The sequence below is a fragment of the Pholis gunnellus genome (assembly GCF_910591455.1).
Source record: "Pholis gunnellus genome assembly, chromosome: 20".
NCBI classification, from domain to species: Eukaryota; Metazoa; Chordata; class Actinopteri; order Perciformes; family Pholidae; genus Pholis; species Pholis gunnellus.
In genome coordinates, this window is record NC_136547.1 from 10,603,924 (window position 1) to 10,676,012 (window position 72,089).

The 72,089-nt window shown below is 42.1% G+C and overlaps 2 protein-coding genes across 2 annotated transcripts; one reads left to right on the forward strand and one right to left on the reverse strand.

The window, feature by feature from the left end:
• Positions 1 to 13,361: 13,361 nt before the first annotated feature.
• Positions 13,362 to 20,570, forward strand: shha (sonic hedgehog signaling molecule a; the record flags this gene model as incomplete). The annotated part of the gene is made up of 3 exons (XM_079181647.1): positions 13,362 to 13,661; positions 17,563 to 17,824; positions 19,891 to 20,570. The coding sequence occupies 3 exons, from the start codon at positions 13,362 to 13,364 to the stop codon at positions 20,568 to 20,570; spliced, it is 1,242 nt and encodes a 413-aa protein (XP_079037773.1).
• A 3,419-nt stretch (positions 20,571 to 23,989) lies between these two features.
• Positions 23,990 to 49,192, reverse strand: rbm33a (RNA binding motif protein 33a). The gene is given in 20 exon segments (XM_079181523.1): positions 23,990 to 29,030; positions 29,209 to 29,297; positions 29,805 to 29,984; positions 30,847 to 31,038; positions 33,091 to 33,897; positions 34,244 to 34,528; positions 34,705 to 34,980; positions 35,565 to 35,941; positions 36,339 to 36,468; positions 38,910 to 38,971; positions 40,521 to 40,839; positions 42,143 to 42,360; positions 42,492 to 42,660; positions 42,815 to 42,997; positions 44,798 to 44,957; positions 44,959 to 45,114; positions 45,261 to 45,334; positions 45,723 to 45,771; positions 46,386 to 46,464; positions 49,038 to 49,192. Coding segments are annotated over 20 exon segments (3,870 nt in total). The 5' UTR covers positions 49,057 to 49,192; the 3' UTR covers positions 23,990 to 28,984.
• Positions 49,193 to 72,089: the final 22,897 nt, after the last annotated feature.

Genomic DNA, 72,089 nt, shown 5'->3' on the forward strand with positions numbered 1-72,089 from the left:
TTCATATCCATATTCATATGCAGAGAGCGAGCAGCGCCAAACACATCCAGAGTGGATGATTTTCTCTTTAAGCGGAAATGTTCATCTGTGGCCAGGTTAGGACAAACCACAAAGAGCAAAAAGACAAATTAAAAACCAAAGAAACAGCTAAATAATTTCCTTCACCTCTACTGCCATTTTTAAGACAAGGAGAGATTAGGGAGTATAACGGCCTCGCCAGATGTCAGCAGCAAAGTCAAATAACTATCAGCACTACCATTTAAAACGCTATTATCCCCCTACAGTCACACACACATTCACCTCACACATAACGTGTTCCTCCAGAGAAATATTGCTCACTATACTGGCATGAGTTAGCAAATAATTGCTAGTCAGGGGAGGAGGTAGCTTATAATATGCATTGGGAATTTTAATCTTGACTTTTAATAAGCTTTTGACCTTCTTGCGTCTGCAGACTATAATTAGAATTTCTGGCTGGGCCAGATTGACAGAATGCTGTGTCTTAGGGGAGGTAAAACCTTGTGCGACTGCGGTCAGCAGACCTTCTAAATCATGCGGCTGCATGAGAAATGTTTAATCTAACAAATTGGTTTCTGTTTCCTCTCCTTCTGTTCATTCTTTCATGCTGTAGGTATTCTGAATACGGAGGTGATGTCATGGTCTCATCCTTTTAAGAGTTACCGTGGACCATATATTCTGAAGGGGAGGCAGAGAATCACCACCTAATGATCTTTCCTCCTACAGCCAATTCTAATTGTGCCCTTATCTTCCCCAAGTTTAACTGCCCCATTGGAGAGGATTGAGCTGTCTTAACTGTTGACTTGCCTGTGTGTGTTTTTGCATACGTGCGGCTGTATATCAAATTGAGCTGCAGCATATTTCTGCTATTGACAGAACGCATGGTAGTCGGGTTTGAACCTCCTCCCACAGCAGCAGTTGCAGTCTTCTTGTACCCGAGTTTAAAAACCAACTCTCTCTTCTCCTTTTGCTGTTTGTATGTGTCAGGCAGCACTAAATTTAGCGTCTGGTGTTTATTTACTTCATGTCCTTGCTGGTGTGTCCTTGCTAAATGAAGGCGAACAAGACTGTCACCATCCAGAGGACACCACTGCCCAGCCCCTCGGGAGTTGATGGATAACGTGGGGATGCATACGCCTGCGCGTGTGTGTGGGTGTGCATGAGCCGAACAAGAATAAACATGTGTGCAAATAATCTATGCATGCACACACACACACACACACACACACCAAAAAAGACCTCCCTTTGCACAATTACTGTTTGCAGTAATCCACTCAGATCATACAGTACAGGAAGCTGGGTGCATGACCAGCCATCACAACAGGGCCTGTGTGCCTCCAGTTATACAGGTATTTGAGTTTGCAGCCTGTGAAGGTATTCAGGCTTCCATGTGGCATAGTGGTATTTGCACCTTTGCTGTTTCAGTGTGTCATTGTTGAGCGCTACACAGTCCTATGGATCAGTGCCTCTGTATGGCTCCCCTGGAGCAGCCTCTTGTTCCTTTAACATTCCAGGTACATCCACGCCAGCTCCTTCCTGTCGCTCTCCTTGTGTGGCGCTGATTGACAAGCGTCCGCTTCTCTCAGGCGCGTAATCAATCTGCTAATTGGTGTCGGAGGGTCGGTTGCTGTTGAAGCGTCCCCCTCTCTTTCTTTGGCTAATTTATCTTTGTCACCGCCAGATTCACAAGGTACATTAGTTGGGAAAGTTCAGTCTCTGCAGAGCCTTGTCTCCGTCTCTCTCTCACTCACACACACACACACACACACAGTATGCTACTGTGCTTTGTTCATCTTTTTTTCTTACTGCAATACATCACACAAAGGAGTGAGGGTAAATGTTAGCCTTGCACTGTTTCCATTGGTAACCACAGCCCATGAGGTGGAGAAGAAGAGCAGGTCAGTCTCTCTGTGCACGATAATTGGTGACAACAACGTGCTTTATAATAATTCAGTACAGCTAATACACCACAGCGGGAGAGTAGGGTTATAATTAGTGGGAAGGCTTCCTTAAAAATGGTTGAATACAGTCGGATAATGAGCAGCTTTTCTTTCAAAAAATGTTTCAAAAACTGCATATATAGTGTATATATGCAGACAAGTGAACGGTATTGAATGCATGTGATTCCTGAGGCAAAACAACAGCATCTATATTTACAGAGAGCTGACTGAAACCCTTGAAACAGCACTTCACATCTGACTGATTTACAGGCCGTTTCTACCCAGGGTGCCAATCAAGCCCTGATTAGACATCACTGACTCGCTGATGAAGGTTCAGACGGCAGCAGCCGTGTCCGCGGTCGCACAGAGCGCAGAAGATTGATTGCACGAGGCCGCCTTGCCCCAGATTAATCTCAGCAAATGACACGAGAGTCGTGAAGTTTTCATCTTTCTCAGTCTAAGTAGAGTAGGTTCGGTTTAATAGTGGGGAATTCAAAAGGAAAGGCATGTGTGGTGCTGCTTGATCTACTGCTTGCTCCCAAACTTGTGGATTAGGCCCCCAGTGCCCCCTATTGGCCCCCAAACCATCTGTTGATCCTCTCACACAAGCTGATCCTCCACATTCATGAGGAAATAACAAGATTTCACTCCGAGAAAATACAATGCTTTTATGTATTCTCATTGTCCTCCCCCTTTTTTCCACCTACATCTTCTCTTTTTTAATGTCTTTTCTGCTTGCTTCCACTGCCACTCAGGTGCAGTGATATAGAGGTGCAGAAGTGAGGTAAGGTGCTCTTATGGGAGGAAATGATGGCGAGCAGCAGGGGAGAAGTCTATATATTCCAGCCCTGCCAGACTCCCCGCTCGCTATGTACGACAAGAAAAAGCGGCTGCACACCGATCATACCCTCATTAAAGTTGTTCACTTTCTCCTTTTTCATTCCTATTTCTTTTTTTTTTTCTTTGATGCACTCGCTGCTCTTTAAGTGCTCTTTAAGCACTGCGGCAGTCGCCTCACTTAAAAGTCTGTCTCTAAGCTGTTACCAGCCACCTTTTCAATAATGACAGGACAATCAGAAGATGATTTTATGCAAACTTCTTCTGGAGATCGATCCACCTCCATTACCTCCACTTTTATTCACTTGCTACTTTTATATTAGAGCCTTAAATGTATTTTCAATGCAAAATAAGGCTCTTAACATAGCTGAGGGATCAGAACAGCACTGGACTTCCCATTATTATTATTCACTGCTACGTATGAAAGCCGTACAACGTTGACCTTCATTAATTTAAGGACCCTGTGTACTTTTCAACTTCAAACTTTTAGATGAAGATAAACGTCAATCCTTCAGACACAAATTCATTTAAGATTATTTTCATCCGATGTAACGCCGTCGCTGTAAATTCTATCTGCAAAGCATGTCCATTTGTCGTGTGACTGCTAAATTATTGACATACAAAATAATCTGATGGAAGACGATGGCAAAGCCTAAGGTACAAAGTACAGTCAGATAAGACTGAAAATAACAGTGTTGATAAGAATCTGCCATCCGAAAACATTCAACATGTTATTCTAATGAAATCAGATTCCAGGAGGATGTCTAGGTGCTTCTTGGTCCACATCAAAGGACTTAAACTAGCAGACCTCCAACAGGTCATGACCAATGCTATGAGACCAGAATCTGATCAGCCTACCTGCAGTGTTGCTTCCAATATCGGCCTGCCATGCGTCACACTGCACGTTGTTTCAACCCTGACCCAGACATCCACCCAGACAAACACACTGACAGCGACAAGACCAGTGTACAAGCTGAATACAAATTAGTTTGTCCTCATTTTATCCCCGTCTTGTAATTGTTCTCATGATTTCTGGATATTCTTTGGCTTCTGCAAACTAGATTATTACCCAAAAAGATAAATAACAAGCAATCGCTGAGCTAATTTAAACCTAGTAAAAATAGCTCCCTTAGGTCTAATTCCTATTGCCTTATTTGGACAATAACCCTTCTCTCTGTGTCTCTGACTTCCTGTATTTGAAGAAAAAGTATTCAGGGCAGCAAATTCAACACATTTTTGAGCGCCAAGCTCCAGTCTTTTCGGCACTTTACTCGACAATGTAGCGGGTGGGTGAGTTTTTACACACTGCCCTGTCAGTTTTCAGGGAGCTACGCAAGCAGAGGATGTGGCGAAGTCTCACACCGGCCCCGACCTTTCCAAAAACTCTGCGGTGGAAGCCGGCCTCTGATAGTTTGGTGAGATTATAGAGGAACAGAAGAGCTTCTAAATTGAACAAAAACACTTGATATGAGGCAAAAACAGCAACGAATCGACGTAGCTACTGGAAAATATTCTGTAATATGACCATAATGTAGAATTTTCTTATGAGAAATGATGTGAGGTGAGGTGAGGTTAAACAAAAGAAGATCTAAGGTGGGAAAACACCTTTTCTGCAAGAACAAAGCATAAACGTCAATTTGAGCAGCACTAAACAATAATCAATCTATGCTACTATTAAATAATAAGAGCCTTGAGCGAGATAATCTCTGTGAGATTGGCTTTACTGCAAGGTGTAACCACCATCCCCACTCTTTCCTGTGCTTTTGATCTGCAGATATAGGCACACGTCTTCACAAAGCTGAAAGATAATGTACGATATGATATTATGTTCATATGTACACGGTACTAAAACAGCCTTCAGTTCACTCCTCAAACACCTGCACAGTCTCCTCTGTGATCCCCTCACCTGTGATCTAAGCCTTTTATAAACCTCTCCACCCTGCAGTAGCACAGTCAAAAAATTTCCAACCCGTAAGCTCCTCCCCTCTGCTCGTTGACAGGGCAGCCGTGCTCTGAGGCAGTAAAGATAAAGGATGAGGAGTTTCCCACCTGAAGACAGGGAGTGGGGAGAAGTTCACCTACTATCAAGGCTGCCAGGCACAGGCTTGATAGTACTTTCACCTCTTAGACTTTATCCTAATTTAGAATGCAAACCAACATCCAGGACAACTGTTGGGGCGAACCAAGTCTGACCTTCTCTGATAACCCAAAGTAGTATGATGTCTGGACTTGTTCCGACATGCCCACGCAGCCCCTTCTTCTCCATAGATCCCACCTAAAGCAATGTTCCAGTTTCTTGTTTGCAGTGTTGTAATGTACTTAGTTCTTGGGGTTTTATTTGCAGTGGCAGGACGGGATTATTCCCCCGGCTTACCGAGCTGAACACAGACACATCGAGAAAGAGAAGCAGTCGGCTGCTTGGACTGTGTGAACCCTGGCGGAACGTGAAAGAATGTAGCCGGATTCAACTTGAACACACAAAGGGGCAAACAGGGAGAAAGACGACAAATATGTAGCACCGTGTCCATCATGAGATTACGCACTGCTACCAAAAGCTGCACTAATCAATACGTGTTGTTTTATGTTAACAATGGATCATATGATCACATGTGAGGTGAAAGGGGTCGCTGGTATTGACAAACAAAGAGTTATCATAGGTTTCTCTCAGCTATTTGGAGCTTTTTAAACAGCTGACCCTCCAGCTGTCTCCACACATGACCTTAACTACCCTCAGAAGTATCAAAACATTATATTGACATATTGCCGAACCTAAGGATAGACAGATTTCCCCTTTTATGAGGTTATTATAAGCCGTGTGGTATGAGATGTGAGTCTGTTTTGCGAATAGACACACCCAGGAGTGATGCCACAAGTCTGTTATGGTGTCTGCATCCATCTGTCTGTCCGTCTATCTGTCTATCTGTCTAGCTGTCTATCTGTAGCTGCCTATCTATCCTCGTTTTATTGTCCGTCTGTCAGTTTAATCTGTTCCTGATGAGACATCAAAGGTTTTAATGCAGGTCAATACCCCACAAACACACAAACAGAAGCATCTGCCACCCATACAATCACGCTGGCTAAACAAACCATAAAAATCGGTACGAGAGTCCAGCGGCTGATTGTTTGGCAGCCTTTTATGAAGCTGCCATAAAAAGATTTGAAGTATTTGAAGTTTCTCAGGGAGTTTCTGCTTGTTAAAAAAAAAAAATGAATGAAGATGTCTCGAGGTGGATTTTGTTATTCAGGGTGTCAGTGAGAGGAGGGGGTCATCACCGAGGTGCAAGCGAGAGGTGCAGTGCAGTCTGGGTGCTAATCAGACTCGTCCTCCGAAGCAGCGTTTGACATTTCCCATCAACACCGGCTCCTGGCTCTCTCTCTCTCCTCACCTGGGCTCTCTGAGACGCTTAGCCCCCCAACCAGACTGTCTTCCATACTCTGTTGACACAGGCGGGCTGCTCCGTCAGTCACTCGCCTCATTAACTCCCGTTGGGCTGTTATTCCCACTGCTATAGTCGTACATGCGCGTGCCCACTCAAACGCACACTCACATACATCCACTGAGTCAAAGTTTCCCAGTCGGAGGCAGTCGAGTGTTTGTCGGTTTGCACATTTTGACATGTTTTGACGTTTTTGCTGCTTACGTGAATTACTACAGCTGCAGGATTCACTTTCTGTCTGTTAGCCTCTGATCAGATGAATTGATTTTGGAGTGTGCTGACAGGATAAGTGTTTTCTATTTTTCTTGTCTGTTTGTATTAAAGCTCAGTAGATACATCACTTGCACATAGATAAATAGCAGTAGCCATATTTTTTAGCGGGGAGGGCAGTTGAGAAAAGGGGGAATGGTTAGATATTTGTAGTTTTTGGGGGGGGTGGTCATCTCTATATTTTGGAAGTGAGGGGAGCTTTACAGATTGAACTTCAGTCTCTCCAGAGAACAATCATTTGTTCTACTGCAGCTCCCAACTTCACTTTACTCTGCATCTTAACAGAAAACAATACTCCATACAATACATACAACTAACTGAACCATCATTATGCAGATCATGATAGCCGACACAACTCACTCATTCACTGTGATACCCCATCAAATATCCAGCTGACAAAGATCTGTGTCCATCCAAAGCCACGGCTCATACATAGATAAGGGACAGTGTCACTTTTTTTTTGGCTTCCTTGTTCCTTCCAGGCAATAACCAGGCGATTTCCTGGATTTATAAAGTTTGAATGAATCGCTATCAACTTGATTTAACACAAACTGTGACATCACGGAGCGTGCCAGCACTTCCTCTTTTTTTCTTTTTTTTTTTTTATAAATGGTGATATCTTGCAACAAATCAACTTGAAATGAGTTTAAATCAAAGGGGACAATGTAACGCCAGAGCTCAGTAAACGGTGTTTAGTGATGCAAAATGGAGCTATCCTTTCTGGGGGAAATGTGAAATATACAAGTAATCTGCATTTAACAAGCCAACCCAACAAACACACAACTGTGTCAGTTTGATGACAGACACAATGTTTTGAAGATCTCATGAAGGCAGATGAGAAAGAGCTGATTGAGAAGAGGAATGCCTGAGCAGCATGTTAGCATATCATAATTGACTGTCAGGTGGTTATTGTGGTTTGCATGGGTAGTGTGGTAGCCTGCAAACAGGGCGTGATTAAGCTTTCCTGCTGTTTGTTGTGTTCCGACACCTCCTACACCATTTTAGTCTGAAGGGAATTATAACCTCCATTTTTTCGTATAGCTGGGGGTGAAATGGCACAAACTCAAAGCACTCAGTGCCCATTAGAGAGATACAATCAGTGTCCTTACTTTAATGAAAGCAAATGCTGAACAGATCGTGTTGAAGCAGATTGCTCGTCAATAAGGAGTATATTTGTGTAGCTGCTACTGATAAAGTTGGTACATCAGTCCCTTGTAAGACTGTTTCACAACTTTATGTCTTTGAGTCACTGGTGGTATCGTGATCGAAACTGTTTCCTGTAACTTTGCTGATCAACACATTTTTCCGATAGGCACTTTAATTCTGCCACTGGGGTGAGATAATTTAGTTCCTGTCACAGATTTTCTAGAAATGGGTAGCAACTTCTCGAACCAATACGATGTGAGGAATGCTGCTCTGTAGTGCCAATAAATTAAAGAAAATAATGAAATAATCTCTCGCTATTGGCACTTTTTTTCACTTGTTTTAAAGGGGCACTCGACCGATTTATCATATGAAGTTCAGTTTGGGCGTCATGCGGAGCTCATACTTCATACTCAACCTGTGAAAATAATAATGCTTTCTGTGGCTCTAGAGGAAGCTTTCTAAAGTCTGAGAAAATCAACCCTGGTGATGTCATCAACCCTTGGTACAAACTTGAAGATCGAAAGAAGTGACTAAAAGTTGGGATATCTCGTCCTTTGCTGCATCAATTTTGACCGTTCTTTCTATCATCTGTCTCTTAGGAGTCTTTCAACTTAATATCCCTTCAAGAATATAACATTTCAGGGCTAAAGGAAGTGACAAATCAGCTTGCTAAGAGTCTATGATTCTAATATTTCTAATCAGAAACGCAAAATCAACCACACAAGGTGTCAAAAAACTTTAACTAATAAGAAACAAAAGAAAACTATCCCAACTGACTTTGTGTGTCAGTGTTTGTTTCTTCTCCCTTGTTTGAAGTGAATAAATAAAGTTCTAGGACCCAATATTAGACTAATTATTTCTTTAAAGAAAAGGTCAGATTCACTTCCTTGCCAAGAGTTAAGATGTGAATATCGACACCACCCTTATATCTGTACATTAAATATTAAACTGGAGCCAGGAGATGATTAGCTTAGCTTAGCACAACGACTGGAAACAGGGGGAAACTGCTAGCCTGGCTCTGTTTAACGTTAACAAAATCCGGCACCTCTTAAGATCTTTTTATGACACTTGATATCTTATTTGTCTAATCCGCACCAAAACTAAGGCGTAAAAACGGCAGGTTGTGGTTTTTAAGGGGGGATATGTGCCGGACTATTTCTTGGCCTGAAGCAGTGACATCTTGGTGTCTTCTCTAGTTGCCACTTTAGCCAGACTAGCTGTTTCCCCCTATTTCCAGACTTTATGCTAAGCTAAGCTAAGCTATGCTAACAACCTTTAGGCTGTAAATGTAAATTAAAGAAATATCTGGTACTCAATAACAAAACAAGTTGTTTACAGTGTATGCTAAGAAACTTCCAGGACAGTAATGTCTGGAAGTAAACAGCCACATGGACACGTCAATGAGCCTGAGCCCTTCCCTTCTTGCCTAAGAATGCGATGGTGGCCAGCGCTGACTCACCTGGTGGAGTATCGCGCGCGCACACACCAGCCCCCCGCTCTCCACTCACTCACCTCCTTCCCCTCCCACCGAGTTCACCCTGCACTGCAGTTCAAAGTGGTTTTGCCTGTCTAGCCTTGGCGTTTAATGTTTAAGTATTGGGAGCGGCTGGAGAGTGCAAATAAAATGCCTTTACAGACTCCGGGGCACGCTGAGGGCTGTGATTCCAGATACTGTATTGTGAAATTCCCATTGTGCTTGACGGAGTAGCCTCAGGGTACCTGAATCTGTTCAGCTGAATTTGGCCTCTTTACTTCTTCATAATATACTGGAGGCGTGCGGCTTAGATAAACCATTTAGAGGGAAGACTATTGAAACTTCATTATGCCGACAAAAGAGGACACATGTTCAAGGGATAAAAGGCAACGTGTCCGTGCTATAAACTGTTTGTCAAAAGTTCAAAACGGGATAAAAGGTTTGAATGCGGACCCCACCTGTAAGAGAAAACCACAATGAGTTGTGGTATGGCCGGCTTTCTGTTGGGCTGGAAGGAAGGAAACCCTACTTGCAGCAAAGGAAAACAACACAGAGAGCCTGACACTACTTATATGTTTGTGCGTGATTATTCTGTAGTTCTAATCCGTCTAACAATGTTACAAAACATTCAGACAGGAGGAGGCTTTAAAGCAGTAATTGGGGGGGACTTACACGGGTAAAACGCAGCTCAACCACTTCTAGTTGCATCTCGCTCGTGCTTGATCGAGACTGTGGCACAAGAAATCAAACATGGGTGTGGATTTAGTCTGATTCGAAGCATATCTCTTAATTCCCTTGAACGTCAGGCTTTTTAGAGCACGAGCGTAACTGAGCAGATGTAGGTGTCTCAGACCGGATAGAGGGCTGTGTCAGGGGATGTGAGGTCTGCGTGTTTTGGGTGGGGGCACAGGTTCTGATGTGACACAGAAGGAGCCGAAAACTGATGACTCACTGGCCGCTTTCACGCCTCACGCTGGATTAGCCATCACATGCAATAGGCTGCTTAATATGAATTGTGTAATGCCCTCAATCCCCGCAGAATTATTTCATAAAATCAGCCTTTGTTTTGCTGCGTCACCCTCACACGCAAAACCAAGGTAAATGTAAATAAAAGAGTAGCAGAATGTCGTACAGCAGCACTCCTATGGTATTATGAAAGCTGTTAATTCATTTCATTTGTGCAAGTTTCCAAAAAACTGATTATGGTGTCAGGTGAACAATTTCAGTTTGCTTGTTCTAACTCTAATTTGCAGGATTATGTACTCCTTTGTGGTTTAGCTGCTGGGCTTTTAAAATCCTTTCAAACCCTATTTGACAAATGTCTATTTTGAGGTTGAAATGCAACCTCTAAATTGTCCATAAGTGTGTAGATATATTATTCTTGCTTGTGTGTTAACCCTTTGCTAGTCTCCTGGCCTGTCCAGGGTGTTTACATCCCAGCATGCATTCACCCTGAACAGGAGTGACCCAGTTTCAGTCCAGACCAGGAATAAGCAGGTATTGCAAGTATGTTTAGTGTTTGTTTTAGGATGTTTGAGACCGTTTCAAGATAAGTTCTCAATCAGAACTTCATATACTAAATTGGCCTTAGATATTTTTGATTAATTGTCTAAACTGTCTGCCATGATTTCTACTGCCTCTAGTTGCAAACTCCACCCATCTGGCACTGGAGGAGGCCAAAACCAAACAATGAAGTGTAATGTTTGCAAATACTATTTGCCCCAGGTCGGGCAGATAGACGGTTGGTTTCCTCTGTGGGAGAAACTCAAGTTCAAATCCAGTCTGTCACATCAGCACACCTTGCTCTTTAGGCTGCATTATTCATCGCAATCTCTGCATTATTCATTTCACTTAGCATCACATTTTGTCACATGGTTCATTTACAAAGAAACCCTTAAAGTCTCTACAGTCATAACAATAATAATTATGATCATATCATCCTTTTTTGCATGTGGCCTCCATGGACCCTCGCTGCCTCACCCCCCTCCCGTCTGTGGTTTTGAGGTGTTTGTGTGGCATGCCAGGTTTTTATCTCAGAGCTGTGACACCTGAACCAAGACTCTGACCTGGGGCCAAACAGAGCCTCCGGTGTCCCTCAGGGCACCACAACTGCTGTCAGCTCTGTGTTTGAACAGTACCTCTGCAAAAACAACTGCTGAAATATGTCTAGAAAAGACATCTACATGTCAATTCAGCGACGTGTGCACTGGAAGCCATCACTGGTAGTGGTGGACTAACTTGGTTGGGGGTTATACGGCAGTGTGCCAAGTGCACAAGCCGTCTTTTGGCCAAGATTTGATGTTCATGATCTCAGTGAGCGGCAGGCAGTCTCACCTGCCATGGTGCTGCGGTGCTGCGAGCCTGGCACAGACTGAACAACACCAGACTGGAGGTCAGCCAGAGTGAGGTTTAATGAGACTGAAGCCACACCAAAGGCTGGCATATCTATCCTCACTTCAGAGCACCTGTGCCACACTGTCAGCGTGATGAGAGCTAAAGTTGCCCCCCAAAACAGCCTCTCTCTCTCTCCTGTAATTATACTCGAACAGTTGGTTTGTTATCACACACATAATTTGCCTTTCCTGAAACAGTTGAGATATCTGCTTTCGTCTGAACCGATATGCCTTGAATGTGGGATAGAGTGGTGTTGTTTGTGTGATGGTATCATGCTGCTTTTAATCAACAACACTAAACTAGTTCCTAATTGGCTACAATCACAGGAATATAACTATATGTGTGTTTTGGGTTAAAAGCAACTCGGGAAAGTTGGTGATTGAAATCCAATCTAATAGGGGTGGAGAATTAATTACAGAAGTGCTGGGTGTTACTGCTTACCATGAGTGTGAGAAGCCCCCTCTCCTCCCCTTCTCCTTTAAAGGAGTCAAGAGGAAGTTACAGTTGGGTGCAAACATAAATGTCTGCCACAACTATGGCCAGTAAATACAGAGGGGTACCAATGCTTAATCTGTCAATGAAGTGGAGTTTGGAGGGAAGAGATTGTGTAGGATAACCTATGGAGTGATCTTTGCGGAACATGTTAGGCCTAAATAGATTAGTTCCAATGAGAATTGGCCATAGATGAGTCGGACAGCCTGGAATACATTCTCTAAAGCCTCATCCAGAGAAGCCTGTAAGTCTGTCCCGTTCCTCATTCTACTTTATGTTGTGGGTCAGAGAAGTGTGAATATGCACTGTCATTATATCAATATAGGTCTAGAGGACATCAAAACGAATCGGAGGAAATAATAATTTAAAGAATAAAATGCTTTGACGAGTACGGGGGCGCAACAAGGACGCACAGTGCGCGAGCTGCGCAGAAATTAGTGCAGGTCTATTTTCAAGTTTTACTGAAATTCCAAAGAATTGAGAGGTGTCAAATCAAAATGTTAGTTCTGTTGTTTTCTCAGATTTCTTTCGACTTCGATTAACCTAAATGTCATGAAACGTCTCTAAAGCCATTTCCGTGCGTTCACGCCGTTTTAAAGAGGAAACTGTTCCACCAATCTCATGATTTGTACAGTAAGTACACTCTTCATTGTGTTTGTTCATATATTTGGAGGTTACGAGGTCACAGCCAAATCATCCAGCGCAGTCGCGCGCCCAAGAGCAGTTTTATTCTCCTGGGAAATGCATTCTGCGCGGAAAGTTATCCCAGAGGCAGTTCAATTACCGCACACGTACTGAAATCACTTCACCTAACTACACTGCTTCAGATTTGAGCCCAGCACTGAGCAAGTGCTCCTGTCTGTCCTGCCTTTCCTGTGAAATCTGAAAAAAATGGAAGGGTGAAAAAAGACGGTTTATAATTGATGTTTTCCCATGGAACAGCCCCTCCTCCCCGCAACACAGGCTAACCCTCAGGTGGAAGAAATCTTTTTTGTGGGATAACATCAGGAGGGTTTGTCTAGGCGAGCCAATCAAATCCCTCCTCTGCAATAGATCGGTGCTATAATACAAAGCAGTAAAAGCGGTCGCCTCACACAAGCGGCTGCAGCTCGACTAGAGATCCCGTGGCTTTTAATTCCTTCACTACTTTTTTTTTTTTAAACCCTCCTTCGATGTGCCCCGTTATTACCATTTGTCTGAGGCGTTCATTTCCGCACCTGCCACAGTAGAGACCAGGCGAAGGCGAAGTAGAGGAGGAGACAAGGGCATTGCGAGAGCCGGGAGAGGCAGACGGTATAGAGATAGCAGCGGCGACTCGTTTGAGATCTTATAAAGGACACAAAAAAAAAAAAAATGCTGCTCTGGACCAGAATCGTATTGGTCGGTCTCATCTGCTTGTCCTTGGTGTCCTCTGGGATGGGATGCGGACCGGGCAGGGGCTACGGCAGGAGAAGACACCCGAAGAAGCTGACACCTCTTGCGTACAAGCAGTTCATCCCCAACGTGGCGGAGAAGACCCTCGGGGCAAGCGGTAGATACGAAGGCAAGATCACAAGAAACTCCGAGCGATTTAAAGAGCTGACTCCCAATTATAACACAGACATCATATTCAAGGATGAGGAGAACACCGGTGCCGACAGGCTAATGACTCAGGTAAGAAGACAGAACCTTTTTTTTCTTCTCCTCTTACTGCCCGTCTCCTAACGCACCATCACTGCGCACTGCAACAACCTCCTTATCAGACTGATTGCGCACCTTACGGGAAGTCTGTTTTACCCGCTGCTGAACTCTTCACACTGAGCCCTTTTTTTAACTTCCCTGTAAAAGCAGATGCGCTTTATGCACCGGGCACGGGAGTTTTTCAAAGGCTGCAGGCTCTGAAAGCGAATGCAGAAATCCAGCTGGAGAAGTGATGTGCAGGCGGACAGTCAGGACACTCGGCCTTCATGATTGTGACAGTGTATTTAAAATATTAATGTGCCCCTCTCCTCATATCTATATTTGTATCTTTTGTGAGGCTCTATTTGTTGTCTTACGGACGCACGTTCACGTTACATTACATGTCGGGAGGACATTCAGCATGTTGTTGCCTAATTAAGCTTTACATTGCGGCTCGTTTTAAGCGCCTTTTTCTTTATTCCAGCCCTGAACACATAGAGCTGGGGATGCGCACCGCTTCAAACAGCCGGGCTTATTCAGGCATGGCGTGGCTCATTCAGACATTTTCTCGCACAGCCTGCTGTAATTCAGCCTCTTCGCATGATGTGCACCAGCGCATGAAAACAGTGACATGTCTTTGAGAGTGTTCTGAACACTATCAGGACTTCATACACGGGTGGGACTCGGTCAATTATAGGAGCACGGCGCGCATGGGGGTGATGGTGCCTCTCTGGCATGGATGACATCTTTTTTTAATACTCCATCCTAATGTAGGCAGTTAGTTATCAAAGCTCACAGCTCGTTCTGTACAGATAAGACGAGGCTCACAACACGTCGGGGAGAATTATATCGTGGTTGCAGGATGCCGCGTCTCTTCAGCATGACTTTTAGCACTCAGATGCTGGTGAATTATTAAAAGCGCTTGGGTGATATTGGCTCAGTAATAATAAAATGCCGCTGGTGATGGTGATGGTGGAGCTGGTGGTGATGAAGCCAGGCGCGCGCCGGAGTCCCTGAACCCGTGCCTCGCACCAAGCATGAGCACGAGCTCCGATGAAATATTCACTGTGCGTGCGGTCTCGGCGTCCCTCTCAGCCCTCCCCACATCTCCTCTGTGATACACCTATAGGTTCACATACACACAGAGATGATGAAATTACAGGCGAGTGGGGATGTGGTTCCCAAACTGGGGTTCAGGGGACCCCCCCTCCCCCCTTCGGATCCTCGTTGAGGTTCCAGGGGCTCCAACAAAAAAAAGATGGATCATTTGATTTCACTGTTATTTCATTCACCTATGAGAATATTGAGTAACATGGATCTGCAAGGCTTTCATCTTAGTAAAACACCCCACCTGCTGTATATACACAGCTGTGTTTACAGGTCTGTATAAAACTATAAGGAGGAGGGAGTCCCTCAGATAAGATTTGATTATATGGCTGAAGTTTGTCTATTTGGGGGCCTCAAAATCGCATGTTTGGGAGCTGCTGTTTTACAGATTCATTTTTTTTAAAAGGTCAGTAGTTGTTGCTTCAGGTTTATCGTCAGCTTTCCACTCAGCATTCGAGGGTTTACAGAAAAGACAACAACATGCTCGAAGTGTGACATGTACATGAAAGGGCTTTTTAGGCACCCCTCACTGGGCCTTAAAACGCAGTTTGAACTTATGACCTTTGGTCAGCGGGAGGCCATAGTAAGTTAAAACAGGTGAGATTGTTCTTATCGTACATGACATACGGTCATCAAATTGGGGGATGCACATCCAGAAGAGAGGAGCTGAGCTGTTATAAAGGCTACTCGAGCAGCGGTTTAAGCGTTATATCACATGGGAATTTACGCTGTGCCAACGGTCTTTGCGCTGTTCCACGGCTTTACGCATGAACCTCTTACGCACGGAGTTTTACGCATGGGTGGACTTTCCTTCTTGCGTTTTAGAGAATAACTGTACTCGTACATGGAACGAGGCACGTGCGTGCAGTGGCTGCCTTAGGTGTGTGCAATAAATCAAGTAATCAATCCATTCACTTAAGCCAAGACTAAATGTATTTGAAAAAGCGCTTCAACAAGCATATACTCCTAGAAAAGTAGAGACGATATCTCCTGGAGTGACGGGGCCCGAGATCAACAGGAGCGTGACTCCCACTATCTAATCCACAAATGATAGCTTCATATTCAGTCGTAAAATAGTATGGTCGCAAAATAAGTGGAGATTTTCTCTTGTGGAGAGGGGAGATGGCTCAGTGTCCTAAATTCAATGTATTTCCTGTGAACTTTCGTTTGTTTCATCATGTCAGAGACAACACGTAAAGCGGGATAAGGATATCCAATACAATCAAAGAAAATACTTGATTTGCCCTTTTTTAATCATGTCATCCACACCGGCACATGGCATTTTCCACGCGGAAGAAAATCTCCACGGTTAGATCTGTTAGCAGTGAAGCGCCGTTAGGGCTCATGCAGTCTCATGCCCTCAGTGCAAACGGGTCGGAAAAGAGACGAGCTGGCGGCTTGTTTGCACTGACAGGTAGCTGATAAGTGTTTCCTCTAACCAAATCATTTGTGAAAAGATTAAGAGGGAGGCTGTTGAACAACTTTACCCCGAGCACAAAGCGCCGGTCTAGGGCGCCCTGCTGGGCTTCACGGTGGCTGAGCAGAATTTGGCTTGATTTGCGGCACACGACCTAATGAATTAATAAATAGGTTAAGCTTTACGGCTCTTGACTCCGACAATCCCACTCAGAATGTGGGAGGTTTTGAAGGGGGGTTGGGGTTGGGGTTGGGGGGGGGGCGTTTTATTATTTTATTCATCGCATTCTACAAGTGTGATATCCTCATTAAACACCCACTGATATTAGTCGATGCTTTTATTGTTTAGTTTTGTTGTTATACGGAGTTTCGGGGTCTGTGTGCACATTCTCGCTTTAGGACAGGCTGTCCATGAAGAAGAGAGGGACAGTGGCTCACACACACACACAGACGCTTCTCTATGAGCCCATATACCATCCCTGGATATCTCACAAGTCTGTCAGTCAGCAGCCCAAACACCCCGACTTAAGGAGGCATGTCACGTTTCTCAGACTTTGCAGGAGAGGGATAATGAAAGTTTCCCTCCGCGGTTGGCCTGAAAAGACTCTTTGTGATGTTTTATTTGACATATTGGTCGAGCGTCGAGAATAGTTGTCTTGGAGAAGGCCAAGCATCTTCATTGAGAGCGCGGAGAGGTTGGGGTGCGACGATTTATTTATAAGACAAACTCCAGATATTTGAAGGCAGCCAGCTGCTCCTGAAGATCACCTTCGTATCATCTGCATATCAATTATTGATTTAAAGAAAACAGACAAGTTGCAACCAACAAAGGACTCGCTCATTTCACGGCCTAATACGAACTCATGAATTTGTAATGCAGGCATGTTGTGTTCAACGCAACACTTTTGGAAAGAAAGGGATGCTGCTCGCACCTTTCCAAGACCAAAGACCCGTGTGTGATAGGCCAGTGAAGCGAACGCGGTGCCTTATCAATATTTCATCAGCAGCGTTCTTATCCGAGATGTGCCCTCTGACGCTGCTGCTCACACTGACAAATGTAAGCTCAAAGATGCAGTTCAGCCCCATGCGTTTCACCTCCAGCTGAGAGGAATCAGGTGTGGGCGAGGCCTCGGTGACTCTGACTTTTAATCGTCATCGCTGTAAATGGACAGCAGAGAGAAAGCAAACGGACCAGATGTGTATTGGGGGTGCGCTATTTCTAATATTTTATTTCTCTGAGCAAATTAGATGATATGAGATGCTGTTCTAGATTGAGACTTCCCCACAGTGTGCGCCTCTGGACCACTTTACATGCGCAAAGCTTGGACACAACAGGTGACTAACCGGTCAAATGTTTGTCTCCCTCTCGCAGAGATGTAAAGACAAGTTGAACTCTCTGGCCATCTCGGTGATGAATCAGTGGCCCGGGGTGAAGCTGCGGGTCACCGAGGGATGGGACGAAGACGGACACCACTTCGAGGAGTCGCTCCACTACGAGGGCAGGGCCGTGGACATCACCACCTCGGACAGAGACAAGAGCAAGTACGGCACTCTGTCCCGGCTGGCGGTGGAAGCCGGATTCGACTGGGTCTACTATGAATCCAAAGCCCACATCCACTGCTCCGTGAAAGCAGGTAAGGCTGCACAGATGAGAGGAGAAGCCTCCTCGTTGTGCCAGGAGAACAATTATGTCATGCGCACTGCGCTGCTGGCTGTAAGGAGAAAATAACCAGATGTATTCACCGGGGCACGTTTCCCGTCAGGTGCGATTGTAATCTGAAAGAGCAGGTGCAGCTCTGGGAAGCTGCAGCCATGCCTTATCTTTTAGAAAACTCCCATGCTAGATCAGAGTCCCTTCAGCTGTTTGCGAGGGGGAAGCATATCGGACGTGATGAAGGTGTCAAAAGGGAAGTTGATGCTTTTCAAATGTGCCAAAAAAACTGATTTCAGTGACCAATCGGCTGCAACACGTACAGGTTAAAAGAAACACCACGTGAGAGGAGAAACACGTATCTGTTGATTCGTTTGTATTGCAAAACCATACATTTCACGATCATTAAAAAAACAAAACAATTTCTCATTCAGTTAATGATTAATCACAAGAACGTGCACTCAATATTTGTCTAATGAGGTAATTGGAGAGCAGAGTGTAACCATTCATTTTGACTCTGAAACATGTTTATGAATGATGTATGGGAGGCGTTATGAGCATTTCCCATGCAGCTTATTTCTTGATCTTATATCGCCCCACTCAGTCTCCTGGTGGGAACCACGGCCATAAACTAACAAGGCTCCTCGGTGTGACCTAGAAAAGCAAATCATTTTGTTCACTTTTTCTTTTTATCAGTGGAAGCCAAATTAAAATACTGGAAGTTGTGATGTTTTTTAGGTTATAATTTCAATTTGATCATCTAATGACAAAAACGAAAAAATAAATCTGGTTTGAGGTATTTTTTTTCGGTTTTTATTCGTCTCAGCTTTGAGATCCAGTTTTTAGTTTAAAGACAATCTTCGTTTTAGTTCCTTTTTTTGGGGGGGGGGGGGGGGGGCTAAAACAACCTTACAGGCCTTTACTAAGCTACAGGACACCTATGGCGCGTAGAAACTATTTCCTTGCACTGATTGATGAACCGTGGCACTTTTTTTTTTTTTTTTTTTAGCTCAGACTTTATTGATAAATCCCTTACTTATCATTCAACACACACGTTTTGAGATCACAGTATGGGCCGGGCCGACGTGTCATTAGGGGTCATGCGACTTTACCAAAAGGATTTGGCTGAACAATGTTGAATTGGTTGGGGTAAATCTGGTTTTCAGTTGTCACCTTATTTCATGCTCGGGAATCTTAAAAGAAGATTAAAAGCCCCCAACTTCAGAGCAGGAAACCCCCCTTTGCTGTGTGCAGGACAGTGTGATCCCAAGAGACTGGTATGTGAAGAGCTCCACCAAGGCCAAAATTATTGTCATCAAGCCTGACAACAAAGCAGCGAGAGGTGGTAGAAAAGAGGGCACATTGATGTTGCACAACAGAAAGCATTTAAGAGTCCGGGCCCTCATTTAAATTCAAATCTACGACTCGAGAGGCTTGGAAAAGTGGCTCCACTGGGTAAATAGTAGTTGTGAGTCGCCTATTTGTGTGAATTGTCACATAGAGGTTTCTGCACCTGAGTAAATATGGGGACGAGTAGCTGGGAAAGGCGTAAGTGTTCTTTACCAAGAGTAGCTTGATCCACAAGCTGATTTAGAATAACAATGGCTGCTCTTTATTGGGTTTTTTAATTAAGAATAGATGAGCCAAGGCTTTCAGTTTTCTCGTCTCAGACAACGTGGGCCAAGCCAATACGCATTTGGCACGGAGGAGCAGACAGGCATCATTATGCAAAATGCATATGGCCCACCATGATGTGTGTAGGCAGGAAAAATACAAATATGAGCGAAAAAAAAGGGAGGCTAGTGAATGGGCTTTTGAATGGGCTTTTGAATGGCTGAAAGGCACGTGTGATTTGTTTTTTTAAAGTTCTTAAAGTTTTAAAAGCTTAAAATATTGCTGCTTTGGAACATCTATTGTCTTAAAAGTATTTTTTAAATACTTTTGCAGTAGGCCTACAGTGGTTCTTTCGCGGTTGAAGACTTAATAAATATTTTCTGACAGTGTAAAAAATATATTGTATTTCAACAACACACTCTTTTATTTTAACAGAAAACTCTGTGGCAGCAAAGTCAGGCGGCTGCTTCCCGGGCTCCTCCACGGTCACGCTTCAGGATGGCACCGAGAAGGCGGTCAAACACCTCCAAACCGGCGACCGGGTCCTAGCAGCAGACGACGACGGACAACCGATTTACACAGACTTCATCATGTTCATTGACCAAGACTCAACGACCAGGAGGCTCTTCTACGTGATCGAGACCGACTCGGGCCAGAAAATCACCCTCACGGCGGCGCACCTCCTCTTCGTCGGCCGCAACACCACGGAGGGGGAACGGATGTCGGCGATCTTCGCCAGCCAAGTCCGATCCGGACAAAAGGTGTTCGTGTTTGATTCCGAGCGAAGTCGACTCGAGCCCGTGACCGTAAAACGGATTTACACGCAAGAGCACGAGGGCTCCTTTGCGCCGGTGACCGTGCAGGGGACCGTCGTGGTGGACCAGGTCCTTGCGTCCTGTTACGCAGTGATCGAAGACCACGACCTGGCGCACTGGGCCCTGGCACCCGTCAGGCTCGCCCACTGGGTGTCCTCGTTGCTTTTCAGTTCCCAGCCTCGAGTCCGCGCACAGAACGACGGAGTGCACTGGTACTCCAAGATCCTTTATCAATTAGGAACATGGCTCTTGGACAGCCACTCGATCCATCCACTTGGGATGTCAGTATACTCAAGTTGAAACCTCTACTACGGGAGCAGAAGGAGACTTACATGTAGGACACACGAACTATTCAGTAGATTAAATAAAATAAAATAATAATAATAATTAAAAAAAAACGAACGAACAAACAAGACAAAGGCCCCAGCGGAGTTGGGATATTTATTTCAGTGACTTTTTCCATGTGTCCCCTTTCAAAGAATGAATGGAGCCTTAAAAAAGTTTCTCTTTGAATAATTTATTCTCATGTGAACTCGCTGCTGTCACACAAATGGATTCTGAAACGGTGTGAGCAGCAAATTGTGCATAATCTATTTTTGTATATCTCAAATGCAAAAAAAAAAAGAAAAGACAAAAAAAAGACAGAAAAAATGAAGAAAAAATGGAAAAATAAAAAAATATCGCCAAGAGAAAGAAGAAGACCATGTAGAAAGGAGCTAACGTTGACAGGTTGTAATGTTCATATGTGCATATGTGTGCAACTGACTGTTATATTTTGGGGAGAACAAACTTCGCGGGGTTCCATAAATTATATTTTTATACACAGAATTGTAAATTAGATTTTGACAGATCGCTACCGAATCACATTTCGTTATTTGAAATAGTGTAAGATATGAGAATATATTTTAATTTAAATACAGTAGTTGGGAAAGTATTGGAAAATCTTGTACTGCTTGGTTTATTAAGAATTTTATTATTTTGGAAACTGTTCGTTTAAGTTGTCGGAGAGGGACAGATATTCTGCCTCATGTCTGCATTCTCTGCTTTTTCCTTTTTTGTTGTCTTTCTATTTTTCTGTTTTCCTCTGAGAAAAATATTAAATGCAGATTCTGACAATTCAGTAACAGTTAAAGTAGTACTGAAACAGTTTCGTTAAATAAATTAATAAGTAACTCCTGTAAATGTACTAAAATGTATTTTTCTTTTCATATTTTGTAATAGGGAAATAGTTTTATAGAAATGACCTGCGGCAGATGCAAAGTTTGGATAGTCTATATAGCCAGACCATACCAGTTAACTTTCATAACAGGGCGATGCGTCAAAAATGTCTAGAGTTTATTATTTATATGTTTATTACAAAATGAGATAAAGAAAATCTTCAAACTTGCAGTTGTTACATGTCTTTGTCTGAGTGAACTTCACAGTAAACACAAAAGGGGAACATTTGAACATTTGGAGGCATTTTCCGGCCAAATTATGGTCACAAATGAGTTGTTGGAGCAGCTCATCGATAAAGAAATTGTATTGCGCTTCTCACTTTGATCCAACTGTGTTTTTATAACAAGGCGTTCATTCTTTGGGCGGTTATAATTAACATATCATTGTTTAACATGGTAATTGAATGAGCTTTAGTGGGAGAGCCAGCACACAATCCCACCCTGTTTGCTCGCCTTTTTTTTTCTTTTTCTTTTTTACAAAATGGAGAAAATATTGCGCTTTGAACTACCTTTTGCATGCTTGCGAAATGTTGAGAGCCCATGTCAAATTTAACGAGGTTTGCCCTCCGCAAATAACTCAGAACTTGCAGACAAATTAAACAGAAGTGTGTTTGTTGGCCCTAAACGCGCTTCTCGGTGTCTGCAGGCTGAGGTCAGATTGCTCCATCAGTGACTGACAGTCCGCTCCGGAGGAAGACACGCAGGCATTGTCTGAATCACAGCTTAAGTAAAAAACATTCGTCAGTCTTTAACAAATCGCCATAATCCTCCAGTATTTTCACAGGGACTTATAACGTGCATGTTGCACTTAATAGTGAGGGGTTTTTGTCATTATTTATGTCCTCTCTTGACGTGTTCTGTGGTATTAAAAAGAATCTTTCTAACGTCGATTACAGCATCGGTTTCTCCCACTAACCGCTTTATTAAGTTGAACAAGTGCGACGCCACGCGGTGAAACACGTGTACTGCGTCTGGGAAGCTGCTTTTATATGAGAATTAAGTCAAATCACAGGAATAAAGGAGCTGGAACTGCTACTTAATTAATAAATAAATGTATTTGTGTGAAGTGGCTTTCAAGGATTTAGGTTTAAATAATGAAACTTAATGAATACATTTGTACTAAAGTGCAAATTAATTACCAAAAGAATATTAGAATACAAATTAATTCTTTGAAACTTAGATTTTTCCTATCAAATCCCTTCCCACCCAGACTTATCAAAGGTTAAAAAAAGGGCCATTGAGACACCGTTTCTGAACACTGTAGCAACATGAGCAGGAATTCCATTTCCTTCTCCCAGGTCGCCCACATTGTGTTAGGTTGTTGATACTGTGAGGTGGAAACTTTGAGGAGGGACAAAGCGGGCCCATCTCTGCCGGAGCGGTGACCTTGGGTCCCTGACAGATACAAAAGCGTCCGTGCAGGGCAGCATTCCTCAGAGCAGGTAAACAGAGCCTCCTCTAATCCCTCTGGGGGCCCTCCGTCTGCTCGGGCTCAACAACGGCTTTCACAAATGTTGACATTTGCAAACATGAACGGTCTGGCATTCTGGAAAACACAACTGGCCGTCTCTAAGAGAGAGAGAGAGTTCTGCAAATGGCAGCGCTGCGTCTTTCCAGGCAACATACACTCTCCTCGGCGGCAGCAACCAGCAGAGAGCTCAGGAGGAAGGTGGTGAGTTGAGGGGAAAATACATTTTGACAAGGATCTGGTCCTAAACATGGCAACACACCTTTACTGTGGCCTCCTCCCTCACTGTCAATAAAGGGAACTTTTCAAGACAGACTAACTAGACTCAGCAAACGATAGAAGGTTGAACAAGCGACTGTACAGTAGATGGACAGATGTTACACTCACACATAACTATACATTTTGTTGTACCAAAATAAAGGGAAATAATCAGGGCCGCCAGATGAGGCAATAATATGTGATAATTCAAACTCTTTGACTTTAATTCATTAGTAGTATTTCAGGGCTCTCGTGACCTTTCCTGTTGGTGCAATCTATTAAGACTTTTTGGGGTGCTGAAGTTTTCTTCACTTGCATTTAAACATCACAATCAAAACGCTCATGTCTCAGATATTGGTCTTCAATATTGAAGCAAAACATCTTTTTGAAGACATGAAACAAACCAAAACCCTAGAAGGGTTTAATCAGCGTGGTTTCAAGATAAATAATGGGACAGAAAAGGAAATCATTATTCTACAACACAAACTATAGATCATTTTGTCACGACTTTCTCTTCCTTGCACAACATACTGTCCTGAAGAACAGTCAACATAAGAGGTCTAATCGCTCTTTGGCAAAGGATCTGCTTGCATTTAAAGGGATCACCGGCCTAAAGATAAAAATTGAGAACCAATGCTTCAGATGACACCCGGTCCGGTCTAGTCCTCTGACTAAAGGACCGCGGTGGGTTTGATCTGAAAGTCGTTTTGAAAACGACTTTTCAAACGCTTCCAATTCTCACAATAAAGACAAACTCAATGCCATTGCTGTGTTTATCAAAACATTTATTGTTCTTCAGTTTCTAGTATCAAATTTAACACATTCCATCTCTTAAATGATTCACTTTCTTTTTAAAAACATTCAACTTCTTTTTTGAAAAATCACATAATTGACAGCATCAGATTGTGACTGAGACGACTCAGAAATTTTCCAACACAAAACATTTCTTCATGTTTTACAGCAAATTGTGAACACACACGACAGGATGGACTGTCAACAATCTTTGGTAGAAAGCTCGAAGGTTGGATTGTCAGTCAGTGTTTTGGTGCACCGCACTGTTCCAGATGAGGAAACCACTGTCGTGTCTTTTTTTTTTTTTGTTCTCTCTCAAAAATCCAACCAAACAATGCAAGTCAAGAAGCTGGGACGAGCTTTGGTGCAGTGAAAGCCATAAAGCGGCTCCAGAGCTACGCGTCTGCTCTGTGAACCCGGCTGCCGTCACAGAGATGGAAACCTCCATCCACTGGGCTAACAAACAATCCAGGTAGGCCACCCTGCTTGGTACAGAAGTCTTAAGTTCATTCAACAACGGCTGCATCGAGGAAAAGATGAGCGACTGTCAAATATAAGCAGGTGGAGAGAAGAGCGATGGCGAGGGGGGGGGGAGGAGGGAGAAAAAAAAAAGCAGGAATGGAAGGAAATGTGGCGAGCCAAAGGAACATCTATTCAGTGAGAGGGGAAGTAAGCTCGGGTAAGATCTTCAGTCCACAGCATGAACACGCCACGGCTGTGAAGGAACCTCAAGTGTTAATAAGTGCGTGAGTTAAGGCAGGAAAAGTGAGGTTAGTGGTATCGTGGGCTGGAGCGGATCAATGGCTCCTCTCACCACAGTGCTGTTGAAACAATGAACGAGTTAACACGAGAGCGGTCATTCTGTTTTTTTGGGAGCACCACAGATGTGGGACCATGCCAACGGCTTTGAATGCTTTCGCTCAACCCGTTTGTACCTCTGATGTAATCGATACTTCTGTCACACTTTTGCATTATTGGTTTCATTTGTATCACAAATTTAAGCAACTGATTTAATACATTTACATTTTTAAAAAAGGGTCATTTGAAAACATTTAAAGCTGATTTCTGCTGGTACAAACAACGTATCCATCTGGCAGATTGTAAACTAAATAAACACGCTTTGACTAATACTTGAACCAAACAAAGACAAACACTGAAGATGCACTGGATTAGATTTTAAAAAACGTTCAGTTTGGATATGTGTTGTATACAACATGCAGCAAATGAATCATTCTTTGTACCAGCAGGATAGAGAAGAAATCAGTCTTCAAAACAGGAGCAAGAGGTTTCAAATGACCGGCTGGGTTTTTAAAAGTTACCTAGAATTATACATCAGAGGGACAAACTAAACCACCCAACTCAAATGACAGATGTTGGAGCTTTGCAATAGCAGCTAAACGCACCAACAGGCAAAAATAACACAACTTTGACAAAAAGTCAATAGTTGAATGTGATGGATTGCCAATTGTCAGACCAACAGCTGCCTTTAAGTTGGGAGAAGTTGTAGTTATAATTTATTTAATCATAACCCAATCTGTTGAATTGCTAAAGCATGCTAAACCTTTGGCATGGTCCTTTAGCGTGTGACACTGCTTTGCAGAAGTGGATGTGATCTGAGGGAAAAGAAAAGAACGGCGTTATCATTTCAGCCAACTCTCAGCACCCTGGATCCCCAAAACGGACCTGTTGGAGAAAGTGTTGAGTTAGCGTTACGTAAAAACCCAACCAGGCTCGTGTTGCATGTTTGAAACAAAGCTCAACACTAGCAGCCATAATTAAGGCTTATGCAAGCACAAGAAAGACCCATAGATATGTCAAGGATGAGTCTTTCTTAATCAAATATTAAATACTCTACTGCAACCACATGAGGGGATGTGATTGGAAAAAACATTTATGTACGAAATTCTTAAAATTAAGGTACAAAAGATTCAATATGAATCTGCTCTGTCAGTACAAGACCAGATGTCTTGTAGCAAAGATAACTAACACCGGCACTGCCGGTACTTTTTCAAAATCCACAGGATTTACTACAACACTGAAATGAAGTGACCCACAACACGAAAGACATTAAGTACACATTGTTAGGGAACAAAAACCTCTACATCATTTACACTCAAAACAAAAAGGAATAAAACATAAAGAAGACAGTTTAGAACATACAAAAAAAGAAAACCACGGAACCTCGTGTTTTACACGAAGAAAGGAGGAATTTTAAGAGTTTAGACACTTTAAAGGCGGCCCGACTGTCCCAACACTTCAAACGTGTTGAGCGTCTAGAGACCTTTACTGGCAAGAATTACGAATGTGCATATTAAAACTTTAAAAAAAGGATTGTCACTTCTTTCAATTAACCGCTATTTGGAGGGAAATACCACTAAATTTATGAATTAGATTCACACATGCAGTCAGGATTAGTGGCCACTCGGCACTCGTGAACAAACTCTTTCTGAAGACTTAAAACCAGAGAACCAAGAACTTCATCTGTGATGTCATCCAGATGCACAGCCAGGAGTTTATGTACCAACAGAGATTCAACGTCTTAATGTTACAAATTGATCTTTGTATAAATCAAATCCAGTGAAATAGTTTAATATTTACTCTGCCTATTGCTTTACCTCTAGCACGTCAGGGCTGTAGGCAGCCGAACATTCGTATGACATCACAGTCAAATGGGCGGGACAAACATTCTTGTGTTTCTGGAGATGAAGGAAATAATTTCATCGCCAAAATTCAGTGGCATCCCCTTAAATCTATATATAAAAGTAGTATTTCTTGCCATACAAGGTGTTTAAGAAGGTTCTTTTTGAAGTATGTGTGATATGTTACCCTGGACCTTACAGAATACTTCAAATGAATAAAATTGCAGCACAGATAGGAAGGATTATTCATCGTGAAGGCAACAGAAAGATGGACATCACACACGACCACACATCTTTGGGCTAAAGTTCAACCGGCTTCACATACCCGCATGTTCACGGTATATTGGCCATGTTTTTATTTTCCCTTACACTTTTTGTCAAATATCTTATAAACAGAAATGTGGTCCAGTCATCCTTCATTTTGAATCCAAATTAGAAACAAAACTCGAGTAAAATGATTTATGTCTGGACGCATCAGTATATCCTTACATGTAAAAATGTTTAACGTGATACAACGCAAGTAAAGAGTCACTTTTAAAAAGAAACAAAAATCAACAGGATGAATACTGGGAGAAAGTTGTGGTCTACTTATGTACACGATCACTACGTAGATAATGGTTGCCCCCTCGGCTTCCTGTGAGCGACGTACGCGACGTTCACCGCTCATCTTAAATTATCAGTAAACACGGGTAACTAATGTCTTAATAATTAAAAGAACTGTTTTTGTTTCACAAACTTTAAACCCGGAACAGACAAAGAAATTGTGCGATAAAGAAAAAAGAAAAAAAACTCATGGAATAAGTAAGTGAGCCTTAGTTGCTATATCTATTCTAATAATGATGTCATGAGATCAAACTGAGCCGGACCAGGAAATTATTAAGAAAATTCAAGGATTTCAGTGAAGTTCAGAGAAAAAGCGAATGCATTAGAGATTGTACGACTGTTACTTAAAATGTGTCATGAAGAAATGTTTCTTTACGTGATAAAGGATGGCTTTGTTAAAATGAGGGAGATTACATTTAAATCTGGTGAGTTACTTTTTCTGCTCTACTGACGGACATCTCTGTTATCAGCTCAAACCGTTCAAAGTGCTGTTCCACGCACACGGCCATGCAGCTCAGTGATTGGGCACCGATCATCAACCGATAGTCACGCAGATCTGGATCAATTATAACGGAACGGAGGGAACGGCTACAGAAAGGAACAGTCGGGGAATCGTCAGCAGTTCTCTCTGACGTACCGAATATATGCCGAGTAACTGACAATTCTAAAAAAATCTCAAAAAAACCTTACATACACATTCCCTCAAAAGCACAATCAGCACAAATTACAATCTTAAATCTAACTAATCCATAATCAATCAATACAACTAAAATATACATCCAAAATGCGTGAAAGGGTTTTCCCCCAAATTGGACTCCAGGTAACAGTTAAAAGATTTAAACTTTTAGAACAAGGAGCGACGCCAAATGACCAAACTGACTAACCTGGACTAGAGATGAACACTATGTCCCAGAAGCTGAAAAGCACCACAAAATATACACAAAGAGTCTCAACATCTACAAATTTGTAAAACCGCTGGTAATTTAGAAAAAAAACGTATTTGTGTAACATCCAACGCCAATTTGATCCCGGTCACTACTCTGTGATAAATACTCAACCGTCCACCTCTGTGCCTGTATGCAAGGTCTCCACTAGATAGTGCCATTCACCCAAAAGCTGCTTGAAGACTCATCTCTACCTGAAAGCGGGCTTGAGATGGAAAATAATGAATTAGTGATGAAACACTGCCATCTACAGCAGGGGAGAAACACTGCGATGGGAATAAGCTGGCCACAGTCTGCCACAACCATCGCCTGCACCCAACCAAACAGCGAGCGGCAAATAATAAAAGAAAAACGACGATGAAGCGGTCATATCAGAATTACAACGTTTAAGTGTTCGCTTTTGTTTTAACGATGACTAACTGAGGAGGGGAGCAACCATTATCCCATGATGAGTTCTACTGAGTGTCCGTGGAAGATGCTCAAAGCATTCTTCACTAGCTTCCTTACAGTAGGATCAACTGTCCAGTGTCTCTCCTGTGCCATTTTCACAACAATGGACAATCGGAACACAAAGTCAAAAACAAAGGCATGCTCGCAGCTAAAGTCTTTATGTTCACTGTTCCAAGTTGAGAGGAGATGAACGACGCTTCCGTGCAGAGACGGGGTCTGTGTGTGTGACCCCCCCCCCCCCCCCCAAAAGGGCTGAAGAAGTATTCCTCTGCCGAGTCGGAGCGGTGCACGAGAGAGGCTCCCACGTTGGGAGGAAGAGGACTCCTTCGGACGGGACTCCTCATCAGTCAATCAGCGACACATCAATGTGGGACAAATCAATCATGTGCCTGTGTAGTAAGTGTGATAACAATGTTTGAGCCGTTGTCTCAGGGGTCACAGGTACTAATGAACACTTATGTCGTACAATCTGTACAGCAGATAAATGACCACCGCAAGGTTAACAACAAGTAGGTAATCACGTAATTGGTGTTTCTATATAGATGATAAAAAGAGTATTTTGATTACCTATGGAAGCTCATTTGAAAACTTTCTGCATGCTGGGGACTGGAAAACGTGGCGACTGCTTTCCTCTGCTGGTGCATCATTTTGAACATCTGCAATAAACAGAAATAGTCAAATGCAAATGTGCCTACATCACAACGTTTTGACTTGTCAGAGTAGGAAAAGCACAGGTGTTACTAGCATCACTGATGACGGAGAACTAACATGCACGATACCAGGACGCTGAAATCAAAGCAGCTAAATGGGATTCAGCCATCGTTAATTCATTTCACTATTTACACGAGCTTTTCCTGCGGTGATGAGTCAAAACGTCTCCTGTGAAAACGGTCTATCGAGTACAACTAAATGCTCCCTTTATTCACAAGGGGGAGTGGGGGTGGTGTAGGGAAATGTTCTCTACCTACTCGATCTCTACGACAGAGGGCGCTATGGGATCACACTATGGAAAGTTCATTACTGCCCCTCTGGAGGGTGCAAGAACTATGTTTCATCACAAGCTAATTTTGCTACTCTTCATACAAACTAGATGCTTTGCGAGCACATTAAGACGTAAGAAAACATTCAAAGTGCCCATGCAAGTATCAAGCTGCTGTACCTACCTCTATGGGGCCGATGGACCTGAGAAGATTCTGCAGTTGAATGTCAGTGGTGGACGAAGAGAGGCCCTCTATGGACACAGTGCAGCGTTCGTTCTCCGTTCCTCTTTGGCTCTGTCTGGTGGCCATTGGACGACCTCGCACCGCCGGAGCAGCACCTCTACCTCGACCCGACACGACGACCTACACCACCGACGCCAGGTGTGAGAGAAATTACCCTCATGTAGTAAAAAAAAAACCCGGGTGAGGGTTTAGAGAAAGACGGCGGGCGGAAACACAGACTGAACCTCTCACAGCTTTCACAGGCATGTTGATGTTTTAATCTCGCATTCAACGATGTGAAGAGGAGATATATTTCTCAGCACACAAAGGCGCATTTAAAAAAACGGTATGAGTTTTCCTCCCGTGCCTCTCAGACACGCCGAGCTTTCACAGGATTGACTTATCATATTTCTACATAGAACATCAACGTCAGAACATGATGCATGTGGCATGGCATATCTTCATTTGAGCTTGAGAGTGAGAGGTATGTTTCTTCAGCTGCAGAGGGAGGAGGAGGAGGGAGAGGCTCCGAAAAGAGATAAGAGGAAGTAGAGGGAATATGTGTGTGTGTGTGTGTTGGGGGTGGGGGAGCCAAAAGGAGAGGAGCCATGCGAGCGTTATGGTGACTGCCTTACCCTGTCAGCGTCAGTGTGTATGGTAACTGTGACAGCAGCCTGGTGGTGACAGGCGTGCAGAGAGGCCAGGGGACCTGGTGTAGCCCTCCGTGTTACACTGCTCTCAGCTTGTCAATACTCCTGCACCTGGCACACTGTCCTGTCTTATTACCACTGCTGCTCGATTGCTATGTCTACTGAATGCCAGGGTAGCTAGCACCAGCGGCACGAGACAGCTTTACAGGAGACATTGCAGCTTCTTTTATTTCAGAACTGCCATTATCCAACAGTCTGCTCTATTAATATCCTGTGTGTGTGTGTATATATATATATACACGCTTGCTGGTGTCCAAAGCACAGAAGGCAGCGTGTGACCATTTATGACATACCCTGTTTTGTTGTGGGGTGCCCGCGACCCCTCGGCCTGCCTGTGGTGTCCCGCTTGGTCCCTGTTGTTGTTGTTGCTGCTGCTGCTGCCCCGTCATTGTAACCTTCCGCTGCCCGGCCGGGTTGAGCGGGGTGGCCGACCAGGTGCCTTGTTGCTGCACTGGGTCTCCGGCTGCCACTGGGCCGTTTCCACTCTTTATGGGGATGACGGAAAACACCAATTAGCAGCTCACACTAAATTCCAGCCACATCTCAATCACAATCCTATTCACATTAAGGAGCACTTGATAGGTTTTCAGTCAGGGCCGATACAGGTTATTGGTAATCAAGGAGGTCGATAACTTGCAACCAATATAACTTTGCAGGATTGTGATGTTTACTGTAACCTCAGCGATATCTGCAGCCTTACGTTGGAAACACAGCTTTGAATGTCAGAGCCACAGTATCCTTAAGTGGTGTTGATAGGCACAATTACTCGTGATGTGTAATCAATCAGATATGTGCTGTGGGTAGGACATTGAGTGCAATTATAGACAGAGAGAGCATCTGAGCCAAAGTAGCTTATTTTTAAATGCATCTATATTATTTGCAATTGGATAAAAGAAGAACTATTCTTATAATCGTATAAACACTGTATATCTGTACTCTGTATATTCAGCAAGTGTTTATGGACAACGAGGAGAAAGGCAAGGACATATCTACAACGCGGAGGTAAAAAAGTGCCAGCGTTGGCGCTGGATCCCTATCAGACACGCTGTGGGGAATAAAGATCAACCCAACAAGGTGATGGTCTCATTATCAAATAAAGTCACAGCTCAACTCTGTTGACATGCGGGGGGGAAGAACTGAAGGTCGTCTCTTCCCCGACTCTGCGGAGAGATGTGACAGATCAATACAGGGGAAGAAAAGAGGCGATATCTCTGACCTGTCCCCGGTTGAGAGTAAATGGATTAATCCCTCCTATAGAAATCACAGCTCCTGATTGCACCCATCAAATGCTAAGCTGCATTACACTGGAACGACAGCGGCTCGATGTGTACCCCATCCCCCTTACACCCCTCTCCTCCCCAGCTTTTGTGTATTGCGCTGCTTTGTATTATCCCTGATGAAAATATAATTTGCCTATCTGTGTGCCTAAGCCATACAAATCCAAATCCTCAAAAGTGGCAACTTTCTTACACAGGTATTATGTTGCCTCTCCGTTCAACCAAAAAAGATTAATTACAAGGGTCTTGGATTGGCATTCTTTTGTTGCCTTGCACCTGAGAGATGGGTTGATGGTAAAAAAAAAATAAAAAAGCAACCGAGGGATGACAGAAAGGAAGAGAGAGCAAGAAAAAAAAGAGAAGGGAGGAGATAACATTGTCAAGCGCCCGTTGACGACAGCAGAACAATGTGGAAGAGGAAGCATCAAGACAATCTTCTTTTCACTACGGCTATAGGCCTTAGCTCTCGCTCTCTCGCTCTCTCTCTCTCTACCACACATCCCGCTCTCCTTCTTTTCTCCAAGATGCGGTGCATCAGATAGCTCTGCGCAGGTTTCCATTAACGCACTGACACCCAGTTATCTTCATCTGCAGCACAGCCTGCGATTTGGGCTCTGTGGCTTGATCCTCTGGGATGGAGTCGGAAAGCGGCTTATTTTCAAATACTATCACATCACGCCAACGCGTCTCACCAGCGACAAGTACGAGTGTTTAACATGCATGCCTTTGTGGTTTTTCAATAAAGATTAATGTGTAATTAAGGCCACAGCAGTAACTTATCAAGCGGGTATAAAATAGCCAGCAGTGGTAATTCTGGACTTGTTGGTGTTACTGTCATTCTTGTTTTACCGTCTCCAAGGCCTCTATCTTTAAAAGAATACTCGTCTGCCCTTAAAAGAGGATATCAACCTTTAAGAGCAGTGATGAGGTGTCCCCAACTCTTCAGATAAATGTCATACTTCTCCCTTTAATGCCTTCAGCCTTTCTGTGTCCTAAAGGTAAAGTGTGCGTAAAAGGCATCCCAAAGCTTAAGAGAGGAAACTCTTAACAGATCAATTTTTACCAAAATGACACAGACATCACCTTGTCAAACCCATAGGTTAGATATCTTTTAGATTACAAAATAGACAGTGTGAGGGCAATCAGTGGCATTTCATTTCAAAACTGTCGTGTCCCCCTGTGGGTAAAATCTGCTCAAGTGGATCAAATAAATGTCGGACCAAAACACAAAAGGTAATAAAATGAAATTGGCATGCTCACCGCTCCTGAAAGTTTGACGACTCTGACTTTTTGTGGCACCTGCTGGCCTTCGAAAGCAGAATTCTTGGCCCGCTGCATCACAGTTCTTTTAGCCCCAGGTTTGGGTCCTTGAGTTAGAGCCTGAGCCTGGCCAGGTCCCACAGAGGGAGTTACAGGTATGTTCTGTTGGGGGACCTGATTGGACTGGATCTGAGCAGCAGGCCTGTTTACGTTCAGCACAGCACTGTTCCTTCGCTGCTGCTGTTGTTGCAGCTGCTGCTGCTGCTGATTTTGTGGAGGCGGTTTCCATTGCAGGTCTGGAACTGGCCCGGGGGACTGTTGCTGCTGGGCGCCACCTTTTACCATCTGCAGGCGTGTCTTGACATTGGGACGTGGTGTAGGGATCTGAGGACTGCCGTTGGGAGGGATGGGGGTGGCATGATTGGGATTCTTTAATGATTGATTCAATGATTGTTGTGTCCTCAGAGGAAACTGTCTCTGTTGTTGTTGCTGCTGTAGTGGCTGTAGTTGTTGCTGCTGTAGTGGCTGTAGTTGTTGCTGCTGTAGTTGTTGCTGCGGTGGTTGTGGTGGCGGTGGTAGTTGCATAAGGTGTGGTGTGAGCTGATTCTGTTGTGAGGGTTGAATATGTGAAGGAGACGGGCCCTGGCTCGAGGTCTGAGCATTGAGCCTGTCCAGCAGCTCCTTCTTTCGGACGCCAGCCTGCATCTGCCGTCGCATCTCCTTTCTCTTCAGGATCTCTTCTCTCAGACGCTTCTGCTCCTCAATCTTCAGACGGTACTGCCGTGTCTCCTCATCCTCATCAGGGTCCTGTGGCACAAAGAAAGCACAAACCGACAATATGACCACCTGTCTCCACTTACTTGAAGGCGAGGCGTGAGCCACTGTCTAATTTGAACAATATTACTTGGGCTGACACTCAGATGTAATCAAAGGCAAAACCCAAGAGAAAAATGCAATAGTATTGATCTGGTCTTTCCAACGGAATGAGACTGCTGTCATTAACAACACCATGATTGGGCTGAGAATTAACGGGGGTCCTTCTCAGCACACGAGTATGATTTCTGGGACACTGGGAATTTAGCAGGAAACAAATTCTCACAGTTATGGAACCATTTCAGAAGGATATTAATAAAAAACTTGTTAAAAAGCTGACCTGTGGTGCCGGGCTGGACAGCGTGCTTGGGATCTCCTTGCGAACCACCGTCCTGCCCGCTCCTCCGGGCTGCGGTTCGATCTTGGCAGCAGCTTGGCCTCTTCCTCGGCCACCGTCGGGCACCAGCTGAGTGTGCTGCCCCGGACGCATCCCCTGTGTTGCCTTGGCAACAGGCCTAATGTTGGCGGCGGGGCGGGCACTGTTCATGCTCGTGTTGCCAGGTGCTACGGGGAGCTCCCGGAGGTTGCTGTTGCGCTGCTGCATTTGCTTGGAGAGAGGCACGTTCTGAAGAAAGTGCAAAATATCAACATTTCATGATCTAAAAATATGCATTTAGTTTTACCCATTTTTTTATGTGCTATTTTTTGTTTATTGATGAAAGACGCTAACAGTATACAGTTATTAGAATGACCCCATTTCACTGCCTTTCATCCGTTTGAGCTGATATGTTAATCTCTCACCATCCGCTGCCGGTTGGACATGTTGCGCTGTTGGGGGTTCTGAGGGCGGGGAGTCATCTGCCTCGGGCTACCGTGTGTCTGCTGTTGATGGAAAAGATTCTGGCCATGGTGTATCATGTGGCGAGGCTCGTTGACATTTAGATGTTGATGCTGATGATGGGGCAACTCCTGCCTATGGTGCTGCTGCTGCTGCTGCTGCTGCTGGTGCATGGACTGATGGGACGGCAAGGAGTCGTGATGCGAAAGCTGGGAGACAGGAGGGCCGTGCATTAAGCCCTGAAAGATCAGAGAGAGAAGACAAACACGAGTAAACCAGCTGAATCCGAACTTAGTTTTTTATATTTTACAATAGTATTACTTCTTCTTATGAACGCTAATCTATAACACTAAATCAGGCAATTCCTGCATATACAGTAATTAACCGCCAACTGGTATCCTCAAGTATCTACCAAGTAGTACAACAATAGTGATTCAATCACTAGAGGGAGCTCTTGTCTGTGTCTCTTGACAAAGAGCCGAGGTGCCAAACACACACAAGTCTTTTTTCCTTAACGCTTCAGTAACAGTGAATATGATAACTAGTCGAGTTTATTCATGTGTACAGTACTCTTGTCTAGTCATTGCTCTTGCCACATCAATTTTAATAATCTCGACAAAAATTCATACATTCATGGCAGACAAAGCATGTGAATTGTTTGCCAGGCTACAAGAATTGTCCCAGGTAAGAGAGGATGCTACAAAAAACATTATGATACGCAGATAAAATTTACATATTAAGCAAGCACAAAATTGTTGTACAACAAACAGACATAACCAGACAGACAGCTATTGGCTTAAAAATCACTTACTCTTTGTCGTACCTGCATCCCAAACTGGACTTGTGGAGGGGGGAAAAGGTTCCCCTGCTGGCCAAACGGCTGACGAGGGCCCATGAAAGGTCTGGGCTGGTTGGGGGGGCCACCTTGTTGATTCAACCCGACCATCCCCTGATGACCTTGGTGGGGAGGGAGGTTGGTTCTTGGGGGTTCTCTTGGAAAAAGCCCTAGCGGACCCTGGCCCGGCTGGTTGAAGGCAGGTCCTGGTGGGCCGAAGCCCATGTGGCCCTGGCCAGGCAGCTGCTGCTGCTGCTGCTGCTGCTGCTGCTGGTGGTGGAGGTTGTGGCTGCTGTTCATCAGAGGGCTGGGGCCCTGGTGATCAAACATGTGCTGCCCTGGAAACCGTGTTGACTCTGTGCGCTCTGTGCCCCGCAGAAGGAAGACCGAGCAACAACACAACAGAGACGTCAGGTTTTTTTTGCATTGTGAGCCAATTTCAATACATCAGTAATACTCCCTCTCCAGATGTATAGTCGTATGGCAAGGGGAATGAAAACAGACAACTCTATCAAGGTGAAAGTGTAAACAACAAGGTGGGTTGTTTTAATTATTCATTGTGAAATATAGGTGTTTAATGCAGCTTCCAGGGCTCATTCAGATGTATATATACACATGCATTTAACATGAGTGCTGCTGATAGGGAAGCACCAAAAGGCAAGCAGCATACCCTGTAGGTATACCGCCAGAGGTGATGTCGAATAGGATTAAATATGCCAAGAGAGCTTTGCAACCCTCGTCCAAGGTGGGTGTGGGACTCACCTCCCATAAAGAGCGGCTCTCTGTCTTGGGGTCCTTGAGGTGGCTGGTTCCTAAAGGGCTCCATGTGATGAGGGGGCCGCTGGGGCTGACCAAAATTACCAGTCATGTGCTGCTGGAAGTCTCCCGGTCCCTGGGAAAACACAAAACCCATGAATTATACTGGGAACTCAATAATAACAAACAAATCAAACTAATGAAAAATGGGAATTTGGTGTTGAGTATTGCAATCGAACAGGGAGCGCTTGTAATTGAAAGGCGAGGGTCATTAAAAAGATGCAGAATCTTGAGTTGTGAACATCAATATGCATGCCAATATTAAAGAAACCCTTCAGCCGGAATTTGAGAGAAATTCCGCATTAAAGCAACTTGGGGCTTTGTTCCTTTAAACCTTTAAAAGCCCGTCTCTAACAAGGAACGGGCATTTTCAGGAAGGGATAAGTGCCCTCACCTTTGTCTCAACCACTTCGTATGTTCGACAGCTTTCCACTCATTGCATGCACACTACTCCCCATCTATCTCCCAAGGAAAACTAGATAACAACCCTTTAATCCCTCCTTGGAATTCGAATCTCCCTGATAACTGTCTCCTTTATTCTTTTAAACATCCATCTCTGTTGAAAAATTAACCTGCTATTCAACACGCGGCACTTCCACAAATGGGCTGCCTGCCTCCTCCAAGCCTATTGTAAATTACTTAAGATGCTATCAAGGCTTAATCCATCTTTATTCCACTGCTGCGTGGCGGTATTTAGAGGAGAGAGGTGTTAGAAAGCTAGAAGGCCAGAGTTCCAAAAACTTGCTTAACAGAAAGTTAATCAAAGGGGCTTACGAAGACAGGGGATCACAATGAGGGGGCAATCATACTGTTCTGAAAGGTCAGGCAGGCAGGTTCGCACAATGAGGACTCCGGTGTCCATATAATACCTCTCAAATAACACTGCTCATCCTCTCGCTTTTAATCCGTGATAAACAGGCTGCTGGCTGCTCAATATGCAACTGGCGCGAGATTAACAAGGACACATATAATGGAGAGGGGTCAAATGTCTAAGTATTTAATAAAGAACGGACATTTGAGTTAAAGGGGATGTTTTGTCTCTAGTGTTCATGCATTGAAGCAGATTCTTTGTTTATAGGATATGGTCCTGAGAGAGCTGTGACCGCTGACACTTACCATCCAGGAAGAATTTAATTATCAACACGCACAAAAAGAAAGGATCTCAATATGTATAGAAATACGTTATAACTACTAGAAATTAGGTTGGTGGCGTCTTCATTTTGTGGTTAAGATGAATGTCATTATCCAAACAGATTAATTATTCAAATACCTTTAATTGGCGCCGAGATTAATATTTCAAAACCAGTCTCCACCCGCAAAAATATAATGCAGTAATACTAGAGGCTATGACCCCCCCGTTCGCCCTGTCTTTTAACAATTAAATTTGATGGGATGATAATGTATGATAATCACGAGTAATCAGGTGCCCACTGGTAAATGGAATGTTGCCGGCTGGTATGTCACCTGCATTTCAAATTGTGTCCTTGGCAGCAGCAGCCTGAACGCGATTGACAGCTGGGGAATCCAACACTACGCTGTTCATCGGTCTGTCCAACCTCACCTTCTACTGTCTGATCAGAGGCTAAACCGCTCGCTGCTACTGTGCTATCAATATCTAGGACAATCACAGACCGCAGGGAACAGGGATGGCTAGATAATGACATTGAAGGTTGGGAAAAGAGGTAAATAAAAACACAGTTTTTGTAAAAGCCAGGCTTATTTGGCAACAAGGTTGTAAATCCAAATGAATGCAATTGGATGCAGCTATTTTCCATTGACTAATTTGCATAAATCCATATAAAATGCAATTTCCAGGAAGATGTCAGTTGGTAGCAGCACCACCTGATGCCTGGGCATCATTAACTAGAAGGACGGAGTAACTTAGGGCACTTTGGCTGACTTGCTATCGAGCCATTTCCCTCAATACAGTAATTACTTTTAAGGCATTTCCGTCATCCCTTGGTTGGGTTCTTTGTGGGTGAAATAAAAAGGACCTTTTCTTACAGGAAATCACTGACTTAAGATCCCTTTTCTCTGACGTGAAATTCAGCCTTCGGAATATATGTTGCAAAAAAAGGCAAGAGGCTCACCCCGGCCCCATCAAACCAACCAGGATGTTTCATTAATTCAAATACCGTTCAAAAAAGGTCTCCGTGCCTTTGGGACACAAACTTGTGGAAAGTGAATTTTAACTGGCGGTACATCCCGGTTTCACAATTCCATTATGTGCCAAGCTCGCTCGTCTGAGCCCCAGCCCATCCATGAAGAGTAGCTAACTTAAGTCCCGCCACTGCAGCCTCGACCTCCAAAAGTCCACCGCCTAAAGCCCCTATCACGCATTTCCAGTTGTGCAGTCGGACTCGTATCTGTGTTTACAGATTCGCTGTAACAGTATTTGGTCAGGGCAGGGCGGTCTAATTGCCGTAATGATATTGCCCTCACAAAAGGGACGCTAGCCGTGTGTAGAGGTAGAGAAAAGTGAGGCGAACGGGAGGGAGAGGAGCAGCTGCTACTCACAGGGAACCTCTGAGGGCCCACAGCAGGTCTGGGCTGGCTCTGAGCAGGAGGCATCAAGGGCACTGCAATGAGAGAGAAAGAGAGCAGGAGAAAGGGGGTGGATGGAGGAGGGGGAGAAAAAGGGAAAATGAAGGGCAGTAGGCAAAGAGAGGGTGGTGGGGATAGTAGAAAGGGAGGAGCCCATTAGACATCTCCATGCTTAAGGCTGTTACACTGACATACATGTTAAAATTTCTATCAGACGTGCTTCTTCACATCTTTACACAGCTAGGCACAGACCAGGGAGCTCCGGGAAATATCAAATACATGAGGATAATTTGCCCCAAAAAAATTTAAGTGGGGAAGACATTTGCCGTTTTGACAAAATTTGGAAAAATTATAATTCAATAATCGACAGATTAATGAATGAATGTTGAAGTGGATTTTCATATTGCTGATATAAAATAAGGGTTAATGGAATTCTATGTCAACATCTACCACCGGAAAACATTCAATATGAAGCCATCACTTAAATGAATATATAAATAAATAAATAAAGATACACAGACGTATATACAAACACATACACTTAATCATAACCACGGGCAATCCCTGATTTTCCAGAACACGTCTTTCCTCTCAGGAGCAAAACCAAAACCCCCCTCTCTCTCACACACACACACACACACACACGCACACGCACGCACGCACACACACACACACACGCACGCACGCACACACACACGCACGCACGCACGCACGCACACACACACGCACACACACGCACACACACGCACACACACGCACACACACACTCATACACACGCTAACATGCTTTACTAACAAAATTTCAATCTTGGCCTGGACAGGCAGCCCAGATAAACCCATCTCAGGGAATGAAATGGTGATGCCGCCAGAAGAGAAATGGAGGATAAACCCATTACTGGCTGAGAGAGCTATTCACTTGTCATTCAACCAAACAACTAAATGACATTCTAATCCAGACACCTTTCAGGACAGTGTACGGATAACTGCCAGCCATAGCATGCATCTCAGCTGAGCACCATGCAGATGAACCAGGGCTGCCAAAGTTAGGATGAAAATAGATGATGAATCTAAATTAAATATAAAAGATCTCCTGTGTTGTTATTTGTCTTCATTTGTCTTTTGATAGCTACACTGATCTGTAGACTTTGGCTTCAATCTTTATCTTTTGTTATATATATATATCATGCTTGGACATCACCTTTGAATCCAAAACAACAGACGTGCTTCTTTTCACAGTGTAGTCTCTTATGCGTCTCTCTGACATTTAGCACTTTCACAGTTGATCTCATTTACTAAAAACTACTTGTAACGATTGTCTGCTTTCAAATCGTTGCATTAATTCACTCAGTCTCGTCATTTTTTTAGGCTACTTGTGTGTAATTAGGAGCTTGGTTTGATGCAACACATCTCCTTGCTAATGCAAAGGTGGCAGAACTGCTGTCATTTATGAATGAGATTGCAAAATCAACCTTTTGATACTAGTCAGTCAGCACTGTGGTGAATCTGCAACATCACTGGAAATGGGGGAAAGTGAAACTAAATCAGTCTCATAAAAAGCACTTGGGTTCGAGTGGATTAGCCTACCTTGTACAGAGGATGACGTGGGCCCTCTGAAATGGGGATTGATGTGGATGTTTTTGGACTGCGGAGGTTGCTGCTGCTGGTGATGCTGAGGGAAGTTGGGTGGCGGGGAGCTCATCATTCGCGGTGGCGGCTCCATCTGGGGCCGTAACGGAGGGGAGCGGTGTGCCATATGCGGGGGGATGAGGGGCTGAAGGGGCTGCTGGGCCAGCGGGCGCCCGTGGTCTTGGAAGGGAGGAGGTCCTCTTGGCCGTGAAGGGTGGTGCTGCTGCAGGGAGTGCAGTTGCTGCTGATGAGGGAGAGGCATTCGGGAGGATTGCTGCTAATTGGAAAGAGATGGGGAAACGAAGAGGAGGGAAAACCAAAACAACCTGTCAAAACGCATCCATTTCTGGGGAGACTCCGACTTCACTGCTTGCAGCCATGCGATGACACGCCAACAAGTCAATTCACAAGATTGAAGATGGTATCCTAAAAGAAATTAATGCTGGGCTCCTCTGAAAATAAAAAGCAAGTGTTCTTATGGTGGGATCACTATATATATATATTTTTTAAGAAAGCTACAGCCATTAAGATGAAAAAGAAAAAGTCACCTGTCTGCTCGCACCAAAATATATCAACCAGGGATTCACCAACTGATTAATGAGCAATAATTATATCGTAAAGTTTCAAAAGGGTGCTTGATAATTAGCCATTGTCGATCCATTTAAGCTCCCAAACAAACACAATAAAACATGCTAGTGACCAAATTAGTCAAGTGGCTAAACATAAAGTATGTTGTAAAAAGTAGGACCTCATTAACAGCAGTCAGCAGAATGTTTGTGGTGTTGGCATGTTGTCCGTCATTAAATATTCATTTCCAGTGTTTTGTTTGGAATTTTACAACCTATTGTCATTGAATAAAAAAATAAATAAATAACAGAGCTGGAGTGAAACATCACGCAGCCTTGAGAACAAAACCTTTATCACAATGGTATATTGCTAATCATCATTTATGAACACGAGTTATATTTTTGTGCACTTGTGTAAAATATAGCCTTGGTAAAATGCATAAATTCACTCAGTGATCAAAGAAAAAACTACATTAAAAATGGAATGTGGTATCTTTAACATCACGATAACCTTCATCACAGTTAATGTTCGTTTCACGACTTTTCCCCTCGACTTTCAGAAGGTCTCGTATGAACTGATGAGCCACGTAAATCACAGGATTAAATGCTTCGAGTGACATCTAATAACAAAACCCCACAAGAAACTAAATCCTGGGCAAGAACAAATTTAATTTTGTATAATACTGTCTAAATGGACGACTGCCAAATGATTTGCTGTAATCCATATATCAACATAGATACGCGGGGGAGCAGAGCAGAGCGTTTTTGACTTTGGTCATGCGCAAACGACCGCAGCTTTGGAGGTCTTAGATAGTGAAGAGAGCAGCAGCGAACAAAAACACCAAGCCTTGTGGTGACTGTGATGAACACAAGAAGTAAAGAGTCACGCCCTCTCAAGTCATCTTATCCAGTGAAGCTCTTATGCTCCCTTTAGCTACTCCTCAAGAGGAGTGCGAAGCTTTACTCGGTGTAGCCCAAACCATTATCCCTTTAAAAGTGTTCAGGTTGGTTTACCTGCATGCCCATGTTTCCCATCAGGGGGATCCTGTGGTCAATCATTCTTCCTCGGTTTCCTCCTCGAAAGTCGACCATTCCAAAAGATGGGAAGCCTCCTCTTCCTCTGCCTCCTCGCATTCCTCCTCGCATGCCTCGGCCTCCATATCGATTTTGTCTCTTCTGCCGCTCTTGTTCCTCAAACTGCATCAGATCTTGCTTGGCCTTCTCAGACAGTTCTGATGAGATGAGATGGTGGAACAGGGAAAAAAGAGAAGTTGTACTACGCTGTGTGGAAAGAACTTGAAGTCCATAGTAATGTAAAGCTATTACAGTGTGGAGAAAAGAGTTTTCAGGATAAATATTGTACCTAGTGTTTCAGGGATACTCCTCCTGTTGCTGCCTGCATCAGCCAACCGCACAACAGCACCGTCCTTCCTCTCAGATTTAAACCGTATGCGACCAGACTCTTCATCTTCCTCATCCTCCTCGTCCGATTCCTCCTTTGTTTCTTCTTCAGGCACAGTTTCATTTTCAACCTGAGGATATTTTCAGAGGTTGGGAAACAAAAACTCACCATTTTTACAATCAGTTATGATGTTTAACTTCATGGTGGTTTGCAGTGCATCACAAAATCTGCTCTGAAGTGGAAATAATAAGTGTACGGTGTGTCAATGGAGGGTGTCAGCATACCTCCTCTGTGTCAAAGACGCGAGAGCCTTCGGCTGAGTCTTCCTCCTCTTCCTCCTCCTCCTCCTCCTCCTCCTGCTGTTGCTGCTGCTCTTCTCCCCCTCCCTCCTCCTGCTCCTCTGGGATCTCCTCCTGTTGGACTCCATGTCCACCCAGACGCTCATCATAGGCTTGATATTCATCATCCTTTAAAAACCACAAAGATAACACGTATCGATTAGTTAAAGTGGTAATAAGGCTTCGATAAGGATCAGCAATGGCCGACAATGTTCCAGCCATTGCTGGAAAACAATCTCTTAGTGTGTCCGTTGAAATTGAAAACATCTAACGTGATGCTGTTACAACATCCAAGAGCTGTTTTATGAAATAAGGATGTACACGTTTTTTTATTGAATTTGATTTGCTAAAATAAATGTGTGCTTAATGACAATATACTTGTGACAGATAGATATTTTAATGAAAACCGTCAAAATCATATATAGCATGAAGGCAAACAAATGTTATGGAGAGGATTTTGGGGAGACACCATGTAAACCCCCCTCCCAGTCCAAATTACCATAACAGTGGGAGCAAGGCTTCATTACTATTCCTGGCAGCATTTGAAATTCAATGAGATGTAAATGTTTGACATGATATACAGAAATGCAGGCACGGATAAAAGCACTGCTTCCCAGTTCACTGATGGTGAAAATATCATTGACTGACTCCTTGCAAATCGCTGTTATTGGCCGCACGATACGTTCATGAATCCCGGCCGAAAACATCCCACAGACAAACATTCTGGGAGATGACAAATCATTTTTTTTTTTACTATTCCATAAGAACATTTCAGTTCATGATGAAATCATTTCATATAATCCTAAATACACGGTCATTCCAGCAAACTAACAACGTCATACTTGTGGTATAGGAGCTGCTCGTCATTCTATCTGCATAACACCCTCTAACAAAATAGCTAAATAAGGTCAGACTGTAGGTCACACCATGGTGTTTGGTGTTGCGCTCCATTAACCTGCCAAACAGCAGCACATATTAATGCAGAAAAAGACAAAAAAAACTCTTTCGGCACACCAGACGAATGGACAGGCTGCCCCGAGGGAACACAACAGCTTAATCCTTTAAACTGCTCCACATAGTACTAACTGAATACCGAGCAAAAAGTCAAGGCCAGGCAGTTTAGTGACCTTGTAAACCGTTATTACGCAAAATACAAATACACATCTACACCAAAAGACATTTCACCAAACACAAAATAGGCATCCACTTGTGTCAGTTAGAAGGTCAACATCTTATCTTTGTTTGAAAAAAAAAGGAGGTGGGCCAATATATCTCTGTCAGGTGCCAAACACCATCTCGCCTTGGTAAATGGACCATAACGGACATTTGCACATGGATCTGGTCTTATCTTTGATCCTCTTAGTTCTGGCTAAGAGGGAAGGGAAACGAATAAAAGGGAAAATCGCATCAATCATTAGAAAACTGTATGGTGTGTCCTCAGGAAGGTCAATAATCTTTTCACCTGCATGAGACTATCAGATCCAGTCTAAAGCCCGAGATAAAAGCCCCCCACATTAACCTCCGCCGATTGGCAGCACATCTCGCCAACACAAAGCAGCTTCTTACTCCCTCAAAGATACAGGGCCCAAGGTCACAATGGCACACGGATTTGGAGGCGACAGCAGAGCATTACCTCATGCCAAACAAGCTGTCAACACAAACTTTGTCAGCAAGATGGAGAAATTAACTGGCAGGAAGTGATAATGAATCTAATCCTCTCCTGCCCAAAAACGCCAACCAACATCTCCTTCTCCTGAATAGATTTTCAATCCCGACTGTCCCCTCACCGAGACAAGAAAACTGATATCATCTCTTGGGAACAATGGAGTTGGACAGAAAAGGGAGGGCACGCTGTGTGTGTGTGTGGGTGTAGATGTGTGTGTGTATTTGCAGGCTTTTACATGTAAGTAAGCAAATGTGAGAACTCACTTGAAATTCACCATCCATGGGCTCATTGATTTGGATGTCTAGCACTTCATCCTGGTAGCCATCATCACCCTCGGCTACCTCTCCGGTGTAATCCATTTGTTCTTCGGGCATCTCTGTGTTGTTGTCTTGGCTGTATTCTTGTGTGTACCCTTCTTCCCCCCCATGCTGGTACCCCCCCCACCTCTACATCCCCTTCTTCACAGCCCTCTGCACCCAGGTTCACAACGTCGTCTGTGTAGTCTGCTGCCTGCAAGTTGGCCGGCTGGCCATAGGGTGCGCCCAAGCGGTAGGAGGCATTGAGGCTTATATCCTGACCACTGAAAACAAACAAATATTGGGACTTTGCAGAAAACTGAAATGAAGAATGATGGTAAAATGGGCGAGATTTGGATCTTGACTTTGCCAGCTTTATAATTGAAAAGATAAAAAAACAAACACATGACACTTGTCATCATTAGCTTACCCTATATTTACATCTTCATCGTCACTTTGTAGAAGGTCATCATTCAGCTCTTCGTCAGACACTTCTGAAGGATTCTGAAACAAAAATAATGGAACATTATGGTGTGCTTTAAAATATGTTCATGTGTGAGGCGTGGGGGCAGGGGACCACCTCCAACCCCAAAGGATGCTCTATTCCCATGTGGTGAAGGCAATCTGGGCAGGTCAACACAGTTCTTTTTTGTCCACTGTACTTCCTCCTGCTTCACATCAACAGTTCCCCCTGTGGAGGAGCCACCTGCTTCAAGTCAACTGTTCACTACTATTTTCTAAATGTTCTACCGACACCAACACCCAATGTTTTGGGTATTATTTTCCGTTTCCTGCTTGTAAGCAGAGAAACCCTACTGACAAGCCAAGTCTTTTATTGGCACCAAGGATAAAATCTAAGTAAACAAAACAGTGAGAGTTTGTATTATCTTACCTTTTTAACTGACAGCCAATCATCCCCCAACAACTCCTCTTCCAAATCACTTTGAAAGAGAAACATCATCCAATAACAGGTTAGCTGAGTCAGATAATAGGGCAATTTGTAATCTATTTAAAAATAACGTTATTCTGCAATGTCAACGAGCATCATACATTTTAAGATATATTAGAATAATAAAAAACAGGTATTTGAATATGAAAATGTATATTCATTTGTGAAATAAAAGAAGCACTACCAAGGCTCTCACGCCCACTGAATGCATTATATGACGGGAGTCACATAACGTCACTTTAATTAATTTAAATTGAAATGTAACATTAGTTCAAGCTGAACGAGGACTAATGCAACACCCATGACGGCAGAGAACTCGGCCATCAGCTGTGCGCTAAAGATCAGAATGGAGACATAACTTAAAAGATGGGTAAGTAGAACTCGCTATCTTCTGACATTTGTACTTTTTAAAACAGAAAACATGGGTTTTATATTGTGAGCCATCAGCAGGTAATCTCCAGCCAGCTGTTACCTTATTTAGTTTATTGTTTGTAAAATGAGGAGGTATCGTATAGATAACTGCTGACTACATTTTTACGAATCAGCCGTTCCTTGTCCAATTAATTTACTCTTTTTGTCGAGAAATCAGAACATGAGATGATTTACCTCTCTAGATCGTCATCTTCACCTCTCCTCCTGCGTGACCGCTCAGCACCAGGTTTGTCATATTCTTCAAAGCCATAATCTGCAAAAGAAAAGCCGTTTGTTTACAGAGCAATGGATTATGCTAATAATATTACCATCCTCGTAGGTTGATATCAGTCTGTCCTACCTACTGCCCGGCACGATTTGAAATGTACAGAGACTATTAAAACACCGAGTTGTTGATTCAGATTGGCTTGCTTCTTATGCCAAGCTGAATCAACAACTTGTGCTGTAAGTACACGAATGCCATGTATACCAACAGCATGACATACAGTAGAGACTGGTAAACCCATCCTTCTCATGAATCCAAATTCATACAGAAACATAATGTTTGTATTATACGTACATGAAACTAACATTTTGCTGATGTTACAGTGTAGTTGTTTAGGTTTAAGTGTTACAAATCTTAAATAAGAACGCTATCACAGCACCAGCCACACCGGCCACACTGCAGTTTGATCATCAGCTGACACAGATCAACAACAATCCATCTTCCTCATGTCTCCCATCAACTCAGTTGTAATAGGGTTTGCCAATCTTGCCACTAAATAACATTATAGAACATTGAAAAGATGGGGTGAATAAATGGAACAATAACATCCGCAGTCTGGGATGCACTGATTCAGAGTCCAATACTGTGCTCATGTACTTTTACTCGCACTAGTAAAACTACTCCGATACAACCTCACCCAATACCATCACAGCAACATGACGTTTACCTCTCGTCAGTTGAGCCTAAGCCACCCAGCTACAAAGATAACCCGAGACACAGGTTAAATCCAGAATGTATTGCCAACTGCAGAGTATGAGTATGAGCAAAACAGGCAGCACCCGTTACACCCGTTTCAGAAGAGTTAGTAGCCACAATGATGCGTGCTTTGTCGTGGGGTTAGCCCATCGACTGTATAAAATATGGACGTAGTCTCCGCGACATCACCCGTAGGTGTTATGAAGAGTGGTTGTGAAGCTCGAAGTGAATGGCACTAGCCGTGGGCAGAGGTGGATCCTGGGTGAAGCGGAGTCGGGCCTGGCAGATGCAGCAGAGCAGACAGCCATAAGCTTGCGCCCAGGTATGGCACCCACCTGTCACTCAAAGCAACCACGCCTTCAATTATGCCTAACTTTAAGCGTAAATATAATGAATTAAGTACAGTTGTCATGAATGGGGAAATTGGATATAGAGACCAAAACATGTTCTGTTCCAGGCTGTAAACATGTTTATTTCTGCTGTGAAGTTGGGCATCTTAACATGGGAGTCTATGGGCATTAACTCTATATTTTATCCATTACAGTCAGAATATGAGGAGCATCGTGGTATTATTAAGTATTCATATCGGTACTTGCAAATACACAATTGTAAGTACTTGTGGAAAAAAATGGTATTAGTGCATCCCTATCCACAATTACATAATCTGCTAAGTAGCAGCTGTAGCCGCCCCCCTTTGAGAAATGGTATGGGAAACACGTTTGCTTTGGTGCTCCTTTACAGTTAGCCAGCAACTAAAACAAAGTCAGCTATCATTAATTCTGCTGCTGCTGCTCCATGTCAAAATGTCTTCCATGAAAAAGACATAACTGGCTGTAAGATGAGGTCGTGGATCTGGCTAAGATTTAGTTTAAAACTGTTGGTCTAACATTTCAGTCTCTGAAACTTCTTGGGTTACGCAAGTCCTACTCAGACATAACAGGTGAGGCAGATGCAGCTATCCCATTACAGGCTAGGCGATGCATCCTTCAGCTAGCTACAAAAGTGCCTTGATGTGTTCACAGGCTTCGTGCATGTATTCAACCACACCAAGTCACCTGTATAACGTTAGACTCTGGCTAAAACTGACATGCCAAGTATCTTCTGATAGCTACTGCAGCCCAATGTAAATAAAAAAAACAATAAAGGGCATGTGGAATAAAACCACAGCGTAAACTGCGTCATATACGGGTGCCCCCCTCAGCAATGCTGCAGCGGTTAATGTTAGCTTACATTTGAACCTCAAATGTCTGACTTTATGGACCCATTATTCCTTATAATAACGTATTTTTACCAACGTTAACACTTCTATATTAACTGTAACGTGGCATACAGGACGCCAGAAGTAACCTCGATCAGTCATTCAAGTCGTAACGTTAAACGTGTTTTCGAGGAGCTATATTAGCGTTAAGTACAAGGCTGCTAGCGTTAGCTAAATTGCTAAACTAGCAAACGCAGCTGACATCAACCTGAAGCCGGATATTTGGACTGAAACAATAAAAGCTAACGTTAGCCCGTGACTTGGCCCTCAATTCATTTGCTTAACTCGTGGGTAAAATAACTTTGCACTCGCATATTGTCACATATTACGCTAAGCTAAATATTGGTAATAACTTGACGCTAGCGTTAGCTCCCAAGCTATTCGCTTTAAGTTAGTTATTTACGTAACAACCCAAAATGTGTCAAATGCTTGTTCCGGTTAAAGCTACTTTAGATGTAGTTAACCGTTTTTGCGGTCCAGTATTTGCCCTACCGCCAACACGGTACTGTTTCAAACCCTGTTGACATTAGCTATCGTCAGCCACGATAACTAGCTTAGCTACATTGCTAACTTAGCATTGTTGACAAATGCCGCTGGCTCTACTCACTCTGAGCGTTGGCTGACATGGTGCAAGGCGCGTCCCGCTTAGAGTTTGACTATAAAACTTGAGAGAGCATTTAATCTTTAGTATTCCACCGTTTTGACGGTACAAAACGTGAGACTAGCAAAGGGAACAGATTCTATGCGGCAGTGATATCCATTCACGACCAGAATAGTACAAACATGGCGGAGCTGTGATGCATTGTGGGTAGGAAACACTAGCTCCCCCGGTCGGTCTGCTGCTCAAACGCGAGCTGTTCGATAGGTAAACAAAATATACGGACTGTTATACAATCTGTCACACATCTGCCCTCCACCACTGCATGCAGTGCATTTCAAGTGTTTGTTTTGGAAAATGCGTTTGGTGTACAATTGGATAGGTTATATAATTGATTACATGTTGCTTCCAGAAACACGTGCCTCATAGGCTTAATTAAGTGAGAAACGGACACGTATAGACGACTAAGCCTCTTCCTGCATAGCATATATTTAACAAAATCTAGTATAGGCCCGCAGGTAGGCTTTTTCTACACATACAGTTAATGCCTTGCACTTATATTTTGTATGATTATTGTAATTCTGAGTACAGCTAAAGGCACACAATACAAGATAACAAATACAAAAAGCATAAAAAGCATACTTTGTTCTCTGGCTAGTTCTACTTCATTCAATTATATACGTATGAGGTTGGGATCATCATCATGCTCATAGATGAGAAATACTGTAAGTTGTTCCTACAATGTGGTTTCTGCTCTGGCAGATTTTGTGTAGATTTGTGTGGAGGTGCCATGAGTTTGACACATCTGTATGGACATAACTTAACAAACTCTAACCAGTCCCACCTTTCTTTACGACTGCACCGTCCAAAATCTACACACAGGCGGTCTTAGTCTGCTTCGGGAGGTAGAAGTTCAGCATCGCTTAAAACACTAGCTGCCGTTGTATCACTGATTTCAGGCCCTTTATGTCACTAATCCAAACAGCCAGACATCAATGGAAATGTGGATATGCAATAGGTGGTGGGAGACGGGGTGTACTCCAGGATGGTCCTTTTTAAAGGTAGATCAGGAGGAACCCTGAGCCAGTTGGGAACCTCGCTCGGTTGTGAAGGGCAGCTTCAGAGCACTGGCCTTATGACCCCTAATTTGTATGCCTGTACACTGAAACACACACACAGCTATGTTTATGCTCTAAGGTCTTATGCAACACCAAGCACAAATAAACCATGTAGAACATAAAACAATCTGAGCTAACCCCATTAAGCAAATCAAATCAAAGTGAATAACACAATTTTAACCTTTTCAAGTATTCAACTTTGCTGTAAACATTTATACCAAATTATTTAATTTCAGCCTTTTCCAGTGGAAGAGCTCTTTATTCTTAGATCAAGCAAACACCTTCAGAGATGAGCAAGACTGGACTTGGAATGGACAAAATACAATCCATCCTTTTTTTTTTTTACTATGAAGATTACAAGTTACAATAAATGAATTCTACAAAAGGAAGTACAACATTCTCTCTAGGCTCAGAAAATACCCAAAGAAGCTAAAAAACAAAAAGCCCCCAACCATGTTGTCGTTCCCGACCAATTTAAACTTTCGAGCATCTTTAACCTCTAGATCAATATATGGTTAACAACTTTCACATCACCAAGCTTTTGGAGGACACTTCGTAGGGAACACCTTTTATTGTATGACACTCTTGTTCTTTGAGATACCATTTCAGTTGGTGACCTTCCTTCGAAGGTTTCTGTCTGGCCTTCATTGGTTGAGCATCTCAGACGGATGTTTCTCTAACCGTTGTCATTGCTGCAATATCTACACCTTCCTGTTTCCTATGCAGACTCTGATAATGATCAGGCCAGATTAAGTTAAAGAAAAAAAAATTAACAAAAAAAAAAAACTTTCTTTCATATTTCTGCCATTCAGTGAATATAAAGACATGCAGGATAACATATTGATTAATGAAAGAACCTCACACATACATTAAAATCATTAAAATAACACAGACATATGTGATCATATATGAAGAATAAACTCATATCTTACACTAATTTACTCTTACCTTACTAAAACAAGGTTTTTGGTTGGAGCATGTCTTGTACATTTTAGGTGGACACACCACAAAAATTGGTCAACTTGGCAGTTTTATTCAAGACTCAAGTCACTCCTTTGATTTTTTTATAAGGTCAAAGCTTTTTATTTCTTTACAAATCTCTGACCAAGTTTTTTACCGCTTTCGTGCTCAAGTCTGGGAGTCAAAGTTGTTGTCTGATTCTACTGCCAGGCTACAGCAGAATTCAAACCCCTAAATTCCTCCTGGGCTGACAAACGTCAACAAAGACCCCGAGAGACACCAAAGAGAGGTGAGCAGTGAACTGTAGCCTCATTGTATTGGCTCATTATGGGCTCCCGCAGTGAGGAAGAAGCTATTTTGTAGCACCACAAGGTCAATATCTGAAAGCCAGGGCGATGGAGGGGATCAGCCATGAGATTTTTAATTTGAGAAAGCGTAAAGGGGTTTTCCGAGTGAAAGACAGTGTGTGAATTTTAATGGACTGTGGGGATTGTACAGAAAAGATGTTGAGGTGGCAGATGCTTTCCTTTTTCTTTGAAATTAATAGAAATGCGATTTATCCATGGTATTGCAATCTTCCATACACTTCATTGTCATGTGCAGTATAGTGTACAAGTTAAAACAACTGCTGCTCTTTTATAACATGTTTTTGAAACTTTCTAAAAGCCTGATCTTTCTGCCTCCCAAACTCACTTGTTTCATGCTGTATGCATACACACTCTTGTGTATCCAGTTTTTCTCCTTGAGTTGATGCAATTGCAAAGCATATCAATATGTATTCCACACTTTATTAAATATCCACTCTAAACAGCTGTTTCCAAAACTGTATGAGATATTTATGCTCCCTGGATTCACTTTCCCAGGAATTTTGATTTTACTTCCAAATAGATGTGAAAAGAGGAGCTGTCACACTCTATTATGGTGACCTCAATGATTCTGTGCCCTATCCAAATCCAGTGGTTTTCCATAACAATGCAAATTAAAGGGTGCAAAGCCGAAGGAGACAAGACTTGTTATTTTCCATCCAAAGGACAGAAGTTCTTTACAACAAACTTGTCCGTACGCCTTTAAATGTAATTCAAATGGCAACTTGGAAGTTGCTTTGTGTGAGACAATAAGCTTTTTGCTGTCAATTCATGAGGGTCAGTAAACTGTCCTGAGAAAGTGATGCTGGAGCTATGGAGCATATAGCCCTGCAATATATCATTTTGTAAATGAAAGATTTAATCAATTCATTTTTTACATCATTATGTATTGTGTTACGATGTATGTAGACTACCATCATCATCAAGTTTTCATAACTAGGGGAGGAAAAATGAATGTGTAACATGGCCATAAACCCCAGAACTATTAGCTTTATACACTCCAACAGGAAGATTTGCTTTTGGCAGATGTGTAGATGTATGTTTCAATTACATAGACTAAGGTTTGAATCTCATATTTTCCAAACTATCTATCCATCCATCCATCCATCCATCCATCCATCCATCCCTCCATCCATCCATCTATATATCTATTTATCCATCTAGCCTACTTAAATGCTAGGACCATTGTTTTAATTTCACTCAACTGCGTGGAGTCATATGCAGTATGCATTGACACAATGGCTGCTGCATATATCACATATATACGCAAGTTTAACTAGTGGTTCTGGTGATTTAAACCAAAGGAAAATCTGTGTGCTTACTTTATAACCTGAGGTCATATTTATATGCTTTTGTATGGTATATAAAATGATATATATTTCATAAGAATAATAAAAAGGCAGATTATGATTATTTTTGTTAATTGCATTTAGGCCATGTGATGTACAAATAATTGTATGATTTATGTACATATCCGGGGTAACAATATGTCTTTGAAATCAATAATACATTGCATCTGCAGTGAGTGAATAGGCTGCAGTCAGTGACCCACATCTCAGTGCAATGAACTGCTTAACTCAGACTGTTGTTTTATTCAGTGCTCTGTCAACAGACTGGCGAGGAGGCGGAGAGGCGGGGCTTATACATATCGGCCACTGTGATTGGATACTGGATTCGGCTCCTCCTCGCCGTTGGCCGCTCGCGATGTCACTCTGGGATCTGTTATCGCCGCTTCCCGCGCCATTCGGCGTGCACGCGCAAGACAAGCAGGCACGTACCCGCTTGGAGACTGTCTGGAGTCTGTCTGAAATTGATAAATTTGAAGATGGAGTTTTACATCTGTTTGCACATTTACGAGGAAGCCGCTTGTTGGAAATGGGATTTTTTTTCCGCTCTCCTCCTCAAACGCCTTCGCTCACGAGTCGCCACGCTAAGCCCAAAAAATATTTTACAGATAAACGCTGTGAAAGTTTTTTTTCTTCTTCTGCAGTCTACCAGCAGACAGCTCTCTATGCACAGGTAAGGCAGGCGCCTGAGTGCAAGTTGGCTGAGATACAGTCGATAATGCAGCATTAAACATTCGCCAGAAATTGTGTTTATTTGTGAACGTTATAGCTGCCGGGTTTTGGGTGAACAAACGGTTTGCTAGCTTCAAATTTAAATTACCCCGTTCTACCTCATATACAGTCTTTGGTTCTACCGCAAACTGGAAGTGGTCTGATTCATGTGTGCCATTAAAACAAGGCGTGTGATGTGCGGTTCCGTATTTATTAGGAATTTCACTCCAGCTGTGTTGTTTTGGAGACTTGACCTCATTCACACTACTTCAGGAGGATGCGCAGGTGACGCACCTTTGCTGACGTGTGGTTGTTGATTAACCCCACGTGCGCTTAAGCTACCGGTTACTCAGCATGCACCTGAGGAGGGGAGAGAGACACACCTGTCTCTTGTGGACTCATCAATTCCCCCTTTTTTTTTTTTTTTAATGCTTTCAGCCATATCACCTTAATTAGTGTTTTAAAAAGCGTCGAACAATACATATTTCAGACACACGTGCAGATAACTAATCCAAACGAATCTATTTGGCTCTTGAGGTGAGGTAATATGAGTCCTTTATGAAATGTTTCCTTCTTTTCCTGCTCTTGTTTATGCTCTGCAGGAGATCAGCCGTCAGCCCTGGAGTTCAAGAGGAGTGCATCACCCAGAAGGCATTCTGCATACCTCAGAAAGGTTGGTACATATTGTAGGTTTAAATGGTGTTGGGGGATATTGCATAGATTAAATGGGTTTCTGCATTTATTCTTTTGTCATTATTTACATCTCATGCAACAATTTTATAAACATATCTTGAATTAAATGCTGTCAGTATTACCTTAAACTTCACACAAGTAGCTTCAAAGTACACTGACACATTTTCCTCAGTCGGACAGATGTGTCTGCTGTCTAAATGTTTAAATCCGTAGCTATGACAGAAATATTTAAATGCCATTTTGACTCTAGCTGCGTAGTCACTTTAAATGGACAATTCTACATGCTTTGTGCATCGTTTTTGCGTATTCTCTGCGGTTGAACCTCGCACATTTGACATATTTTGAAATGTTGCTGTGTTCATCAGAGAATGCTGTTAGAACAATGCTTGTCCCCACTCGTGAGGGGGTTAATCGTTCTAATTTCTCACCCAAATTCCTGAGCTTTTGTATTTCGTTGTGCAGAAATGGAAAGAGGTTATATATGTTATATACTTCCAACAATGTTTAGGTAATACGTGTGCAACAGTGCATGTGTACTTGATGTGCTGCTGTCTGACACTCGTCTAGACGCTTTTGCTCTGTCACTGCAGTTGTCAGCAAACAGTGCAGTCATATGACTCGGTGAGGCTTCCTCCCTCCTCCCTGTGTCTCCTCTTTTGGGGCAAGATGGCTCCTATAGCGTTGTTGTTATCCATGACGTATATATGAATTGATGTGAACGGAAAAAAACATGGGAAACATGGTGATACATGATACTTCAATGAAACAGCTGCTCAAGCAAATGTTGCACACAGACGGACAGTTAATAACTCTCTAACAGGTTTTTCTTACCTTAATTTTGCGTTTAGTCGGTTTGGATGATTATTTATTTAATCTCTAGTTTCCATCCTTTGTCAACGCGTCCCAGTAACTGTAACTGTTATGGTGGTGTTCTTGACTTGATGGAAGTTTATTTCTTGTTTCTCTACCACCGCGTGTCTGTCTGTTTGTGGGAAGTTTGGTAGCCATTTTGTCTGATTCATCACTGCCAATCGGTGCCAAAGGCTTCCAGGGTATCCCAAAATGTGTTGTGAGCAAGCATAGTGTCTCTGCATATTATATAAATGTCAGCGGTGGCTTCTGATTTTTTTAAATACTTGTATTCTGTATATTAGCTGAATACCGTATCTTACAACTACACATGCTTACTAGGTATCGCTAAGACAATTACAATATCTTATAGTCTGTTTAAAATAAATAAAATCTATTACCTGTAATTACAGCTTTTTTTTACCTTCTGGCGAAGCACATTTTGAAGGAAACGGTCTAAACACAAGTATCATTTAATGCAATCTATGGTGTTGATAATGAAATTAGCAACTGTAAAAACTGTTTATATTTAGTATAAGTATCATATTCTGTCACTGAATCTAGATTGTATTTCTCACAAGTTGGAAGGGAAAGTGTATCGTAACGGTTACATTTTCTGCGTTATCACTTCTAGCTTTGTTGCTTGAGACTCAGTTAGGTGCTATCTTAATGTCGTCATTTCTATCGTTAAAAATTGTAAGCAACATGATGGTAGATGAGCCTCTTTTGTCCACGGAAGGTTCAGTTTCATGAAGAGCAACCTGCCACTTAATGCATTTGTTGAAGCACCACTTTACTTTATTATATACATGTTTCCAGCTTTAAAAAGTCAAATACTGCACACAGTAATGAGAAGTGTTTTTAAAAAGTCCTTTTGTTGACAGTCCACTTATTCAGTGAGGGAGTGTACAGACCGTATTAACTTCTGAAAGTGCTCCCAGCCTCACTGTGACATTACAAGTTACTTTCACTCAGTGAGTCTTTGATGTTTATCTGTTTGCTGTATCAGTGACCAGCCTGGACAGATCTCTTCATTATCACCTGCTTAGTGCATTCTCGTCTGCTGTCAAACACCTCCTTCAGGCTCGTCTTGTCATATTCCTTAAAGGTGTTTGAGTGCTTGTTGATTTTGTTTTCAAGGAAGAGTACAGAAGCACTTAAAGCATGCGCTGTCTTTGCAGGCCTGTCCCGAACCTGATGGATGACGACGGTTGGAATTGCAACTAGAAAGGTAAGAAAATTGCATCACAAAATCACACTTTTCAGTTATGCATACAGTTAATTTGATGTTGGTCATCGTCTTATTGCAGTGACCACAATACTAATACCTGCATGTAGATTAAACATAGTGATGCATCACTTAACACCTTAAAATAATTCCTATTCATAATTTATACGGCCTAAATTAGATATCTACTTTAAAGTAAATGTAACGACAACAGCTCATCCTTGTTTTTTTTTACTAGAAACTACTTTTAACGATTGTTTGCTTTCAAATCGTTACATTCATTCTTGCAACATTGTATTTGTGACGTTGCAGTCAATTTTAGCTTGAATGTGTCTCAAGCCAAATCTACAAAATGAAAAAGCGTTTTAATTTAATGCTCGTCCTTTAGTTTTCTTTTATTTACCCCGTCTGTGACATGTGTGTCTAGGCCAAGCCGCACAGTTGACGCAATGTTTTCTCTCTTGTTTTCACAGGAGATCCGTGGTTCCTTGCAGCCTGTCATGCCTTGACGTCTTCAATGCTGGAGTGTTTCCGCCCAAATGGTAAGATCTGTGTTGACCTGTTCATTAAAGCACTTTTGGGCACGTTAAAAGTTGAGAAAAGCTATTCCAGGAATGCTTTAAGGTGCTGCGGTGAGTGAATGTGATTGCCTGAGGGAAATATCAGCCGGCTGCACAGACCAGTATTTACAGACGTTGAGCTCTGGCTTGCGAAAGCCAATTCTACATGATATGATGAAGAGAAATGGCCAATCAAATGCAGTGCTGTCAGTCACTCGTCAGCAGCAATCATTTTTTATTACCACAGATTTGTGATCTCTTCATAACATAATCATGGGTATGGATCTCGTAACTTTCACTTGAGGCTTAGCTGGAAAATGCTGATGCAAGACGGTCTCTGAATCCTCATCCTGTTTTTCTATTGGCTCGTTGTCTCCACCCACAGTGCAGTCACGAGGTCTAACATCATGATGATGTCTCGAGAAAACAGGCTTTCATCCGGGCTCTAATGCTGCCTGAGCTATAATGAAAAGATTTCTCTGGTTATTTCTGTGCACATGCAGAGTACATTCTGAGCTTGTTGTTAAAGCATTGCTCTGTGCTCCAGCAGCACCTGCCATTGTCTGCTGTAAAGCAGTGGGTTGTTTATCTCACCAGCCTCTGCTGCGTAATGACGCAGTTTCCTTTGACATTGGTGTGGCATATTTTAAATCAAGGCCTTCACTGTATTTTAAGGAGACTCCTGGCAGCCTGCCAAGACATGGATCCATTTGCCGGTTCCCTCCTTAAGAGCACAACTGCACAGCTGTGACCCTTAGCCGGTCCTAGCCGCCGCTAACTCAAAGCCAGCGGCGTCCATTTTAGGTTTAGGCAGTAGCAAAAGAGATGAACTATAATGTAGCTCGTAGAGAAGGAACATCTGAACTCACAGCGTTATTCCAGTTGGGGAAACGGCACGACTTTTGCGGCGGAAGCAAAGTTTTCCGTGGAATAGATTTGAAAATAGTACTGGACAAACGGGTACATGTGAAAAACACTTGCATTGAATTGCATTGTATCATTTTAAAGGTTTACTTTTTATCAGCTGCAGCGCGATTCCTCTTTTTATTATATTTTTATTGTATTTTGATTTCAACATGAAATATTTTATTTTCGTTCCATTACCATTATCTTACAGATGCTTTCGAGTGAATATTTAATAATACTGAATATGCACGTAGATAAAGACATAAACAAAATATTGATGCTGTAATTTAATTCAATGCGTATAATTATATACCACTGCAAAATAATATAAACTGCATGCAGTGAAATTATTTCAAAATGTTGTGTGCGATGTAGTTCGTGCTTTTTTATTTATTTTTTTCATTGCGAGCTTAATTTAAAACACAAGGTGATGAGTAAGACATGCAATTAACTTAAATATTAAAATATTTTCAAATGAAATGAAAAGATCATTTTTTGATACGTTTGATTTGATCTTGTGAGTTGGAATATTCACTAGCTGAATATTAAAGGTATTATTAGTTCTCAACGCAGGTAAATAGTGTTTTACAGTATTTAGAAAAAACTGACATAAAGAAATGTAACACTTTAAATATAAAGCCGTCGAGTCGGGCGTCGTAAACATTATTTGATACATTTTTTTTACGCGGTTATTCACAAGGTAATAACATTAAAATGTCACTGATTTGTACGATAATATTACGCATATATTTTGAAGTTATTTCAGTCTGCAAATATTGCGATTCCATTTTTATTGTATTAAGCTAACTAAATACAGATATATATATTAAATGTAAAAAATATTTAACTCCATATGTTTATTACGATTACTGAGAATAAAAAAGAAATTGAAGCGACGTATAATGCTGTATTATTTGTTAGTTATTTTGCCTTTTGATCTATAAAGACATTTTTACGATAAAGTGGATAACAAGAAATTTAAAATCAGCCCATTGCAACATTTATTTCAAAGTACAGTATATGTTGATGTAGAGCTGCTCACTTGACTCACTGAAGGGTTGAGGTGACCTCTGCCCTCTTGAATACTTGTTTTCCTCCACCGTTAAGACCTCGTGTGAAAGCCACACTGTGTTCTGATGCCTCGTAACACAACAGAGGCTGTCAGGATCATATTAAGCTGGGCCTCTGCTCTGGTGCCTTGGAAATGGAGAGAGAAAAGGCACTTTGGGTTTATGCATGTGTTGGGAGACGAGACAAAAACCTATAGATTAGAGTATATCACTTTTTTTTTTTTTAACCTATTGTTTTGCACACTTAAACCTGTTGACCTTTTGTAGAGAATACAAAGAGTTAAAGTTTACTTCACGATATTGTGAGAAGGCAGTGTGCACTACTAAACAATTTCAGCTGTTAGACAGAATAATATCCTGATTGTATTAAATAGTTCTACTTCAGTTCACCACAAATGCTTTTGCTAATATGCTATATTGTTTGTTTTTTTGTTTATATCGAATATTTTTGCCGATCAGTAACAGTTTTGAGTACGTTTCTCTTATACTGTATTCGTGATGTCCTAATATTAGAATAACAGGAGAGACTTGCTTATGGGGTGGATTTTACACGCTATCTTTCTGAGCTATGCAGTTGATCTTGGGCCAACAGTAAGATCTTTGGCTGGCGATAGCAGACCTGTGTGTATCATTACATTTCAGCTGCAGCCACACCATCAATATCAACGTCACATGAATATTAGATCCTCATTAGAAGAAGGAAATTGCACAGCGACTATTGTGTAAATGTCGATTGTTAAAACACTTATTTGTGAGCGTTGTGAAAGGTAAGTAAATAACTTCTGCAGTGTTGTGTGACTGCCGCGTGTTTGCCTGAATTTGTTCTCCACCGTTTGTGAGCCAGCCAGTCCTAAGATGTGCATGGGCTGCATGTCCGTTCCCACTCAGCTGCGTAGCATAGACAGCTCCAGCAATACTTCCTGTTTTAATTTGACTGCAAATCCACCGCCGACTTTGAAATGGGGTGTGCTCATCTGTAGCACCCTCGTAAACGGTACAAAGAAGGCTGTGGGCCTGGGTGACCACTGTTTGACTGAGGTGCAAGGCTGCATGCCTGCTTAAACTCAACAGCAGCCTGAACAAGCACTCACTCTCTGGGAAGAAACTTCAGACCTGACATGAACTTCTGCTTTTTTTTTTTTATTACCTAACTCTTAACTTTCACTGAGTTCTCAGCACAAACCGCTGGATGGAGGCGTTGCAGATGAATCGGTGTTGTCTAAGTTACCATTTTCTCACATACTGGTTGCATAAACAGTCAGCATTTAACTTACTGCTCAAAGCGTTAAGGTTGTGTCTTTCATTAGAGAAGCTGGGTCAGTGTTAACGTCTATGTCTGGACTTTAGTCTCAATTAAAGGTTAAAAAAATGATCTTTTACCCTAAAAACGTTGGTGACGATGGTTCAATTCACTGTCGGTTATCTAACCAAGGTCTACCTTTCTCTCAGCCAAGGTTTTTTGCAGGTCAGACCCTGTTGAGCTGTGGTATGAAGGGTTGAACGTGGAGTAAATAGTGTCCTTGTAACTCTAGTTACTATATAGAGCTTGACCAATACTGGATTTTGGAGCTTGATGTCGATATTTAGACGTGCAAAAAAAAATGTAGGCGTACAGAAATGCTTCTGATAATAATAAATAAGCATAAATAAATTAGTTTTCTACACAATTTAATCATGATCAATCAAATTCAGTTGTCAAAGTTATGGTGCAGTTGTAAAATAGAAACAGGGTTTGTGGGTAAAATGTGTTTCTATTCTTCTCATTTTCCTCTCTGAAAAAGTACTCTCAACATGCCACCCCATTAAAATTACCTTTAGTTTAGGAGCTTTACTGAAAGTTTCCTTCCAAGTTGGATATGTGAGACTTGAGGGCGTGCTTGCATTTTTCCCTAATTGGAGCTTATTTTAACACACCTGGACACACCTTCCACTTTGACATTTGACCTTTTTGTGAATTAAGACGGCAAGGCAGAGTTTGAGTTCGTCGACCCTGCGGTACATCATAGCGTGGGGAGGCTGCGCCATGACTAATTAGTAAATCGCACTTCTCTCTAAGGTGAAAAAAAAGAAAAAGATTTCCTTTGCGGGGCGTTTGGGGGTTGATGAGTAAATACCCACCTGCTCCAAGTTGCAGTAACCTAATAAGTCTCTCTGGACTTTGAAAGTGAATATTTCATATTTCACTGATCTCCAACAGCTTTTCTGCATGTCTCATATTTGACTCTCCATAAGCCATCTAAGATGGGTAAAGGGGAAACACAGACTCTCTCTTTCCTGCCACACAATGGCGTGGAAAGGTCAGGCCTAATGAAGTCGGGGGTGTGACCCCTAGTATTCAGTGACTTTGCATGGGCCTCCATCCTACCGCTGCAACCATGCCGCTTAATCCCTTTTTGATCCTAATTGATAGGCATTAACATGATCCTTATCCAGGAGCTGTGTTTTGTCTTCCACAGCCCTTCTCTCTGGGTGTCAGTGACACAAAGTGTGAAAGCGTTAAACCAAATGTGAAATTGATATTTTTCATGTTTGTGTGCTTAAATTTGGCAGTGTTTCTAAACACTCACACAAAAGTGGCCGATGTTCAGGCTTTGCCCTTTGAGGCTCTTAACAGGACTTAGCACATGACCCCTGGAATCCGACTGTGATGTGAATGGTACCAGCCCATTTCCAGTCTGTTGTCCTTAGAGTCCTTTCATCTTCATCGCTAGGTGATTACCGCCTTTAACCGTTAACTAATTACCCTCTTTAAAATGTTTGGACTGACTTATATATCACTTTTATGACGGTGCAGACGCTGCATCTCCAAAGTGCAGGAGTTGTACCAGTTCCTTACAGCTTTATCTTCCTCTGTTTACATTCTATGATCTTCATACTGCAAACTCCTATAACGCTTAATTGAATTAGCAATCATTTATATTAATTAACTGTTTACTGGTAGTCACTAGACCCTAATGAAACATTGCTCGTTATAGCTGAGCCTTTAGTTATATTTCAGTCTAGCATTTAGAAGTAGTGCTTTTCTTTACTAAAATATATTACACCTCCCTCATGTTGCAATATCTAGATAAAAGTTTAACATTCTCACATCTTTGTTTGAAATTCACGCAAGCCAGCAATTTCCACATAGGTCTTTATCAAAATAAACTGTTTTTTATTAACTTTTACAAATGATTTCATCGTGAAATGCCAGAAACTGAATTCAGTGTGAGGTGTGAGTCATTGACAATTATAATGCGAGAGGTAAATACTTAATACATGAGGATGTTTAAAAATACTTAATAGGATTAACGTTTCATAAACGTTTTCAAACAAGTTACATAGAAATTGTTTGATTTGTTACGATATGACTACTGTTTGCTATCAGAGAACAAGATGGTGAAACGCAATGAGATCAGTTCTGGAGCGCGATACTTTGATTGATCTCCCACTTTTCTATTTTAAAGGATAAAAGTGTTTGGTGAGTGAGGATGACTTTCACATTTTAAAAACCTAAATGATCTCCTGTTGAATCTTTAAGTTACAATAACTGGGTCTTAAGTCTGTTATAAAATGATTACTACATTGACGGGTCTAACTTCATAGTACATTCAAAAATTTATTTTCCTTCATTCACAATAAAAATAACAGTGAATTCCTGCAGAGGATTGCTGATAAACAGATTGTTGTGATGTTCCCCTCACACTTCTACATGAATACCTCAAAGAGAAAAATAATAAGAGAGAGAGACAAAAAATAAAATTTTAACCTGTTATATATTTTCCAACATAGACTGAGCACAATAATTGACCTGTTCTGTGAATTCATTCCAATTTACAATTATCCACATATTTGGCTCTCCTCTTTGCATCTGATATTTAGGTTTGTTTCTTCCCTTTGATAACTGATAAGACAGCAGCTGTGAAGGCGCATGATTCACATATTTGATACCCTTGATCTGCTGAGAAGCCACAGCAACTTTTCAATTCATTCATTATTTTTTTGCTCTCTTTTAAGATGCCCAAACATCGATGGTGTCAGTTTCCTCATAAATTCACTTTTTCAAAAAAAGTTTTTTCAGCCTTTTACATAGCCAACCATATGTGATCTTTTTCTTTCTCTCAAACCTGCACAATTAAGAAGCATGTCGTTCCATTGTGCTCAGCAGTGTGCAACAGCCCACTTTAGCTGGAAAATGCCAGGTGTCGTGTTGGTTCTTGTTGGTTTCACACAGCGACTCGAGTCCCTCCCTGGAACGCGGTTCCCAGGTCTCCATAGGATTGAGTGTTATTTCCAGCTTGTTTGTTGCAGTGAATAATGAGTACTCTGCAAGGCCTGATGACATAATTTGCTGATTGCTATGGAAAAATAGCTAATTATGGAGCTAGGAAACTACAGATTGGGACTACGCTTGTGTACTTCACTTGACTGGCACCACCTGCCCTCTATATGTCACACTCACTTCACTTCTCCCACAGTTGTGAAACCGAGCTGGTGTCTGCCAGTTATACGCAACCCCCAGCAGACACATACGCAGTGAACGAGTTGTGGGTTGGACTTGATAAAGCTTTTGTTATTTAGATTTTATTTACCCATAAACAAAAGATTAGAAGTAGATGACGTACAGGTTTGAGAGCTTGTTGAAAAGGAGGATTCAGTGATGGTGCTCTCTTTACTGAGACTGTAGGAAAGTTGAGAAAGTCATTGCATTGGAGAGAAACTTGTGTTTATTTCTTTCTATGTGTGTGATGGTGCATATGGTTCACTGGGCTGTCTTTGTCAGATGTTGTGGCTTGACCTGCTGCTGTGCTGGAAGCGCTCTGGTTTTCCTTCATTTTGGCTGAAACATTTCAATGAAATCTTTTGGGAATAGACATTTAGCAGGTCAGGAACATGGGGTATGCATATGCAGCGCTGTATGAGGCGTTTGCTTCACTTCTGGCTGTGCTTGTGAATCTCTTCGCTCTGCAATGTTTTTCTCTCCACACTACCTGCTTTTAAAAAGTAGAAAGTTGTTCATGAATATAGAACAGCTTTCTGTTTATAAGATCGCCTGAGCAAGTTTTAACATTTATGCCAGCAATATAACAAGTTCTAATACATTAAGAGACTTTCTAAATATATTTCAGCTGTGCATATGACGACTGACGCCTACAGTGTCCATCTGACCGCCACATATTTAAATTAATGTTTTACTTTTGCATAATTTACCAGTAAATTGTAATCTTGCAGCATTCTCACCTCCACAATCGGTCTCGCTTTCGCTACCCTGGAATTTTGTATTCTCTTCTGGTTCACAAACCTGTTTTATCAATAATTGCAAGGCCAAAAAGAACTTGAGAAAAGCAACATCAGCCATATAACCTGTGTGTGTGAGGTTTGACTTTCAGTGCTGAGGGAACCGAAGCAGGTGCAAGTGTGCTGCATCGTTACAAAGAACCGCCAATATGGCTGACAACTGACTGTCCAAGCCAAATTAATTCATGTCAATTCCTTGTTTGAGTGCATTTCTATAAAGCAAGTCTTGAGCATTACATGATAGGTACGTGCCTCATCTCTGAAGTTTGGAACTTTTCCTTTTTATTTGGGAGTGAAAAGCTTTATTCCAACGCAGCAGACAGATCACAGAACCTCACCTGCTTCACTTTATTCTCAATATTGTTTTTCTATGAACTCTTCTCCCAGAAATGACACCGATGAAGAAATCAGATGTAGAATACTTGCAGGATGTTGCTGCATATCAGCAGGGATGAGAAGAGCTTGATGTGTGGAGTTGGTATTTTAAGACATTGAAGTCTGCAGTAATTTCCACTCATCTCAGCATATAGCTGTCATGAAACATACCAGTAGACTGCCATTCAGTTCATTTTTAAGAATCTTTTATCTGTGCCATTTGACCATTTCGGCATCTTGGATGTTGGTCCTTCTTAGTGCGTGACCACTGTCCTTTTACTTAGTTTTTTTGCTTATTTAAATGCATTTAAATTGTTTATATATGGATTAAAAACACACAACAGAAGGTTTTAGGCCTTGATGTGATTTTTGTAATGAAGAGAGAAAAAGTTGATAGTTAGGACGTAGATAATGAAAAGTTTTAACATAAACAATTAACAGATTGCTGGACATAGAAATATGCTACATCAGACCTGGAATACTGTAAATTTACCACTGAAGCAAAATTTAAGAAGATATTAAAATTACATGAAATTTCAGCACTTAAAATCAGCTTTACATAATTTTACCTTGGATGTTCTGCATGTCCTAATTCTACCAGTAATATTCTTATATCTCATGATACATTAAACCATCCATTTGTTCTGGAAATGATATTAATTAGGATTTCATAAATCCCCCATATCTGCATTCAAAGTTGGGATGACGGGTCTATAAAACCTTGAATACGTACATTCATTTCAAACTTTTGTGCTGTAGCTGGTTGTTCTTACTGTGAGTGGATGGCAGCGAATTGGTTATCAAACAAGAGTGGTGGACAGACGAATAACAAACAGTTACAAAGTGTAATATTGCATTTAGACTTCGGGCACATTCCTGTGATTTGCAGCTGTAAGAATTGCATGGTGTGTACATAATGTATGTTTTGGAGTTTTGTTCTGTTGGTAGTTTTGTTCTTCTTTCCACGTTATTGCTGCTTGACTTGTTATGAAATCACTTTTCATAGCAAAGATGGTCCCATATGGGCAGGCTACTCAATCTACCTTTCTCCTGACGAAACCATTCAAGATCAAGGGCAGCATCACCTTTGGCACTAATGAGCTAGTTTATTTACCAAATATCCTTGTGGACTGTGAGAGAAAGACAAGCCATGCATAGCAGAGCACGTAATCAGCGTGAGCAAAACAGAGCGGCAAAAGCTCCAAGTTGTACGTTTTGTGACAGCAACGCCGTGTAGCTTACCTGAAGTACCTGCATGTTCAACATGTAAGCCCTTCAGAGAGGCTGCTGAAGGGAACAGACCACGTTATAACCTGGAGTCTAAATGGGACATAATCTTCAAAGGAAAGAAATAAAGATTTCCGGGCTGGAGATTAGAACTTTTAAGGCTTTTATTTTAAATTTACTGAATACCCATTTTGATTTCCACCTTTTTATATTTATCTCATGTCAGGTTTTCAAAAACCCAGATGATTATGTCAATATACCACAACTTAGACAGCAAAGATGTACAGATGTCTTTTAAAATCTAGTAGTATAGCAGAACACATACAGAAGAGACAGAACAGCATTCAACACATGAAAATAATCTCAACTCTGAAATATCTTCCTCACAATTGCAAACAATGTTAGCCTACACATACTAGTACTATGTGGAATGCCAGCTAGCAGCCTTTTTCAGCTGTAATAGAGGTCTAGTAATTGGCATTTGGATTTCTGAGGGATTTTAAGGCGCAACATGAGCCGCAATTAGACCGAATCATCTGTGCCCAAACAGCAGCTGTATTGGTTGTGGGGGGGCGGGGGGGGGGGACTAAATTATTTGATGTGTGAAAGGAACAGTCAAAAGTCATGACGCCTTGTGCAAAACAGCTTTGACAAAGTGGACTGTGCACGAGGTGAAACTAACCAATAAATGACATACAGCATGCAGGTTATTTGAGGTTGCAAATACTGCTAATTGGCAATCAAGCTAATGTGACACACCTGTGTAGCAACAATGCTGATTTACTAAAGTCAAAGTCAAAAATCCTTTTGGCCAACGCATACATTGACTTTTTTGTTATGACTAATGTATTATGTCTTAAATTATTAATCTCTTTCTATCGACTGTATTGTATCAAAAACCCAAAACTATCTTTTCTTCTCATTTCCATCACAAATGTATCCACGGAGGTCCACGGTGGGGCAACACATATCGGATTAAACGGACGAAGAGCCTCTGGGCATCGATAGTTTGCAGTGATAATGATGTATGTGTGGCACCGTTCTGTATTTGGTGCACAGCAGAATTCCATTTCTGCTTAAACCCGTCAGTGATTTGCAGACCTGCTCATCAGAGCCCGTGTACACTGCTTTATTTGCTTATTTAGATTGGCTTCCAATCTCTGCGTAAACGTGCAAGGCTTTACTGTATGTTGGCTTATCTGTCCAGCCATCCCATCTATTCAAACAGCGTTCCTTTCATTTAGGGCTGTGTGCTGGCTGCTTTTTTTTTTTTTTTTTTTTTTCCTGGGACCTTTTCTGTTATTTTGGGACCAGATGGCGAGGGGCACGGAAGCGCCTCTTTTGTCCAGGCGCCCCAGTGAAAAGAGGCTGTCCTCCCTAATGTAATCAGCGGCACCGGAAGGGTCCATTTTGGGCTCTGAAAGAAGACAATCGGGTCTGGACACATCTCGATTACAGAGACGCAGAGTTCATCTCCCGACCCTGCCCCCTTTGACCAAGGCCCTGGCACAGAGGATCCTCATCTTTGATCAGTGGAGGGTGGAGGTGCTGATCCGACCTCACGGGGGCCAAAGGCCACCCCCCCCCCCCCCCCGTTTACCCTGCACTTGGCTGCTGTTGACACCTCCTTCCGGAAAGAGCCAGGGGGTGGTGGGTTGGTTTGGGCATGGGGTGGGGGGTGATACCATGACCTGTCTAGACACCGTTACTTGTTACCCTGGTGTTGCCAAGGAGACATAATGAACTATGACCTCAAATATAGTTGGTTAGGAGCCACTCTGGTCATCCAAGAAAGAATCTTTTTTTTTTTTTTTTTTAATTTTCAGGGTTGGGGGTGGGGAAATGAGGCGGGGGTACGGATGTGACCCACATAATACACAGGCTTTGAGGGACCACGAGCATGAATTTGTTGGCAAAAACTTCCCTTTTTGATTTTAATGATCGTGTGACTTGATGGTCACAGAACGCCAAGACATTTGTGCAAAATAGAGAACAATATAGCTGACGTATTCCTTCGCCTTTCAACTCTGATCTAACTTGTATTAGAAATTTGTTTGCTTTAGTTCATCTGATCCCACGATGACACTTTTGGAAGGACGACTGATTTATTTGTATTTTTTTTTATTTGACATAATCTAACGCCACGGAAGTCATGCTGTTTGTGGTTCATGTTTTGTTGATTTAGATACATTTTTGGACATTTTATTTCTCTTACGCAGTAAGTAATCTTTGATTTTGTTATCAGTTTTATCTTGTTATACAATATACTCAACAGGTAGTTTGGAGGTAAAACAAAGCCAAATATTCTTACATTTACATGTATTTTGTTTAACAATGATGAGTAAAACTCGACTTACTGAAACATTTTTATGTTGAGTCAAGACTGTTTTCTATCTTGGGCAGACATGCAGTAATTCCATTTTTTACCTTTTTATGAAAATGTGATTTTATTGCTCTTCTCTTATAACCAGAAATTATACATGCATAATTTAATAATAAAAAATTGAGAATATTATATATTGAAGCTCAAGAAAAGTGCAGTACAATAAACAATGCAAAATCTTTAAAAAACAAAGTAGACGTAACTCCGACATACAGTATTGTACAATATACTGCACTAGCCTACTATTGATGTGTAGTACTTTGAATTTAGACATATAAATGTCACATAACAAACAAGTCTAGAATTAGAATTAATAATTAGGATGAAATTGTCTCCCAATTGTTTTCAAATTGTCAGAATAACCTAATTAGCTTGTGTATTCTCTCGTACAAATGTTTTGCCGTGCATGCAGTAAGATGTTGGTTTTCGTATTTATCACCTGACACTTCGTCCTACACCTAGAGTCCCTGAGTTTGGCCTGAAACACAACATCACCCAATGTGTGGATTGGCTTTGATGTTGAGGCTGTTCCTCAGGAGTGGGTGTAGTGATTCCACCATCATGGCCGCCACGACCAACCCCGCCCTCTCGCCTGCCACTCAGAAACAGTTAAAATGGCAGCATGCAGCAGAATGAGTGAGAGGGAGAAAGAGAGCGACGCCCACTACTGTGAGCTAAGGCACGGTCGACTGAGCTGCAGCTCGCCTCGTATGCCAACTCAAACTGAGATGATTATTTTTGGTGCATTCGGGCCGCCTGAGAACAATGTAGAATCTAAAGAAGTCTAGACAGGTAGATTGGGCTGAAATCAGTGAAGGGTTAACCTCTTTTGTCACCGCTTTATCCCAAAATCTGTAACTCACGATAGTGCTCCATTTCCAGCCACAACTAAACGCCGCCGTATATTCCTCTTTTAAATGACTGAATGTTAAAAAATGAAATCCATCCAAACATAATTGGCGAAACCATGGCTACTGTTCAATTCCCATTACTAATGCAGCCAAGTAGAAAAACATCCCTGCTAAATATGCTTTTCTGCATTCAGTGCGACCATTACCACAATATAATGGGAAGTGTTAACATATTTTTGAACTCTTCACCCAGGTCTTTGGCGGGCTGCCATTTTATTCTACAAATTATCGGCCTGGCACTGGGAAACGGGCCCTCGCTGATTATCGCAGGATATTCTGCTCTGTAGCACCTACGATTTAAAAACAAGCCATTTATTCACATACTGTACGTGTTTATGTTGTAATGTGTCTTAGTTTGGGTTGTCGGCACAATGGCCATAGCATCATTTGTATTCTGAAGTGGTACAGTATTTCAGTGACTGTATTCATTTTGAAATGTAGGAAGAATAAAGTGCGGTGATCATTGAAACCCTTTGCTCTTAGTCAAACAGCTCATGCATGTGCTTATTATGTCATCTGCTTAATACCAATTAAAGGCTATACGCTACACCAACCCAACGCTGTTTCAATGAGCTAGAAACCCATTTAGAAGGGATCACAGAGCGTAGATGTGCGTATCCAGTCGCGGTAAACCGTCTGAAATTAAGTATTACACCCAATCATTTCTCTTTGCAGGTCTGGCTGCCACTTCATAACAACTCTATTGCAAGGCATCCCACATCCAAACTGCAGTGAGGAGAATTTTAAGGTAAATGTCCAAATCCTCTATTTTTAGGTCTTCCTACTCTCACTGAATGACATTTTATTATTGGCTCTTGGTGTGAATGTGTGTTTTTTTTTTTCCCCCTCCTTCCCTCCACAGTGCAGAGAGCTGGTGGTGGACTAGGAGGAAGATGTCATGCTAAGGATGGGTTTTGGTGATGATGTTGCTGCTGTTGATGCAGCATCGAGCTCTCACTTTGTGCCTCTGTCAGTTATGATGCGTAACCACAAAGTGAGTGACAGGCCAATCCCCGGGGAGAGCAGGGGGCCTGAGGTGAGTCAGATGTATCCTTGACCCTGTCTAGCTGTGTCAGCAAGCAACACAAACTCTGTAACAAAGGCCAGAAATGGCATGACTGTACATTGTACATCTTCATTTGGTATATAGAAAGAGATTGTAAGACGCACAGCCAACTTGACTATTTCTGTTGAAGAGATCTGGTTTCCATTGCATAAGCTCCATCGTCTTATGAATTATGAAATTATAATGCATCATCTCACATTACAGCTGCACCTTTTTATATCATTGTGTGCATTTGTTTTCTCCAGAGTACTGAATGTTTTTATGTCTCAAACATGAACCCCGCACTGATTTTGGTAGAGTTTCAACATTGTTAACTTCAGTGCGTTACAGATACAGTAATAAACACCCAATGCCACTTTAAGACTTTAAAAAAATGATGTTTATTCCTGTGCCATTCTGTGGAGTCAGATATTGTTTAAAAGCTTGTTTACATGAAGGTTTTGTTTTGTTGCATACACATTTTAACTCTAATGTAGCCTATAGTTTAAATGTGAACAGTTTCAGGGAGCAGGAAAGTCGACGTCAGTACTAAGTTTACTTGAGAATTTGAGAAAACCTTCATTAGGATATTTACATAATACTTAATAAATAATACATTATACACGGCCAATCAGTAGTGTTCAACTGTAGGCCTCCCAATGCTGGAAGGGGATCTAACTTAACAGTGTATTGTGTGATTAGAGTGAGAAACGTTCCGAAAAATGTCTGCATGTCTCGGCATTGCTTGTTAGAATGAATGGCTAATCAGTGATGAATAAACGTTTCTTCCAATCCAAGTGGCGTGGTGAAATTGTGGATTCCAATATATCAGTTTTATTTATCCATTACTCATCTTGTGTTTGGTTTGCCATATTATTCATAATGTAAGTGTGATGCGTTTTACACAAACTACAGTCTTATTACTGCTATTATCGTTATATTTAGTGCTGAAACAATCAGTTGGTTCATCTATTAGTTTATGAACAGAAAAGTAACAGTTGTGATAATATATACAATAAAGTCATTTATCAATCAATGCTTTTGTTTAATGTCGTCATGAATGTAATATATTTGGATTTTTGACTGTTGGTTGGACAAAAATATCTATTTTGAAAACGTAACACTGGTAAATTATGATGGCCATTTTTTTAAGTGTTTTTTTTTAATCATTTCACGTTAATCGACTTATGAATAAATGTAAACAAAAAACTAATCGGTAATAAGAGTAATTGTCAGTTGCAGCTTTCTGCAACTTTTTACATTAAATGTAAACATAAAGTTAAAAATGAACACAATCTGTTGAAATGTTATGGGTTAAAATGATAACTGTCTGTGAGGAATATCTGCTTCGATTCGCTAAAAGGACAACATATCCGTACATCATGAAAGTGTTAATAGTGTAACAGTCATTTTGCCAACGCCGTTGTCAATGTTGCATTAAATGCAGTCTGCATAAAAGTCAAAGTGTAACTGAAACAATTGTTGCGATGTCCTCTTCCTAAATGTAGCCGAAGTAGATTTTATAAACAAATACTAACTTTTTTTTATGTCATCTATTTGTGAAGAAATGTTAGTTTCAACGTTGTGTCCCAAAAAATAACTCTTTCACTACAGCTGCTTATAAACCACATTATGAACCACTATGTCAAATTAAATGGAATATTTAATGTTTTAATTCAGCTCTTTGAGCACAAAACATCCACTCAAGAAACCAGATATGGTGGCTACATGGGAAAAGAAATCACATACGGGTTTGTTTTTCCTGAACTTTGTGAAGTGAACAAAAAGGATCTTTATTGAAAAGTCTTGCATTTCTTCACAAGGGTCGCTCAAACACGGTGTGTGAAATGAGAGTTGCCTGGGTGTGACTTTTCCAGAAAGCATCCGCTTGCTATTGTCTGCCTAGTCAACTTCTGCAGGCCCCAGTGCCCTGACTTCCATACATGAGAGATCAAGGGTTACCAAGGTGCTTTTGAGAAAGGAGGGCTCAATGTGAGAGGGGACAACCCAGTCCACAAAATACTCATTTCCTTTGCA